This window comes from Pristis pectinata, chromosome 1 (assembly GCF_009764475.1).
Source record: "Pristis pectinata isolate sPriPec2 chromosome 1, sPriPec2.1.pri, whole genome shotgun sequence".
NCBI lineage: Eukaryota > Metazoa > Chordata > Chondrichthyes > Rhinopristiformes > Pristidae > Pristis > Pristis pectinata.
The window spans coordinates 93,720,607-93,792,695 of record NC_067405.1 but is presented as its reverse complement, the minus strand read 5'-3'; the positions used below and the strand labels follow the sequence as shown (position 1 = coordinate 93,792,695).

The 72,089-nt window shown below is 41.3% G+C and overlaps 3 protein-coding genes across 5 annotated transcripts in view; 2 read left to right on the top strand and 1 right to left on the bottom strand.

Moving 5' to 3' along the window:
• The window catches only part of LOC127569773 (peroxisomal N(1)-acetyl-spermine/spermidine oxidase-like), a 23,737-nt gene extending 654 nt beyond the window's left edge, over positions 1-23,083 (top strand). The window contains exons 2-8 of the mRNA XM_052014699.1: positions 47-213; positions 9,167-9,626; positions 14,086-14,279; positions 15,632-15,893; positions 18,344-18,456; positions 20,381-20,544; positions 22,928-23,083. Coding sequence (XP_051870659.1) covers positions 47-213; positions 9,167-9,626; positions 14,086-14,279; positions 15,632-15,893; positions 18,344-18,456; positions 20,381-20,544; positions 22,928-23,083 — 1,516 coding nt within the window. The remainder of the gene's footprint in view (positions 1-46; positions 214-9,166; positions 9,627-14,085; positions 14,280-15,631; positions 15,894-18,343; positions 18,457-20,380; positions 20,545-22,927) is intronic.
• A 10,596-nt stretch (positions 23,084-33,679) lies between these two features.
• On the top strand, positions 33,680-56,453 carry LOC127574877 (peroxisomal N(1)-acetyl-spermine/spermidine oxidase-like). Of its 2 annotated transcripts, XM_052024352.1 has the most exons (8): positions 33,680-33,743; positions 40,815-40,981; positions 41,859-42,321; positions 45,035-45,228; positions 48,378-48,630; positions 52,173-52,285; positions 53,888-54,051; positions 55,784-56,453. In XM_052024352.1, the coding sequence occupies exons 2-8, from the start codon at positions 40,816-40,818 to the stop codon at positions 55,904-55,906; spliced, it is 1,476 nt and encodes a 491-aa protein (XP_051880312.1). In that variant the 5' UTR covers positions 33,680-33,743; position 40,815; the 3' UTR covers positions 55,907-56,453. The 2 variants fall into 2 exon arrangements, with proteins under 2 accessions (XP_051880312.1, XP_051880320.1); XM_052024360.1 differs by lacking the exons at positions 33,680-33,743; positions 40,815-40,981 and adding an exon at positions 41,585-41,708.
• A 10,799-nt stretch (positions 56,454-67,252) lies between these two features.
• The window catches only part of med6 (mediator complex subunit 6), a 14,914-nt gene continuing 10,077 nt past the window's right edge, over positions 67,253-72,089 (bottom strand). Inside the window, exons 6-8 of one of the 2 annotated variants that reach the window (XM_052018266.1) lie at positions 70,047-70,162; positions 68,314-68,341; positions 67,253-68,219 (exon numbers count right to left, since the gene is read on the bottom strand). In XM_052018266.1, coding sequence (XP_051874226.1) covers positions 68,089-68,219; positions 68,314-68,341; positions 70,047-70,162 — 275 coding nt within the window. In that variant the 3' untranslated portion in view covers positions 67,253-68,088. The remainder of the gene's footprint in view (positions 68,220-68,313; positions 68,342-70,046; positions 70,163-72,089) is intronic. The other variant, XM_052018277.1, reaches the window with a different exon arrangement.

The following is a 72,089-nucleotide window of genomic DNA, read 5'->3' as shown; positions in this document are numbered from 1 at the left end:
TCTGACACAAACTTTTTATTCATTGTGTGCTTTTCTTGTTCCAAAGTATGGATTTTAAACAATCTACAAATAAAACTGCAAAAATTGTCATTATCGGAGCTGGGATAGCTGGAGTGGGGGCTGCTGGAAAACTGCTGAAGGAAGGGTTCACTGACCTACTGGTTGTTGAGGCAGCAGATCAGCCAGGTGGACGGATCAGAAGCTCTCCCTTTGGTAAGTGTGGTGTGCTGGATAATGAACAGAAGCACGGAAATCAAGTTGTACCTTGACCGGAGAAACTTTAAGCAGTTGGCAAGCAAGAAGATTAGTTTGAGTCATGTAGTGTATGAGCTCCTGGCTATTAGAAACCATAACAATATCTTGGATGGAAGAACTGAGTATTATGCATGTAAGTTTATTGATGATACAAAGTTAGCTTGGAAAGTAATATGAGGACACAAGGAGGCTGCAAAGGAATATCAACTGAGAAGTGAATGAGGCCAATTACAACAAAAAAAATTGCATTTATACAGCACCTGTAACATAGCAAAGCATCCTAGAGTACTTTGCAGGATCTTTATCTAACAAAATTCTGAAAATGAACCAATTAAGGAGATACTAGGGAAGATGACCAAATGCTAAACCAATAATGTAGGTTTTAAGGAGCATGTTAAAGGTAGTTAGAGTGAGAGAGAAGCAAGGAGTTTTAGGAAAAGAATTCCAGAGCTTTGGGCTCTGGCAGCTTGGCCACCAATGTCAGAGAGATAAAATTGAGGGATTTTGGAAGTACATTAATATCTTGGAGGATTCTTGGGTTGGAGGAGACTACAGAGGTAGAAGAGGCAGGGTCACGGAAGGCTTTGAAAATAGGTCAGTTTTAAAATAGAGACACCACTCAACTGGGAGCTTGCAGTTAATTTGTATATAGATATGTAAAAGTTATATGATCAGAAGATGCAGTAACATCATTACAAGCAGTAGTGTTGCAGATTCCCTGCTTTTAGAGTTATAATACCCTTGTTACAAGTGCCTGTGCCATGAAAATGTTACTTTAAGTTGACCTTATCAGTACTCCAGCATTATCCAATGTACACCTTAAGGTACATTGCAGATCCAATGTGATTCAGTGAAAAAATGGTTGAGCTGGTTAGGATTCAGGCAGAAAAGTTTTGAATGACCTCAAGTTTATAGAGGGTAGAACAAGCAATGGTCAAATCCAGAGATCACAAAAGCATGACTGATGACCTGAGGCAAAAGAGGGTGATGTTACAATGCTGGAAAAGTCTTAGCAATGCTATGTCTACCAGGTGCAGGAAAACACAGATTTCCCTCCAAGTCACTGTCTTTTGATTTGAAAATGTATTGGGGTTAAATTGCATTGGACACCACCTGCCACTCTCCATACCCTAGAGTCAGGTACAAGGTCCAGACAGTGACTAGACTTAAGGTGGTGTAGTGCTGAGGCCTCGTTCCCCTGGGAAAGCCTCTGACAGACTTTGACAGAAGACAAAGTTGTGGGTGGAGCTTAGTCTCTTGTTTTAAAATGTTTCTGGCATTCAGAGAGGTTTAAAAATTATTAAGATAGAAGTAGTTTAAAAATTATGAAAAATAAAAAAAATAAAAGCACATCCAAAAAAATGAAGTGTAACATATCCTAATCAACAGGCCTGTCACACTCATTGAAATCATTGACATTCCAGCTCCAACACCAGGTCTGATCTGGTTTAGGATCTGAATGGTGAATTCCTCAGTGTAATGGTGGAGAATCTCAGCAAGACTGGGCCTCACCTTTGGACTCCATGTGGATCATAGTGACAGAGTGCAATGACAGATGCAACATCAGTAAGCCTCAGATTTCCGTGTTCATTAGGACATGTGCAGAAGCCTGAGGTTTACTGAAGCTTAAACTACCGAATACCAGTGGTTCCAAACAGAGCCAATGGGAGTTGTCCTTTGTTCCTTCATCATCAAATTCTTGGAACTCCCTATCTAATGTTAGTGTGGAAGGACCATCATCACAAGAATGCAGCATTTTAAGATGCTGGCTTACCACTACGTCTGGGAGAGTGATTTTAGGAAGGCAATACGACATGGATCAATTGAAAAGAAAAGGTACAGTACGATGTGATAGATAGAATCATGAGACGATTTTATTGAATAGTGAAGTAATTTTATTAAATAGTGAATTCAACGAGTTAACGGTCAATTCCTAATCCAATTTTTAATGTTCTTATTTTCTTATGTTGATTGGTTTCTGTGCACTGGTACTTTGTGAATTTCATTGCCAGTCAAATTAAATGGCAGTGGCATGAGTCTTCTAAGTTATCTTAGCTCAGGCTTGGCTGGAATGTTACTGGTGAAGGAAGACATTACATAAGTAGCATACTTCAAAATAAAGTTAGTTTTATAAACAAACTGATAAAGGGGCATTCAACAATAACAAATAACCATAAATCAGCACAAAAATACAGACAAAATACCCATTCATGTAATTCCAAGCATCTTTCTCTTTTTATTCTATCTGCAGGGAGCCTGCTGTGTAATGAAATGCAAATAAGCAAATTAGTTTAATTATAAACTGAACTTGAACTAATAGAGGATTGGATCATTATGTAGACACTTAACATTCCCGTTGTAATTTGCCACTTTGACAGAGAAAGTGATTCATACCCCAAATGGAGCTGGATCCAGCTTCCCCCTCCACCAGATAATTGCAGTAAAACAGGATGAGAAAATTATTTGCCACTGCTGAAATCTGGAAAGTCAAGTCAAAGTTAATTTTAAAATGCCATGCTTTCTAATTTTTAAAAAGAAAATTCATAGAATGCAGGTATTGCTGACTAAGCCACTATTTATTATCCATCCCTTGTTACCTTTAGGTAGATAGTGTAAAGACTTTTTTTTAACCACAGCAATCCATCTGCTGAAGGCACTCACACAATTTGTAAGGTAGGGATATCAACCTTGTAAATCACGATGGAAGAGTGATGCATCGAGCTAGGAGGTGAATCTATTCCTATTCATCTGCTGTTTTTGTCCTTCTGAATCTGGTTTGAGAGGTGAAGAAACCAGCTAAAGAAACAAGCTTTTGGTGATTAACCACAAACTTCCCTACAGCGTACACACATAACTACAGTAGAATACATGTGAAGACAAGGTTGGCTAAGAGGGTTGGCCAGCCAACCAGTACAATGTCTTGAATAAGGCACTGCTTTTAGTTACAGCTGCAGACAACTGGAACGTGCAGCACCATGCTCAACGTGGCTTGTAAGTAATGAAGGGATTTTGGGGAGTCGGGATTTCAGGCTACTCAGCCTCAAAACTGATAGTAGCTGTGGGATTCATATGGCTGACTCATTTGAGTTTCTGGTCAACAAGAATCGGGATTCTATGGTAGTGGATTTGGGGATGTTAATGCCATTAAAGGTCATAGGGAAATCTCTTACATATAAAAAAAACATATAATTTGCAGTACAGAATTAGGCCAAATGGTCTAACCAACCTGTGCTTCACATGAGTTTTCATCCACTCAAAGTCATAGAGAGATTACAGCACAGCAATAGGACTATGCATGCTCTATGCATGGGCAATCCAATTATTTCCAGTTCCGTAGCCTCCCACAAAGGCCTTCATTTTTATTTTGCTTTCCATGTATTATTCAGTTCCCTTTTGAATTCCACCACTGAATCTGCTTTCACAAACCGCAGAAGGCCATTCCAGACCTTAATCACGCATTGTTTTAAAAAAAACCCTCGTGTCACTTTTGCTTCTCACTTTTTATGTCCACTGGTTTTTGACCATTCCGCCAATGGAACAGCTCCTCTCTATCTACTTTGTCTACATCAATGATGATTTTGAATACCTCTAATTAGATCCTCTCACAGCTTCCTCTACCCCAAGAAGAACAAACCCAGCTTTTCCAATCTATCCACGTAACTGTCTCCAATCTAGATTCTCCAATCTATCCCCAAGATCATTCTTGTCAATCAGTTCTGCATCGTCTAAAAAGCCTTCACATTTTTCCTGAAGTGTGATGGTCATTTGTGGACACAATATTTCAGTTTTGACTGAACCAATATTTTATAAAAGTTCATCATGATTTTTTTTTGCTCTTGTACTCCAGGGCCTATTTATAAAGGCCAGGTTCTCGTATGCTTTTTAAACCACGTTCTCTACCACATTCAATAGTTTATGGACATGTCTTTCTGGTCCTGTACTCAAATGTGCTCTCTGGTTTATATTGCCTCTCCTGTCACAATGTAACATTTTGTATTTTTCTGTGTTAAATTCCATCTATCACATGTCTGTCCATATCACTAGCCTGATAATATTTCTTAATATCTATTACCATCTTCATGTTAGTTCACTACACTCCAAAGTTTTGTGATGTCTGCATATTTGGAAATTATGCCCTGTACACTCAGGTCCAAGTTCTTAAGATATAGTAGTCCCAATACCAACTCCTCGGGAGCATCACTTTACACTTCCCTCCAGATTGAAAAACAAGCATTCACTGCTACACTGTTTCCTGTCACTGAGCTAGTTTTATATCCATGCCGTTCCTGACCTTTTTATACGAAAGACCTCAATTTTTATTGACATACCTATTATGCTATATCATGTTAAATACCTGTTTATTTCAGCCTATCAATATATCTTCCAATTTCTTGTTCTCTCATGGATTTATTTAGCTTCGATAGAACATAGAATAGTACAGCACAGGAACAGGCCCTTTGGCCCACAACGTAGTGTTGAACTAATTAAACTAATGACACCTAATCCCTTCTGTCTGCACATGGTCCATATCTCTCCATTCTCTGCATATTCATGTGCCTATCCAAGGGCCTCTTAAATGCTTCTATCGTATCTGCCTCCACCACCGCCCCTGGCATTCCAGGCAGACACTGCTCTCTGTGTAATAAACTTGCCCTGCATGTCTCCTTTGAACTTTTCCCCTTTCACCTTAAATGCATGCCCTCTGGTATTAGACATTTCAAACCTGGGAAAAAGATACTGGCTATCAACTCTGTCTGTGCCTCTCACAATTTTATAAACTTTTATCATGTCTCGCTTCTGCCGCTCCAGAGTAAACAACCCTAGTTTGTCAAACCTCTCCTTATAGCACATGCCCTCTAATCCAGTCAGCATCCTGGTCCAGCATCCACCATCCAGCAACTCTCAATAGACTTCACATTCCTTCTTATAATGGGGAGGTCAGGATTGAATGCAATACTCCAGATGTGGCCTAGCCAGAGTTTTATAAAGCTGCAACATAATTTCCTGACTCTTGAACTCAGTGCCTTGACTAATGAAGGCAAGCATGCCATACACCTTTTTCACTACCCTGTCGACTTCTGTTGCTACTTCCCTTCTTTTCAGACATGGATGTTCACTGGCACTCATCCAGTGCAAATATTAGTTGTCACTTGGTCTTGGTCTTGTTGCATGTGAATATGGATTTTCATTAATATGAGGAATTCCAAAGAGAGTTGAGTACTTTGCAATCATCAGTAAATTTTTCATCTGATCTTATGAAGGAAGGGATAGAAGGAAGGTAATTGATGAAGCAGCTGAAGGTAAATTGGCCCACAGAGAATTCCACCTGAAGTCCATTGAGTTCAGTTTTATGAGGAATTCTTTGGAATTCTGCTCTTTTGTTCATGTTTGGTCCATGACTTGGAGTTGCGTGGAGCTGGCAGAACCCAGCTGAAGAAGAGTAAGTACTTTATTGTGAGCATTGTTGGCAAGTCACACCCAACACAAAGGAAATGATTGTGATTGTTGAAGGGTATCAATGCAGGAGTTCCTCAGGGGGATTCTTCAGGTCCATTACCTTAATGACTTTCCTTCCACGATAAGGGCAGAATGGTGTTCATTCCACTTGAACTACAGCTGCAACAACATTCAAAAATCTCAACTGCTTCCAAAACAAGGCAGAATAGCTTCTTTCCTACATTGGTGAGCACTTTTGATACATCCTTCTGTCTCTTTTGCTGATGATTGAGTGTAGGTTGATGGGACAATAATTGGCTGGGTTTAACTGACAATGTTTTTTTGTGAACAGGATGTGCTTGGGAAATGTTCAACTTTTTCTTGGGCAGATCCCACAATTACAGGTGCACTGGACTGCTTAAGATATAGCTAATTCTGGAACAGAGGTCTTCAGTACCACATGTTCTTGGAATCAACAAACTTTGCTATGTCCAGTGCAGCATGCCGATATGGAATTTTGTGGAAGTGCAAAAAACTTCTATATTCTATATTCATGGTCATTACATTTAGTAGTGTAAACTTTTAAAGAAAAAAAACACAAATATAGCACTATTGCCACTCACGTGGCCCCCTGAAGTGATACCCCTTTCATTGTTCAAGGGGCTTCCCCACCCAACACCACCCCTCCATGTGCGGTAGCGGAAAGTGCCCAGATTGTGGTCCTTCGCCACAGAGCCTCAGCATTGGCTGCACCGAGCTTCAGTGTGACCCTCAGCATGCAGCATGTACTCCTGCAGCCTGGACTGTGCCAGTCTGCAGCATTCCCTTACGGACATCTCACTGTGCTGGAAGACCAAGAAATTTCGGGCAGACCAAAGGGCAACTTTCACTGAGTTGATGATCTTCCAGCAGCACTTGATGTCTGTCTTGGTTTGTGTCCCCAGGAACAGCCTGTAGATCAAAGAGTCCTCCATTATGCAGCTGGTGGGGATGAACCGGGACACAGACCTTTGCATCTGTTTCCACATCCACACTCTGAAAAGAGGTGGGTGACCATCTCTTCCCCACCGCAGACGTCCCAAGGGCAGCGTGCATTGGGGATGATACGTCATCTGTGCAAGAAAGATCTGACTGTGAGGGCCCCTTTTACCACCAGCCAAATGAGTTCTTGGTGCTTGTTAGTGAGATCTGAGGATGAGGTGTTCTGCCAGAGGGTTTGGACAATCTGCTCAGGGAACCACCCTACCATATCCATAGTGTCCCTGTCCCGCAGTATCTGCAGGACGTTCTGCGCTGACCACTGCCTGATGGACTTGTGGTCAAAGGTGTTTACTTGGAAGAACTCTTCCACAAAGGACAGGTAGTGTGGCAACGTCCAGCTGACTGGGACGTTGTGTGGTAATGGGGCCAGGCCTATCTTCCACAACACCAGGAACAGGTAGAACCTCGGCATGTAATTGGTGCCCACATACTTGGGATTCACACACTGACTGATACAGCCATATATGAAGGTAGTCATCAGGATGAGGGCAAAGTTAGGTACACTTTTGCCCCCATTCTCAGAGGACGTGTAACGTGACCCGCCGGACTCGCACCATCTTGGACCCCCAGATAAACTGGAAAACACCCTGGGTGATGACCGACACAGAGGAGCAGGGATGAGGTGTACAGGTGTACTTGCCACACCTGTGCCAACTACAGTAGCCATGAGAGCATATCGCACCTGATGACCAAGTTCTTCCTGGTTATTGACAGAGAACGCCATTTCCAGCAGACCCAATCTGCTTCAGCCAATTTTTGTTACACACCTCAGCCCCTCTGAACCAGATCCCCAGCACCTTCAGGTAGTCATTCCTGATGGTGAAGGGGACATTGGATCAGTCGGACCAGTTACTGAAGAGCATGGCCTCGCTCTCCCTGCGGTTGACTCTGGCCCCTGTTGCCAACTTGAACTGGTCACAGATGCTGATCAATCTGCGAACTGACCAAGGATCCAGGCAGAAGACAGTGACATTGTCCATGTACAGGGAGGTTTTGACTTGGGTGCCTCCACTGCCTGGCAATGTCACCCCTCTTATGCGCTCATCCTTCCTTATGGATTCAGCAAAGGATGCTGTGCAGCACACAAACAAGACGGGAGAGTGGACAACACTGCCTGACCACAGACTTGATGGGGAAGCTATCTGTCTCCCACCCATTGATTTGGATTGGACTGCACTACGGATGTCTGTGCAGAGCAGTTGGATCCAATTTCTGATTCCCTCCCCATAACCCATTTTGCAGAGCACATCCATCATATACGTGTGTGATATCCTGTCAAAGGTCGCCTCTTGGTCCAAGCTGACCAGGTAGGCATCCACCCCTCTGTCCTGCACATAGGTATCCCTGAGCAGCTCAAGGCTGTCAAAGATTTTCTTGCCAGTTACAGCACTGGTTTGGTCTGGGTGGATCCCCTGTCCCAGAGCAAACTTGACAATACCACATGGAGTACATCGAGTTAGATGGAGATTAGCATCTATGATGATGAAGACTTCAGGAGAAGGCTAACAAGGACCATCTACTCTACACCACTGACTGAGGATGATTGAATATTTTAGCCTTGTCTGTTACATTTATGTACTAGGATTGAAGATGAAAATGCTCATGAAGGCTCTGCTTCCTGCTAGTTGCCTAATTGGCCAGCACCACTGAATGTGGCGGTACTGCAGGAGTTTTTTCTGATCCTATGGTTGTGGAATTTTGTAGCTCTGCCTATAGCATGATGTTTCACTGCAGGGATTCTTTATCTGTAGCTAAGAAGCTTATTGGTTGTCTTTGGAGCTCAAGCATTAAAAGCTACTATTAGTTCAGACTGGACAGAACCCATGTTATATCAGATGGACTGACCGTGGATTACTTTAATTTACAGTGGTAAGGTATGTGTGTTGTGATAGGCTCTGCTAAAATATCCATGTTGGTATTGTCATTTAGGTTGAGTCATAACATTTTCTGAAGGGACACTCAGGAGTCTAACTCCACACACTTATGTTATTGAGGCAATTAAAAGATATCAGCTCTGCCTTGAAGCCACCATTTGTCATTGTTTATTCCAACCTCACTAATCTCTTTATTCTAACTCTACTATTTATGTAAGCAACTGAGTATAGATTTAAGGTCTTTCCACGTAGTCTGTTTGTGCTATTAGAAAATAAAACTTGGGAAATCAACTTTTATATTTTTAGTGATTTTTTTTAAGGAAATAAATAGCACAATAATTTCTTCTGAACTTTATATGTGCAGGCAAATCAGTGGCTGATAAAGGAGCTCATTACATTCACAGGACAAGAACAAAGAACCTCAAAAGTAGATGACAATGTGTGGAAAATTCTAGCCTAAAGGTTATCCTCTTGTCACACTATTCCCATTAGGAAAAGAATCTCACCAGTATTTTGACAGCTATCTCTAAAGAAGATTCTTTTTTTTGTTTTGTGTTTAGGCAAATCATTCATCATTGAGGGAGCCCAGTACATTCATGGAGCAAGCATGAAGAATCCTATTTTTCAACTGGCCAGAAAATATGGCCTTCTTCAAGGACAAAATAACTCTACCCCTGAATGTACGGTGTTCACCAGCATGCAGGAACAGCTAGATTCTGACTTCATTGAACAAATGACAAATCTATCTAGATATATACTTTGGCGTTCTTACCTTCATTCTCAACAAAAAGGTTACACACCATCTAAAAGTATTGGTGATGTCATCTTGGAAGAAATAAAGAAGGTCATTGCAAACTGGACCAGTGACTCTACTCGGCTCAGGCACCAAAAGCTCGGCCTGCTTAATATGATAATGAAGGAAGAATGTGTAAATGATGCAGCACAAAACCTCCATGATGTGTCACTGCAGGAATTAAGTAATTATGAATATATTGAAGGTGGTGACAGAAATTCTCCACAGTTAGTAAAAAAAATCAGCATACTGTCCATTTTTTGTTTTGCATTTAAATTACACAATTCCATAGATTATTAGATGGTTAAAGTCTTGAAAGCAACATAAATTTTGTATTGAAAGTATACATTTAGCAAGTGCAAATGTAGTCGTGTACCAAAGCATCACTTAAAGACCTAATTACCATTAGGAATGTGTAGATTTATCTCCTCCTCAACATCAAAATATAAAGTTTTCAGTAGGGCATACATTTAAGTTGCAACTTATGATTGAATACCTAACCATCCTGGCATCATCTAAAAGCTTTAGCCATCAAATTATTGTAATACAATCTGTGTAAAATATAGTCACCTTATTGATAGCCAGAATGGCAATCAGGAAGGCATATGCATTACTGTTGGGTACATTGGCATATTATATGAAGACAGATTGCAACTGGTCGAAAATTAAGGACCTGTAGACTCCCTGGAGGAGGCAAGTCAGAACATTCTACCATATGGCTGAGGAGTTGGTGAAGAGGACAAGGTTTTAGATTTTTGGATCATTGGGATCTCTTCTGGGGAAGGTGGGCCCTGTACAGAGTGGACAGGTTACACCTAAACTCGAGGGGGACCAATATCCTTGCAGGCAGGTTTACTAGTGTGGTTCAGGAGGGTTTAAACTAGTTTGCAAGGGGATAGGTCAGTGGAAGAAGTGCGTGGAGTAAAGTCAGATCTAACATATAGAAAGGCTTTGAGGAAGGAGAAGCGGAGTATAGGGTATAAAAGTAGTAAGGTGGATGGGCTAAAGTGCAGTTACTTAAATGCAAGAAGTATCAGGAATGAGGGTGATGAACTGAGAGCTTGGATAAATACATGGAACTATGATATTGTGGCTCTTGCAGAGACTTGGCCGTCACCAGGGCAGGAATGGATACTGAATATTCCCGGATTTCAGTGTTTTAAAAGGGATAGGAAGGGGGGAGAAGAGGAGGAGGGGTGGCGTTACTGGTCAGGGATACTATTATACCTGCAGAAAGGGTGGATAATGTGGCAGGATCCTCTCTAGAGTCAGTATGGGTGGAAGTTAGGGACAAGAAAGGAGCAATTACTCTACTGGGAGTATTCTATAGGCCCCCTGGTAGCAGTAAGGATACTGAGGAGCAGATTAGGAGGCAGGTTTTGGAAAGGTGCAAAAATAACAGGGTTGTTATCATGGGAGACTTCAGCTTCCCAAATACTGATTGGCACCTGCTTAGTACCAAAGGTTTAGATGGGAAAGAGTTTGTAAAGTGTGTCCAGGACGGATTCCTGTCACAGTATGTTGACAGGCCGACTAGAGGGAATGCCATATTAGATGTAGTATTAGGTAATGAACCAAGTCAAGTGACAGATCTCTCAGTGGGTGAGCATTTGGGGGACAGTGACCACCGCTCCCTAACCTTTAGCAATGTCATGGACAAGGATAGGAGCATAGAGGACAGGAAGATATTTAATTGGGGAAGGGCAAATTATGAGGCTATAAGGCTAGAACTTGCGAGTGTAAATTGGGATGACATCTTTGAAGGGAAATGTACTATGGAAATGTGGTCGTTGTTCAGGGATCTCTTGCAGGATGTTAAGGATAAATTTGCCCCAGTGTGGCAGAGAAAGAATGGCAGGGTGAAGGAACCATGGGTGACAAGAGAGGTGGAACATCTAGTTAGGAGGAAGAAGGCAGCATACATAAGGTGTAGGCAGCAAGGATCAGATAGGTCTCTTGAGGAACATAGGGTAGCAAAGAAGGAACTTAAGAAGGGGCTGAGGAGAGCAAGAAGGGGACATGAAAAGGCCTTGGCGAGTAGGGTTAAGGAAAACCCCAAGGCATTTTTCACTTATGTGAAAAGCAGAAGGATGACGAGAGTAAAGGTAAGACCAATTAGAGACAAAGGTGGGAAGATGTGCCTCGAAGCTGTGGAAGTGGGTGAGGTCCTCAATGAAAACTTCTCTTCAGTATTCACCAAGGAGAGGGGCATTGATGACGCTGAGGACAGTGTTGGTAAGGTTAATGTTCTAGACCATGTGGATATGAAGAAAGAGGATGTGTTGGAGCTGTTAGAAAATATTAGGACAGTTAAGTCCCCGGGACCTGATGGAATATTCCCCAGGCTGCTCCGCGAGGTGAGGGAGGAGATTGCTGAACCATTGGCTAGGATCTTTGAGTCCTCATTGTCCATGGGAATGGTACCGGAGGATTCAAGCATGGCAAATGTTGTCCCCTTATTCAAAAAAGGTAGTAGGGATAGTCCAAGGAATTATAGACCAGTGAGCCTTACATCTGTGGTGGGCAAGCTGTTGGAAAGGATTCTTAGAGATAGGATCTATGGGCATTTAGAGAATCATGGCCTGATCAGGGACAGCCAGCATGGCTTTGTGAAGGGCAGATCATGTCTCACAAGCTTGATAGTGTTCTTTGAGGAGGTGACCAGGCAGATTGATGAGGGTAGTGCAGTAGATGTGGTCTACATGGATTTTAGTAAGGCATTTGACAAGGTTCCACATGGTAGGCTTCTTCAGAAGGTCAGAGGGCATGGGATCCAGGGAAGCTTGGCCGTGTGGATTGAGAATTGGCTTGCCTGTAGAAAGCAGAGGGTTGTGGTGGAGGGAGTGCATTCAGATTGGAGGGCTGTGACTAGCGGTGTCCCACAAGGATCAGTTCTGGGACCTCTGCTTTTCGTGATTTTTATTAATGACTTGGATAAGGGGGTAGAAGGGTGGGTTGGCAAGTTTGCAGACGACACAAAGGTTGGTGGTGTTGTGGATAGTGTGAAGGATTGTCCAAGATTGCAGAGGGACATTGATAGGAGGCAAAGCTGGGCTGAGAAGTGGCAGATGGAGTTCAATCCAGAGAAATGTGAGGTGGTACACTTTGGAAGGACAAACTCCAAGGCAGAGTACAAAGTTAATGGCAGGATTCTGGGTAGTGTGGGGGAGCAGAGAGATCTGGTGGTTCATATCCACAGATCACTAAAAGTTGCCTCACAGGTGGATAGGGTAGTTAAGAAAGCTTATGGGATGTTAGCATTCATAAATCATGGGATTGAGTTTAAGAGCCGCGAGGTAATGATGCAGCTCTACAAAACTCTGGTTAGACCACACTTAGAGTACTGTGTCCAGTTCTGGTCGCCTCATTTTAGGAAGGATGTGGAAGCATTGGAAAGGGTGCAGAGGAGATGTACCAGGATGCTGCCTGATTTAGAGAGTATACATTATGAGGAGAGACTAAGGGAGCCAGGGCTTTACACTTTGGAGAGAAGGAGGATGAGAGGAGACATGATAGAGGTGTACAAAATATTAAGAGGAATAGATAGAGTAGACAGCCAGTGTCTCCCCCAGGGCACCAATGCTCAATACAAAAGGGCATGGCTTTAAAGTATTGGGTGGGAAGTTCAAGGGAGATATCAGAGGAAGGTTTTTTACCCAGAGAGTGGTTGGTGCATGGAATGCGCTGCCTGGGGTGGTGGTGGGGGCAGGTACATTGGTCAAATTCAAGAGATTGCTAGATAAGCATATGGAGGAATTTAAAAATAGAGGGATATGTGGGAGGAAGGGGTTAGATAGTCTTAGGTGAGGTTTAAAGGTCGGCACAACATTGTGGGCCGAAGGGCCTGTATTGTGCTGTACTGTTCTATGATTCTATATCAAAGCATGGAATATTGAAGTCTGTCCCATGATGTTCCACAATGTATGAAGTACAGAAATATCATGATCATAGGTTGATTAGAAGTGAGTAGTTTGCTGAGGAGTGAATGGATAATAATTAATGTATAACTTCACCATTGTCCACTATATTCAAAGATATCCCTGGGGTGGATAAGGTTAAATGGTTCCTTTCATCTTTAATAGTTACTATCATTTAATAGTCTTTGCAAAATTACTTCAGTGGGCTGCATAAGTAATCAGAACCATTACAAGTAATGTTCTACAATATATGTTAATTGTTAGAGTATGAAGGTTTTACTATGTGTGTTCCAATTATTTTACTAATTATACAACACAATTATTTAAAAATGTCTTGTTAGGAGACACTTGCATGATATGGATGAATTGTCAATAATTGCAGCAATTTAGAGATTAAATTGTTTTTACTTTGCATTACTTTACTTTGATTAGAATACCTTGCCCAGACAAATGTATAATCCAAAATTACTTTGTTGAGATACTGAATTATATTGTTTGTTTTCAATAGATAATCTAGTTACCTTCACATTCAAGATGTCCCATTGTATTAATTAGCTAGCATTTATTTTTTCTACAATTGATGATGTAAAATTGATGTTATGAGTAGTTTTCAGTGGAAAACATCAAGTAATTGGATAATTTTTTAAGTAGACCCACGTGCTGATGGATACATTCAATAGTTTGAGTCATGGCCAAATGATGTAGTGTTATTCACGTGACTTGATTCTCATTAAGGATTTACCGACAAATAAAACTTATGCTATTCCAGAGTATTCCTCAAGTTGATTTCAAACATGGTAGAAGTCATCCCCAAAGAGAAACTACTGCTGAAGAAACCTGTTAAACAGATCCTGTGGAATGGAAGTTTTGCATCAGAGGATGGATCTCAGTATCCTGTCAGAGTGATGTGTGAAGATGGAGATTACCTTCTAGCTGATCACACCATAGCGACAGTTTCATTAGGTAAAAAAATGACACTTAATTTAAGATCCTGCTTTAAATGAGACGTTAATGATCAAAGTATTCTTAATATTGAAAAGGTTACAAAAATAACAATGTGAAAATATTCTTATAATTATTCAGACATAAAACCTGATTTGGGTCCCAATCAGTTTTAAGACAAACAAAAACAACTTTGTCATTAAGAGAATAAGAGATAGAAAATTTATGAATGCATTAGAATGAGAAAATCTTCAGAACACAGGAGTTTGATTATAAACTTGCGGTGATGGAGTTGCCATTCAGTAATTGAGGCACCATAAATGTCCCACAGACTAATCGTGATTGCTTTACACAACGTGAGTAGTGTTGCACAGCTGCAGGATGCAGGTTTGATTGTTCCTTCTCTAATAATTTTAAAATCTTAGTTATGCTGCTCCAGGGAGGCACCAAAATAGGAAAAGACTGCAATTTTGTTGTATAAGCATTATACTAGCAGTGAATAATATAATCTCATGTATTGATCACTGCCGAGTATTGGTTTTCTTTGCTTAAAGCACTATTTAAATACAAATTGTTGTTACAGTGTGCTGTCAACAAATTATTAATAAAAATTCAGTGCGCTGCACAGTGACAGACATAGTACAACAGTTTAGGTCAGTTGCCTGACCTAACACCTGCAAACTACAAAGCATGTAATTGTTGGCACAGTGTGTACCACTTGGAACCTTCGACATTCCACATGTATGTCCTCGTGAACACTGTTTCCACCCAAAAAGTGGGGGGACACCTGGAAAAAAAATCGCTGGGATTTCAATATCAATCATCTGCAAGGAAGCAAGAACTTGAAAGATGTAAAGATATCTTTAATAAAGATTGGGGCCATCTTCTGTCTTCATTTAATTATTCCCCAGATACATCTTCCTTGTTGGCAAGTATCTGGGGGGAACAATTAAATGGCGAACCAGTGTTTACAAAATTCACTTTTATCCCCCTACCCCATCGAGTTCCAGTCTGAGTCAGTGAACTTGCCGAAGCTGGGCACTGACATGAAGGCTGGGAGATTCTAGTGCCCAGTGGCATATCAAGTGACCAGCTTCACTGTCAAGTGGGAAGTCGGATAATGGCCAGTTCCTGTAGCTATCAGTTAATTGGCAGGTCAGAAAATCTGGCCCAAAGCTTAGAATGTGGGTTGTTTTCAAATAAGCAAAATTTAAATAACAGTTCAATTTAGGTTACAATTCTTATTTTTCCATTTACCAGAGTGAGAGGAATAATTATAGGTAGAAAATGTAAAAGAATTGTGATTAACTGATGATGATAGCTTGATCATAATTTAGAAAGACAGTAAGATTTACCTTGTGTTTGCTCATTAGGTCATCTGAAAGCAGAGGCCAAGACCTTGTTTCATCCACACCTTCCAGTTGAGAAATATCATGCAATCAAAAACATAGGATTTGGTACAGTTAATAAGATTTACCTGGAGTATGAGGTTCCGTTCTGGGACAAAGGTGTTGGTACAGACTATTGTATAGGATTAGTTTGGGAGGATGAAACTCCATTTTCAGTATTGAAAGCAAACACAGCTGAGTGGTGGCGACGCCTGTATGGTCTGGAAGTGCTCCATCCATCTGAAAGGTAGATTATTAGTACAATTGTTGATATCATAAACAGTTTCCGAATACCAGTTCACTCTTACTTTTTGTTCATTGAAACTTATAACAGATTGAATGTCGTAAGGGGGAAGAAGCCAAGTTAGCTGAAGGGTACTTTCAATGCTTGGTGAAAAATCTCCATAGATTCATATTTGATACCAAAAATAAGAATAGACGAAGCAGAGGAAGAGGGTGAGAAGAAATGATTTTGCATTGAGGACTTTAGGATTGTAGTTATCTTCTAGAGGTTTTGATTATGGTCGGGGATCTTTTGCTTCAGGTGATCTGGGCTGATAGTCAGCACTTGATCAAGACACATGAAAGATGGTGTTCTAGTTCACCTCCGGATCTCAGACTTAAGAATGTGTAGGTATGAACTGTGTCACTGCAAATGGTACCAATGGGAACTGAGAAGATTAAGTGGGACACATTTTCAATTTAGAATAAAGAGAGCTGCTGAAAAGGTTAAGAACAGCAACATTATTGTAGCAGTGAAAGGCCTGAAGAAAGGAAATTAGAAACTTGAGAAAGCTTTCAATCAGAAAGAGAGGAGGATGAACTTCTCAGGGAGTGGATAAGTGGTAGAGATGTAGCGAGTCGGCAGATGGAGAGAGAGTCATGGAAACTAAAGAGGAATAATGTTGAAAAGATAGAATGGGACCTCATATTTAATTTCACCATTATCACTGGAATCAACAGTGCCTCAGTTGGTTACACTCTGTCTAAGAAACTTATGGATTCAAGTCCCAATCTAGCAATAGGAAAACAGAGATCTCAGCTGACAATCCTTTGCAACAATGAGGGATTCCTGCATTATTGTAAAGAGTGGTGGAATCATCTACTGCATATTGGCCAATATTTACCCCTTGACAGACATCACTAAAACTGATTATCTGGTCATCGCATTGCTGTTTGTGGGAGCTTGCTGTGCATATATTGCCTGGTGCATTTCTGAAATTACTACTCTTCATAAGTAGTTTCTTAGCTGTATAGTGTTTTGAGGTTGTGAAAGGCACTATAAAAATGCATGTCATTCTTTTTGGCAAATGATAATGAATCAAAAATTAAACGGTGAACTCTTGCCTGCTGGTCATGTTGTACAATGTAAGGCTACCGAGGAGTCAGAAATAAATTAGTAGTATTTTATTATTGGTTATTAAATCACCTACGTTAGACTATTGCTTATTGACTACAGCTCTGCCTTCAATACTATAATTCCAAGCAAACTCATCTCCAAACTCCAAGACCTGGGACTCAAAACCTCTCTTTGCAACTGGATCCTTAACTTCCTGACCAACAGACTGCAATCAGTAAGGATAGGAAACAACACCTCTGCCACAATTATCCTCAACCCAGGTGCTTCACAAGGCTGCGTCCTCAGCCCCTTACTTTACTCCCTTTACACTCACGACTGCGTGGCCAGACTCTCTTCTAACTCCATCTACAAGTTTGCAGAGTGGCAGAATCTCAACTAACAATGAGTCGGCATACAGGAAGGAGTTAGAGAGCCTAGTGGCATGGTGACATGACAACAACCTTTCCCTCAATGTCAGCAAAACAAAGGAACTGGTCATTGACTTCAGAAAGGGGAGTGGTGCACATGCTTCTGTTTAGATCAACGGTGCTGAGGTTGAAAGCTTCAAGTTCCTAGGAGTGAACATCACCAATAGCCTGTCTTGGGCCAACCACAGAGACACCACACCGAAGAAAGCACACTAGCACCTCTACTTCCTCAGGAGGCTAAAGAAATTTGGCATGCCCCCTTTGATGCTCACCCATTTTTATCGATGCACCATAGAAGGCATTCTATCAGGACACATTACGGCTTGGTATGGCAACTGCTCTGCCCGAGACCGCAAGAAACTGCAGAGAGTTGTTGACACAGCTCAGCACATCATGGAAACCAGCCTCCCCTCCATGGTCTCTGTCTACACTTCTTGCTGCCTCGGTAAAGCAGCCAGCATAATCAAAGACATCACCCACCCCGGACATTCTCTCTCTCCCCCACCCCATTGGGCAGAAGATATAAAAGCCTGAAAGCATGTACCACTAGGCTCAAGCACAGTTTCTATTATAAGACTATTAAACAGTCCCCTAGTATGATAAGATGGACTCTTGACCTCACAATCCACCTCATCATGGCCTTGCACCTTATTGTCTACTTGCACTGCACTTTCTCTGTAACTGTAACACTTTATTCTGCATTCTGTTATTGTTTTCCTTTCTACTACCTCAATAGACTGTTGAAATGAAATGATCTGTATGCATGGCATGCAAAACAAAGTTTTTCACTGAACCTCGGTACATGTAACAATAATAATCCAATTTGCCAATAAATATTATAAATATATTTTAGCAAATATGGGGATTGCCTGGAGTTTGTTGTTGATTTGCTGGATAAAAGTACAAACTGAGGTTTGATCTGTTCGGTAGATATGGACACATGCTCTTGGGGTGGATTTCAGGCAAAGAAGCAGAGTTTATAGAAACACTCAGCGATGAGGAAATATCATCAAACATCACCAGGGTTCTCAGACAATTTACCGGTAAGAATTCTTGGGGTAAGACCATTAACTTGGCGGTGAAGATATTGAGAGTCAAAAGTAACATTGCAGTACACTGTTATGACATGGATTCTATGTTATGATAACTAAGGAACATTGTAACAAGACCATAGAACTAGGAACTATACCAGGAAATATTGGGGGAGATGTTTGCGGAGGAAGGGTAGCTTAAGTGATTAACATTGAAGCCACTTTCGTGATGAGAGAGGATATATTGCAATGTAAGCAGGCAGTGGAGATTTTATGGGAAAGGAACAGAAAAGGATTTAAGACCTTAGTTTGCCCCTTGGTGGTGGCTGAAAAATGAAAGAATAAATAATTGCAGAAATTAGATTGGTGTGCAGCAAAGGAAGAGTAATTTTATGTCCTGGATTTAGTAATGAGAAATAAGCCAAGTTCAGTTAACAGTCTAACAGTGCCTGAAATGGATGACCTCACATTTATTTGTATTGCAACAGCTTTACCACAGTTTTGCCTGCTTGTTTAATATACTAGCACTTCTTTGTGATATAATACTCCCACTTACCTTCCTTACAACCCTGGCTGTTTTTGATTTATCAGCTGAAGGATATGTGACGATCTATTGCATCATTTAAATAATTTAAAAATGATGTTGCAACCCCAACATGGATATTTTCTGGACATCTTCATTCACATCCTATTTGAATACCAGCCTACCTTCCCTATTCCCCATTTCCTGCTGCTTATCCAATTTCTGAAGAGGATATATAATTTGAATTCATTTCTAAGAGTTTCAACTTCAACTTAGGAGGGTGTGTATCAAGTGGTTGAGCTGCTCCTCACAGCACCAATGACTTGAGTTCAATCCTGACATCAGGTGTGGAATGTATGGAGTTCCTTCTGTGACAGCATGAGTTTCCTTGGAGTGATCCTTTTTTTCTCCCGCATCCCAAAGGTATGCGGGCTTGTAGTTAATTGGCCACTGTAAACTGCCCCTGTTGTGTAGGTGAGTGGTAGATTCTGAGGGAGTTGATGAAAATGTGGGGAGAGTAATAAAAATGGGATTAGTGTAAATGGGTGCTTGATGGTCAGCATGAACTCGGTGAGCCAAAGGGCCTATTTTTCTGCTGTAGGTTCTCTGATTCTATGACACCTCTGTTTGATACTAATCCTATTTTCTGAAAACATTATCTGGAAGGGCCCTCTATTCTCTTATTACAGTCTTTCCATTAGACTACTTTAATCTTGCTCTCATCTTTCCTAGCACATCTTGTAAACTTTACAAGCCTGCTTCTACTAGTACTAAATTCCTCCAAATTAAACATAATATCTACTTACTCCAGTTTCACTTGGGGTACAATATATTTATTTTGTTCATCAGAATAAAGTTCCTGCATACGGAACTGTAGCAGATAAAATTCTCTCCCTGTGTTGTTTGACATAATCTTGCCATCATTACAGTGAGGAAAATCTCATTATCGTCAGCATCCACAAAGGATATGCTACTATTAAAAATATCTCTTAATAGCACAATGTTTTTGTTTGGATTATGATCTAAAACCAAAAGTCCTTTGAAGATAGGTTCTTAGATTAGTTCTTGTTTAAACATTTTTCTTTTAGACCTGGGGAGCTCTCTTTGTAGACTGGCTACACATAAGTTTTAACAGATGTGCGTATTGCTAACAAATTTTATCAATTATCATAATAACAAAGTTCAGAAAGAAATTAAAAATTGATTCTGGATGGAGGTGGAAATTGTTTAATTTAATAGCTTTTTTGAGCTTTATAATGAGCTTTTTTAATTTTATTTCCTAACTTATTGGCCACAGCAGATAATTCTGAAAATTTCCCATTTTATACTTAAATCAACCATATTAAAAAATTGCAACCAAATAATCTTTCTTCATAATTGTTAATTTATAATCACCATTGGTTTTGCCTCTAGGGTTATCAGTACCAGAGCCCAACAATGTTTATGTAACAAAATGGTTCAGTAACCCATATATTCAGGGCTCCTACTCTCATATAGCCGTCAAATCAACTGGAGATATGATTGACACACTGGCGAAGCCTCTGCCACAAGAAGGAGCTGACGGATATCCTAGCAAGGTATGGAAAAGCAACCATTATTGATAACATAGTGGTTCACAGGGCAAGCACATGCCACAGGGAGGTGGAATTTACTTTCTGTAAAGGGGGAAAACTGAATTCACTAATGTGAATGAATGCTTTTATAGAACAAGTTTAATTTTGATGAAGAAAATGGTTCTAATTGTCACAATTAACAAATTTGACAGCACCAACCTATAGTTATTTTGTTTGAACTGCAAAGTTTAAGCAACAAGGAATCTTGAGCTACAACACTGGCATCTACCTGATAATGTGAAAAAAATTGCCCTGTTATGATAAAATTCAGGACAAATGCTATATGTCTAATTACTGCCCAATCAGTCTACTCTTAATTATCAGCAAAGCGATGGAAGCTGGTGATTACTTGTACAACAATAACCCACCCGCTGATGACCAGTTTAGGTATCACCAGGAACTCTCAGCCCCAGCCACCATAGCCCAGGTCGAAATATCAACCACAGAGCTGAATTTCAGAGAGGTGAGACTGACTGTCTTTGATATTAAGACGCTTAGTCAAACTGAGGTCAATGGACATCAATAGGAAAACATTCCGATGGCTGGAGTCATACCTCACACATAAGAAGATGGTAGTTGGAGGTCACTCATCCCAGCCACAAGACATGACTGCAGGAGTTCCTCAGAACAGTGTCCTATGTCCAAATGTCTTCAGCCGCTTCATCACTGACCTTCTTTCCATCAAAAAAAAACAAGTGGGGATGTTCACTGATGATGCAACTCCTAAGCAAATGAAGCAGCCCCCACTTGCACGCAGCAAGACCTAGACAACATTCGGGCATAGGCATTTAAATGGGAAGTAACATCTGAGCGCAAAGCTGCCGGACAATGCCCATCTACAAGAGAGAACCCAACCGTCTATCCTTGACATTTAATGGCATTGCTCAGTTCCCCACCATCAATATCCAGGGGGTCACTATTGATCAGAAACTCAGCTGGACCAGCCACATAAAAGTAGCTGCAAAAGCAGTCTAGAGGCTGGGTATCCTGTGGTGAATGATTCACCTCCTGGCACCCAAGGCCTTTTCGCCATCTACAAGACAAATCAGGAATGTGATGGAATACTCTCCATTTGACTGGATGAGTGCAGTGCCAATCACTCTCAACATCATCCAGGACAAAGCAGCCTACTTGAGTGGCAGCCCATCCACCACCCTAAACATTCATTGCCTCCACCATTAATCCTCAGGGGCCACAGCTGTGCACCATTTACTCATAACTTCTACCACCAAAAAAGACAAGGCAACAGGCACACGGGACTTGGAAATATATCACCAGTCCTTCTTCATTGCTTGATCCAAATCCTGGATTTTCTTGTCCAACAGCACTGCGAGTACCTTCACTAGAAGGACTGCAGTGGCTCAAGAAGGAGGCTCACCACCAGCTTCTCAAGGGCAATTAGGGATGGACAATAAATACTGGCTTTGTCAGTGAGGCTCGCATCCCGAAAAATGAATAATAGAAAATTAAATGTTCAGACTGTAAATTAACATGTTTCAAATTAGCTAGGTTATATAATTTAGATAACGGCAACAGAACAACAAATAGTTGTTGTTACACAGCAATAATGGAGTCAGCAAAATGGTGCACAGCCCTGGCATGATTACAATTACCAAGCAAGCCACCTTCCCAAGGACAATTAGAGATGGCAATAAATACCAACCTTGTGAGCAATGTCCAGATTCTGAAAATGAATAAGAAAAAAAAACAGGATTGAGTGATGAATGCTTTACAATGTTTACTGTTCATCTCTAGAATCATTTTAGCAACTTTCTTCTACATCCTCTCCAAAGTCTTGCTATGTAATAGGTCTCTTTCTATTTTTTTAAAAGATCTCTAAGAGAATCCACTTTAAAATTCCCAATACACATAGGGAAAATTAATAGGACATTTTTCAAGTGTAGTGGTTCTGATGCATCCCAGGACCTTGCCAAGAATTCCTGTTTTGCAACTGGCTTGGATCAAACTTGAGTTTATTTGATTTTGTGAAATTAAAATCACTGTCCTCCTTCTCTCTTTTGCCTTAACTCAGTGATACCTTTGGCATATCAGTCATTCGAGAAAGTCATGCACAAAACCTAGACTGAGTGAGTTAGAGATGCCATCTTTTGAATGGGATGTTTAACTCAAGAACTACTTGCCCTGTTAGCTGCGTATAAAAGATGCCATGGGACAATTCAAGGAGAAGCAATGGATGACTATACTTCAAAAGTACATATTTGGTTTTAAAGCACTTTTGGGGGGGGGGGGGGGAATCTTCGGTTTTCTTTGCCGAGTGAACCATTTGAAAACTTTTGCCCCATGCACTTCCTAGAAGATTATTATAATCATGTCATTCTGATCCCAGATGTTGCAGGTTTTATTTGCTGGTGAAGCAACACATCGAAGCTACCACAGCACCACTCATGGAGCTCTGCTATCTGGCTGGAGGGAGGCAGATCGACTAATTGCTCATTACTCCACCAATGAAGAACAATATCCTCAGACTGAAGGATTGATTTAAGTGTAACCATGCATTAATTATTTGGTTAAGTAATACATGATTCTTTTTCTATCTCCTATTTTAAGTTCTAAAAGTTTACCACCAGAAAGCAAAATTATTTGGACCTAAATGCTCTCCACAGCTTTTATTAGTAGAGCTGAAGAAAGGTTTTTTAGATCATGCTGAGCTTGTCAAATATATCAACCCTCATCTTGAAATCATTATAGTACTTAAAACAAAGTAAAACTATTTCAATAGATTTTCTTTTCATACTTTCTTCCTTGGATCATTGAGTTGTACAGCAGAGAAACAAGCCATCTGGCCCACTATGCCCATACTATCAAGTACCCATCTGTACTCATCCCACTTTTTGGGATGACTCATCCTGTTATTCATTGTGTTCACCTTAGCCTTTACATGTCCTCCCAAAGTATAATAGCTCAGTTTTTTGAGCTTTAAATTATATTTGCCGCTTCTCTGCCTATCTTACTAATTGATCAATATCATGGTGTACCCAAAGAGTACTCTTCTCACTATCCACGACACAACCAATTTTCATGTTATCTGTGAATGTACTAATCATCCCCCCTGCATTCACATCCAGATTATTCATGTATATAACAAGTACCAAGGGACTCAGCACTAATCCCTGTGATTCAGGCTTCCATCACAAAAGCACACCTCCATCATCACCCTCTGTCTCCTTTCACCAAGCCAATTTCAGATACAATTTGTCAAAATGTCCTGGACTCCTTGGACTCTTAACCTTTTTGATGAGTCTCCAATGTGGATCCTTGCCAAACTCCTTAGTGAAATCCATGTAGATTACATCAACTGCACTACCCTCATTGACACAGTCACCTCCTTGGAAAAATTCAGTCAAATTAGCCAGACAGGATCTTCCTTTAAAGTCATCTTGACTATTCCAGATAAATCTCTGCCCTGCCAAAGTGCAAATTAATCCTGCTCCTCAGTATTTTTTTTCCAATAAGTTCCCTACCACTGACATTAGACTCAGCAACCTATAGTTACCTGGCTTATCACTGTGTCCTGCTTGAATGAAATTATCTGGCACCTATTTTGCGGCCAGCAGGGATTTGAAAAATTCTGTAAGAGTCCCAGCAATCTCCTCCCTTGCCTCCCACACCTGCCTGGCATACATTTTATCAGGTCAACTTTAAGCCAGCTAAGACATCTAATACCTCCCTTTTTTATGGTATTTTGTTCTAGGATTCCATCATAAGCTTTCCTGAATTTTCCAACTACTGTGTCCTTTCATTGCACCTGTGCATACGTGTACTTGTGCATATGACAATAAACGCAACTTTGACTTTTCCATATGAGTATAAATAACAAGTATTCAGTTAATACCTCACCTACATTTTCCAACTTCACACACACATTGACACTTTGGTCCCTGATGGATCCTACTCTTTCCCTTAATATATTTATACCATGCTTTGAGATTTTCCTTAATCATGCCCACGAGTGCCATTTCCTGCCCTCACTGCACCCTCCTGTTTTTTTTTAAGTAGCCTCCATACACAGCCCATACTTCTATCTGGCCTTACCTTACATAAGCTACCTGTTTTTCCTTATCTAACCATCGATATCCCATGAGATCCAGAGTTCCTTGGTCCTCCAGAACTTGGCAGGCATGGTAGTGTAGCAGTTAGCGTAATGCTATTACAGCGCCAGCGACCTGGGTTCAATTCCCACTACTGTCCGTAAGGAGTTTGTACGTTCTCCCTGTGTGCCTGCGTGGGTTTCCTTCAGGTGCTACGGTTTCCTCCCACATTCCAAAGACGTACGGGTTAGGAAGTTGTGAGCATGCTATGTTGGCGCCAGAAGTGTGGTGACACTTGCAGGCTGCCCCCAGAACACTACGCAAAAGAAGCATTTCACTGTGTGTTTCGATGTACATGTGACTAATAAAGATATCTATCTTACCTTGGTGTTACCCTTCACTATTACAGGGACATCTTGGCCCTGAATTCTACTGTTTCATCTTTGAATGCCTCCCATTGATTGCTTGTAGATTAACCTCCAAACTTCTGCTCCCAATCCACTTCTGTCAGGTCCTGTCTTATGTCGCTATCAGCCTTCCCCCAATTCAGGACCTTAATTTCGAACCTATCCTTGTCCTTCTCCATAACAACCTTAAAACTTGCAGTAAAACCAGAAAATGCTGGAAATATTCAGTAGGTCAGGCCAGATGTGTAGGAAGAAAAACAGTTACCATTTCAAGTTGAAGAACCTTCATCAGAGCAGGAACTTTCAGAGTAATGGTCACTGTTTCCAAAATACTCTCCCACTGACACTCCTTCCACTTGCCCAACCACATTCCCAAAGATTAGATCTAGTATCACACCTTCTCTATTAAGACTCACTACATACCATCTCAAAAAGCTCTCCCGAATGCAATTTTAAAGTTCCTTCTCCCAAGCCTTTCAAACTAAAGTGAACCCAGTGAATAATGGAAAGTTAAAATACCCTGCTCTTATTACCTTGTTATTTCTATACTTCTCTGTAATCTGCCTGCATATCTGCTCCTCTGTGTTCCACTAAGGGTATGGAGACCTGGAGTACAATCCAACAATCTGTTGGTCACCTTTTGGATTTTAAGCACCACCCCCCTTATGACCTGATTTGAAAATCCTTATTGGATACACTTCCTCATTGCAATAAAAGGCTCCCTGATTAATATTGAAATCTCATGTCCTCCTTTATGTCCACCATGTCTTGCCTGAAGATTCCATACACTGGAAAGTTGAGTGGCCACGACTTTTAGCCACAACTGTGATAGTAACAATGCCATCTTCCTTAATACAAGTCGCAAGATCTTGGCCACCATTTTACTGTTGATTTTCATACCAATATAAACCATAATGTCCAACTGTTTACCCTCCCACTTTAGAATGCCCTGCAGCAATTTTGTGATATCCTTGTCTCTGGCATTAGGGAGGCAACACCTCATCATAGATTCAGATCTATGTCCACAGAGGTCCCACTCGTCTTTGGACTCTTCTCCCTTTGCATGCCTCCCCTTGCGCACCCACAATACAATGAACTTGGCTCTGGCTGTATTCCCCAGGGGAACATTGACCTCCATTGTTTTCCACATTGGAAAAATGGTTCTGAAGTGAAATTCACGCTGACGCATCCCTGACTAGCTACCTGCCTGCTTCTCTTCTTCTGCTTGGTGGTCACCCATTCCCTCTTTAACTGCAATTCCTTAAGCTTCAGGGTGACCATCTCTAAAAATATACGATTGATGTAACCCTCAGCTTTGATAATGCACTGCGGTTCTTCCAGCTGGTGCTCAACCTCTGAAATCCAGCACTCAAGCTGGCCCAGCTGGTGGCATTTCCTGGAAAGGGGGTCATCCAGAATCTTGGAATTGCCACATTCTGCAGGCCTTACAACACATGGCACCAAGCTCCCCTGCCATACTTTTAATTCTAAAAACAAATGCCCCTTTATATGAAAAGTAATCCAAGTAGAAAAGAATTACTTTTGGACTAAGCTCCAAGTTGCTCTAAATTAAAGAATACTGATCCTGCTACTAATCACCCTGCCTTTATTTTACTTTAAAATGATAAACTATAAAACTAGTGAAATTCCTCATCTGGTCCCATTTACCATCAGTTGCCTAACCCTGCTGTACCTCACTTACCGATTTGTGACATCACCTCCAATTCTGCCGCTGGTCTCCACGAGATGGTAAGCTCTCCTTATGCACCAGTCACTACCTCCTGCACTCTCACGAGTAGATCCTCCTCCCCTCAGCGCTGCCACAGATTCATTAAAGAAGTATCAGCTGCAAATGTTCAGGGTGGTAAAGACTGCTGAGTAAAGTGCGTCTGAAATTAGTGATACGCCAAAGAAAAAGCTTTAGTATGCAAATAGTCTACTTGCAGCACTCCACGAGTTCTTTTGGAATGGCTTGATGTTACTTTTAGTTCAGGTGAGTTTGAATGAAATGAAGACAAATTGAGTCAATCCCTATCGTTCAGTTAGGTGTTTAAGGTTTTGACCAGGCAAACTGTGTCTGCTGTAAATGGACCATACATAAAGATTTTATTATCATACTCAGCAAATAAAATTTTCTTCATCATTTGCTGAACAGTCAGAAAAATCAGGCCAAGAATTCGTCGTCAGCAGCAAGTCTCCTTCTGAGAGCTTGTTCCAAACTTAACAACCTAGACCCTGCAGGGCAGCACTCTTCCATTCAGAACTCCCCCACATGGCAGAAGCCAGAACAACCCCCACTCATAAAAACACTGACAGCCAGGTCAGTCAATGCCCCTAGCTTAGCCAGCCATGAAAAAACTATGATTGTTTCTGGAGACACAAGACACTACAGATGCTGTAATCTGTAGCAAAAAAAACAAACTGCTGGAGGAACTCAGCAGGTCAGGCAGCATCTGCGGAAGCAAAGGGATCATCAATGCTTTGGGTCATGTTTTGGTGTTTTACTCCCTCCTCTCTTCCGACTTTTGTCTGCTGTCTGTTTCATTCACTGACAGACAGGGTAGCACAGTGGCACAAGCAGTTAGCGCTAATGTTGTGTAGCTCCAGTTAGACTGGGTTTGATCCTGATCTTGGCCACTGTCTGTGCAGAATTTGCACGTTCTGCCTGTGAATGTGGATTCCTCCTGGATGGTTTAGTTTCCTCCCACATCCGAAAGGGATGTTGGTAGGTTAATTGGCCACTATAAATTACTTCTAGTGTAGGTGGGTTGCAGCTGCCTCAGATATGAGAGAGAATAGGTTACAGGGAAATATGTAGGAGAATGGAACTGTTATGAATGCTCTGAGAGCCGGGATAGACTCAGTGGGTGAATGGCCTCCTTCTGTCATAGGGAAATATGAGTCACTGCAGTTAACCTGAAACACAACCAGATTAGTACACTGGGTCCAGTCACTCCACTTTTCTCAAGTCTAAAACTCAGTTGGGGATGTATCAGCTAACTGGTGGAATGGTAACACTTATCTCGTGTCATAGGACTTAGATCTCATGGCCACCTTATAGAATTACTACATTCAAGGTTAGTTGCTGAGGATGTAAAATGGTCCGGGAATTAATCACTGCCTCCATTGAAGTAGTGGAGGCAGACTAGGGTTTTGGGGCACTGTATTTAAGGTCTGGTTGGAAGAGATTCAAATTAGGACAGATCTTGTTCAGGTTCAAGGAGGCTTTTTAGAAAGAACTCAGAAGGGAGTGGGAACACTTGGCTCTGGATTCCCAGGACTTGCGTCCAGTGCAGCAGGAAGTTCAGTGAACTCGCACATGGTCCATCTCTTGCACTATGGTCAAATCAGCAAGTATCTTAGAATCGTAGAGTCAAAGACAGATATAGCAAAGAAACAGGCTCTTTAACCCACCAAGTCTGCATCAACCATCAAGCAGGCCAGCTACCTTAACCCACTTTATTCTCCCCCTGTTCCCATCAACTCCAGCCACCCCTTTCCTCACTACTAACATGCACATCTCTGGTATGTGGGAAGAAACTGGAGTTCCCAGGGGAAACTCACGCAGTCACAGGGAGAACATGCAAACTCCACACAGACAGCATCAGAGATCAGGATTGAAGACGGGCCAGGTCAAGCTGAGGCAGCAGCTCTGCTAGTTGTGCCACTGTCCCATGTCAGACGTTCACTCTGTATGCACTTGACACTCTCAACAATATCACATATGGCATAAGCCAGCCCACAGATAAGTAAGCACACTGTCGACTTAATAAATGTTGGTTTGACAACACTGCAATCAAATCAAAAGGATTAGAGAGATGCCTGATAGAGGCATGAGGCCATAATTTATATAGGCTCAGAGTCCAATGTCACTAAACTGAAGGAATAGGAGAACTTGTTGAACCCAAATAATGCTAATGATTCCAAGTTTTCGCCACTTCAGCCTTTAGTTTGGAAATTGGCACACAATAGACTTTGAATGGAAATCTTCTGGAAATTCGGTTACAATCACAAAATTAATTTGCATGATGACCATGTTGGACCTGTTGTGTCTTCAAGGGGTGGTGGGTCATTTTACATCCTCACCAACTAACCTCAAATGCATTTTGATACAGTGTTCTACGATTCCACATTCCACAATGTTCCACGAATAAAGTGGCCGCAAGATCCAAGTCCTATGACACTAGTTAGGCGTTACCACTCCACCAGTAAAAGAAGAAACCAGGAGAACATCAGTACTGCACCCCCTGAGAGGTGGGGAGTGTGGGTCAACAATGTGGAGACGGAGGAGGAAGAAGGTTGGGAGATTATGGAGACAAGCAGCCTGTGGCTATAACATGGAGAAAACTGACTCTCCTGATTATTCTGGCTCTTCATTTTGGTAAGTCAAGTATATTTTTAATTTTTCTGGTGGCAGCTTCAATAGGCCATTTAATAAATGTTGGTTTGACAACACTGCAGTCAAATCACCAGGATTAGAGAGATGCCTGATAGAGGCATGAGGCCATAATTTATATAGGCTCAGAGTCCAATGTCACGCTGTGCCACTTCCCCCAGACAACTGCAAGGGACAGTAACCACTTAAGGAAATACTGTGCTGTGCAGTGGACCATAAGCTCACCCCAGAGCAGAGAGTAATATTACTCGCATTTTGGGACCTCTTCAGCAGGAATGTAGACCCTGACTTTCCCAGCAGGAATTTTGTCGGCATGAGAATCCTTTTTCTGGTGCAAACCACTCCCCCCCCCCCCCCCCAAAATGACTTCAACAATCAAGTACAAAATTAATCTCCAGCATGTTTTTCAAACTCACTGGTGTGAAAAATGACACTCCTTGTTAACTTACGGAAAAATCAGCTTTTTCCAACTCCGTTTCCTTGGAAACAATGCAATTAAGGACTCTCACCATCCGGGACATGCCCTTTTCACGTTAATACCCTCGGGGAGGAGGTACAGGAATCTGAAGACACACACTCAATGTTTCAGGAACAGCTTCTTCCCCTCCACCATCAGATTTCTGAACGGTGCATGAACCCATGAACACTACCTCGCTTTCCTCTTTTGCACTATTTATTTTTGTAATCTATAGTAATTCTTACGTCTTGCACTGTATTCTTACGTCTTGCACTGTACTGCTGCTGCAAAACAACAAACTTCATGACATATGTCAGTGATAATAAACCTGATTCTGATTTAAAGGGCCAAAGTTCAAAATGCATTCATTGCCAGGTTGTTCCTCATCAGTGTGCAGCCTCAGTCTACACACCATCACACCTAGGATTGAGCCTCCCCTTGTAGCTTACATGACTTTTCTACATTGTAAAATTAACTTCAGATGGGGATTAGTCTACACTTAACTCTTCTCGTTGGATGGCATGTAAATGAGCCATTGGCATCAGAGACATCATAGGCCACAAGGGGGACATGTGGGAAGAAGCATTGCCCAAGACTTTATCCATCCAGAGTTTACAGAGACCCATGTTCAAACCTAGATTTAACTGAGGATCTTCACCGGGACTGTACCCACTGAGATTCATGGCATGCTGCAACCTCAAATACTGGCTCACACTAATGTCAGCATTTGAGGTTGCAGCATGCCACCTCAAAGTATGAGGTGTGCTTTGTGCATGAAGGTCAAGTTCATAGTCATTCTTAGCATCCTTCCAGGCCACTACTCTGCCCTCCCACCTCACAGTTTGCTGCTTCCTGCTGCATTGGAAATGACATCCAAGCTTCAAACTCAGAAGAGATTTTACTGAGTTTTCCTCCAGCCCAGAGGAGCAGGCAGAGCAGGGATAAGATTTGCCATAGTCATCGTCTTCCACTTCACAGTCACATGAAAATCAAATCAAAGCAAGCCCGTCACTACCTTGTGTGAGGAATTATGTTTATATAGTATTACATCACCAGAACAGGCCATTTAACCCAACAAGTCCATCCCACATTTCACATAAGCCTCCTCCTAAGCTTTGTCTTATCCTTTCAGAATTTATCATCCTCCATTTATTTCTTCCTCTATGTAACAAGCTTTTTAAATGCAAAAACACCTGTTGCCTTAACTACCTCTGTCGTAGCACAATTTGTATGTAACCACTGTCTGCATAAAGAAGTTTCACCTGAATTCCCAGTTTCTCCTTTGTTTGGTCTCCTTATCAAGGAGAAACACCTTCTTTATGTCTGCCCTGACATCTGCCTTTCATACTTCTACTCTTCTCACAGATCACCCATTAATTTTCTGTTTTTTTAGAGAAACAATCATCAGGCTGTTTCTCCTTTATTGATAGCAATAACGTCTTAATTTCGTATCAATCTAATAAATCTTCTTTGCCCCTTTTTCAGTGCTGGGATATCTCTTTCACAAGATGGAGACCAAAACTGTGCCCTTGAATTGCCTTGGCATAGAAGGCTATGGGCCAAGTGTTAGAAGCTGGGATTAATACGGATGGGTGCCTACTGGTTGGTGTGGATGTGGTGGACTGAATGGCTTGTTTCCATGCTGCATGACACTACTCTAACAATGCTCTAAACTAAGGTTTGATACAAGGGTTGAGAATTTCTTACCAATTGTCAGCCATTCTGCTCACTGCTCACTGCTCACTTTTCCTACTAAGCCAGCACTTGGCTCTTGGCAGATCTGCTGTTGCTAACTTCATTGGTGAGGCCCTGTGTTCTGACATGATTTTCTAGTTGTAAATCCTGTCAGATTGGTAGGTCAGAATATGCCAACCAGTACTGAGCAACTGTCAGATTATCCAAACACTGACAATGCATTTTTGTGTTTCTGACATTTATAAGCCTTTAAAAACATTCCAAAAAAATGTGAAAGTATCAAAGTTAGTATAGCAGTTAGCGTAACGCTATTACAGTGCCAACTACCTGGGTTCAATTCCTGCCGCTGTCTGTAAGGAGTTTGTACGTTCTCCCCGTGTCTGCGTGGGTTTCCTCTGGGTGCTCTGGTTTCCTCCCACATTCCAAAGATGTACAGGTTGAAATAGAAGTTGTGGGTAAAGTTGTGTCCAAAGAAGTTGTGGGCATGCTATGTTGGTACTGGAAGCATAGCAACACTTACGGGCTGCCCCCAGAACACTCTACGCAAAAGATGCATTTCACTGTGTGTTTCGATGTACATGTGACTAATAAAGAAATCTTATCAATTATAAAACAAATAAAATAAGCAATTAAGGATTCATAAAACAATAAAAAAAATTGAAGTAAACTCAAATTAAAGAGTGTAAGTTACCTCTTACTCACACAAGTCTCTTGCCAGCATTCCTCCCTATTGAAGTCAGTGGAGGTGCTGTCCCTTCACCAGGTACATCCTGGTATCAGTTCTGTGGGCAGATTCGCACATTCATGGAACTTCACACTCCCTTACATGAGAAATCCAGCAATGGAGCACAATTGGATAAACAGTGACCAACAAGCTGTCAAAAAGTTGGGGCGTTTAAACATGCTTCTGTGGAAATTTCAAATTCTTGGTGCAGTGAGGAGCAGGTAGGTAAAGAGGATCCACATGATCATGAATCACAACCCCTCAAGAGTTGGCCACATTATCTGCGCATTATATACGTATAATTAAATTAAGTGGAAATGACATCCAAAGATGTTTTGAACATCTTTGAATACCACCAAAAATGGCCAACACCTCTATATTTAAGCCTGCCATATGCTCAGAGGACCTGAAAGCAATTTCTTGACCTTCAAGAAAGACATAGTAAGTACCCAATTGCCAACATTCTAAAGTTTAGCTCAAATAAACATCATGCAAATAAACATCATAGCTGTTAATTTTCTTGAACTACTATTTTCTTCATTTCTGTAGGCCTGCACCATTAATATTAAATATGAGCCATTGACTTATAAATTTCACAGGATCATAAAATAGTACGATCTAGTGCTGGCTCTCTAGTAGAGTTATTTAATTATTCCCTGCTTTTAGCATGAAATTAAAGGTCTCACAGTCTGCCTTCTGCTGCTTTTCAGGATTGAATATGGTGGCAATTCCTTGTCATCTCAGTTATGCTAAACTATAATAAGGGACAACTGTTATTACTATTCCATTCATAGTGTACAAAATAATGCAGGTTTTAATTCACAAGCACTCACTCTGCTTATAAATGTAGTGTCTCAGCCTAAAAGGAAAATGTCTTAAATTGTTGTGCTTCTGACAATGCATCATTCCCTGAGCAATCCTTGCAACTCTTGGTATAAGGTCTAAAACCTCTAATGTTCTAACTCGGAGGCAAATCAGACTAGCAGAGTTATGCTGACATATTAAGAACTTTAGTGTAAAGGACAAAGTTATAAAAAGATAAATCAATCATTAGTTACACATGCTGGCTGGAAAAAGAAGCATGTGAACAAATTTGTGCAAGTGTTCTGCTGTGGTTTGATAACAGTTGCAAAAGGTTGACATTAAGTCTGATCTTTTTTCAGTTCAGCTGAGCTTTGGAAATACAAACACTGTGTTATTCATTAGTTACTCAATAGCAAGTGACTTCCAGCATTTCATTACTTTTTTTTACAGAAAAGCATGTGAGTTTGAAACCGCCTTTGGTGTGTTATCAATTTATTGGCATCCTTGGCCAAAGTACTTCAACAGAAGGTGGATAGATGCCCAAGAGGTTGCCTAAGGAGAGTTCAGTTGGAGGAAAAATCTGGTCTGAGAGAATCTACCTTCTGCTGCACACCAACAAGTACAAACCAAGGTAAGAAATTCCAAAATAGACAGATCTCACAGTTGCTCAGTTGTCAATTATAAATACTGAAAATGCCTAGAACTTGGTAGCAAACAGATTATTCTGTCACTAGTGCCATACAAATTCAGATTTAAACTCTTCCAGGAGCAAAGAGATAACAAAAACATATATTAACTGCAGAACGCAGCTGAACAATTTGCCAACTATGGGTTAAGCATATGGCGCATTCAGAGACATGGCTGTTTGAGAAATTCTGTTTCAGGAAATTTGACTATCAATGCTACATTTATTTTCATTTGCATTTACTATTTAATGTACAGCCAAACTGTGTCCACAAAATATACACAAAAGTAAAGGTAAGTTCAGCGAAAAGGTAAATTTTTTCTGTTGATATTTCCACACAGTGCATTAGTAAGTGCTTGCCTGTTCCCTGGGCTGAACTACGAGAGAGACCTTGATGCAAAATTAGGTTTGTAGCACTCTTTTTTTTGGTGCACCATAGGTGCTATTTTGATTATAAGATGAATAGTCTGTGTTTGTGGCCCAAATCACACCAGATGCCATTTTGATATGTATGCAGCTGACTCCCACAGGAAGTATGGAGAGACAGCAAATTGTGATGTCAGTTAGTATACGATGCTAATTTGATAACAGCACTGTCATTATGGAGCTCAATGCACTAGCTACCAATCTTGCACATGTGAGCATGTGCTTAGATGCAGGTAGGACCACCCAATGAGATTATTTAAAAAGGACCATCAACTTTCTAATCTATCTTGCAGATTGATTTTTTACTGGCTTTTGATTCAATTGGTATAAATATCTGGTATTTTCTAAAGTTCACTGCAGTCTTTAAGTTTATAAAGGATGGTGCTTCACCTGATATTCTTTGATATTTTCAGGAGCTTATATTTCATTCCTTCGCTATCAACAGCACAGTAATTACTGTGTTGTTTGCACAATTTAACCATGTTCCCTACATGTAAATCTAAATCCTTGATAATATATCAGGAAGAGAACTGAGCCTGGAGGATCCCACTACATACAACCAACAGGTCCCCAGAATGTCAGCCTGCTCCTTGTCACGTAGCTGGTTTTGGCTCCCATTTTGCAATTTCCCCTGGATCCAGTGGGTTTTTACTTTTCTGATTAGTCTGTCATTTTGGACCTCATTATTTGTCTTGTTAAAATGCACATAGAATAGGACAAATGCACAGCATTTGGAGCAGCATTCTACTCAATTTCCTCAAAGCTACAGCAACAAAAGATGCTTTTGGACACCCCAGTGTCAACCCATATGGTCACTGGTATGGCTGTCATATTCTCATGACACATTTTCTACCTTGCTCTATTCTACATGAAACAAATCTCTCCTCATATCATGTATACCCTCTGAGATGTTTCTAATTATGAGTTTTACTTTTTTGTGCACTGCCTCCCCCCTGCAGTTTTACCTCGCTTCTGAACGAGCTGCAAGCAATGAAACATGACTTGCTTCCCTCCTGGAGAAGCAGCTTTTCCTGTTTGATCGGCAATCACCCTCCTGTGAAATACTGAAAGAACAACTTTTGCCTTGAGCCTTACATAGCCTTTTGTGTTTAGGTTGCTTTGCATAAATATTCAGCTTCTTGATAATCCCTTGATTTCATAGTGCTGTATGACTACAGCAGTGGAATTTGAATTCAGATCAAAATCTAAAGATTAGACCAGTTATTTTAATAATGGGTGGTTAACCAAAGCTACATGAATAACACTCTGCAGACACCTCTAGAAAGTCTGCTGTGTTGTTCTGCTATGGCTAAAGTTATCCCTGCTGTAATTTTCCCTGTTTTCTGTTCTAAGTGCTTACAGTAATGATACTGTGCATTCTTAAATTTTTTATCCTCAGTTTCCTAAGCCTTTGTCCTGAAAGCCTTTTCATCCCTTTTACTTTTCAAACTCATTCAGCCATTTTGACTCTTCCCAGCACAGACATTCCCTTTGTTCTACACATCCCTCCCCCACCTTCTCTCCTACTGAAAACCTACTTGCATCTCCTACTTGCACCCCCCACCTTCTCTCCTCGTTCTGACGCAGGTCACAAGCCAAAATGTTAACTGTTTCTCTTTCCATAGCTGCTGCCCGACTTGCTGAGTTTTCCCAGCATATTGTATTTTTGTTTCAGATTTCCAGCATTTGTACTTTTTTTCTTTTTCAGACCTTTTACTAGCATTCTGTCAACTTTCACGTATACGTCTGGAATCTGTCCATAAATACCCAGCTTGTCCTGAAATATCCCCCACCATCTGCACAGTGTAATTTCTCATACTCATTAATGTTAGTCTCCATCCAAGTGTCCATTGTTGTGGTTCCTTTAAATTTAATACCATCCTGTTCTGCCCTGACTTCCTGTTCTCTGTAGTCTTAATGCTCCCATGGTCTTGATCACTGCTTTAGCCATCATATTCCACCTGCTCCCTCTATTCACCCTTCCATGTCCACCCCTCCACATGCACCCTCGTAAAATTCCTCCCCCCCATTCAATTACAACTGAAACTTCAAGCTCTCAGTTGCCAAGCTTTTAGCTTTCCACTAGCCACTGTACCTCATTATCTGTTAGTTTGCTCAACCATTCTCTCAGTCCACCTTGTCCCACGCTAATCCTTTTATTGTCTCCTGTCATAGTTTCTCCTCCTGGTATGGCCTCCACCTTCATTCAAAGTCCAAAGATCATGGATGTGAGTCTATCTGCCACACAGCCTTTTTGACAATCCATCACCAGCTTTATTCAGGCAGCACTAGTCTTCACTTTTCTCTGTTGTCTACCATCAACCATTTTTTTTTAAATCCTTCCCTCGTGTTCCTTCGATTCTCAGTTCCAACAACTGGCAAGGGCTTCTTTCTCGTCTGGTTTCATTTGTTCCTTCCTCGGCACGGTAGCATAGTGGTTAGCACAATGCTTTACAGCGCCAGTGACCTGGGTTCAAATCCGGCCACTGTCTGTGAGGGGTTTGTACATTCTCCCCATGTCTGCATGGGTTTTCTGCGGGTGCTCTGGTTTCCTCCCACATTCCAAAGATGTACAGGTTAGGAAGTTATGGGCATGCTATGTTGGCGCCGGAAGCATGGCGACACTTGCGGGCTGCCCCCAGAACACTCTACGCAAAAGATGTATTTCACTGTGTGTTTCAATGTACATGTGACTAATAAAAATCTTATCTTATCTTATCCTCTTCTTGACACCTATCAAAGTAAATCTTATGCCAAGCTTCTCCCTTTCCTAGCCCTCGAAATTAATACCTTTCCTGTTCAAAATCCACATTCCCCAAAACCTCTTTTCTTGCTGTGTTTTGAAGAAGGTCGTCTTCTTATTTCAATTTCCCCTTTCTCACCAACTTTTATTGATACACCATAGACAGCATCCGATCTGGATGCATCACGGCTTGGTGTGGCAACTGCTCTGCCGAGGGCCACAAGAAACTGCAGAGAGTTGTGGACACAGCCCAGCACATCACGGAAACCAGCCTCCCCTCCATGGACTTTGTCTATATTTCTCGCTGCCTTTGTGAAGCAGCCAGCATAATCAAAGATCCCACCTACCCAGGTCATTCTGTCTTCTCTCCTCTCCCATCAGGCAGAAGATACAGGTGCCTGAGGGCACATACCACCAGGCTCAAGGACAGCTTCTATCTCACGGTGATAAGACTATTGAACGGTTCCCTTAAACGATGAGATGGACTCTTGACCTCACAATCTACCTTGTTTGACCTCGCCCCTTATTGTCTACCTGCAATGCACTTCCCTGTAGCTGTGACACTTTACTCTGTATTCTGTTATTGTTTTTTATCCTGAACTACCTCAAAGCACTGTGTAATGAATTGATTTGTACGAATAGTATGTAAGACAAGTTTTTCACTGTACCTCAGTACAAGTGACAATAATAAGCCAATACCACTACCAATACCAAACAAGCTGAAATTTTCTTTCATCTTCAAATATGTGCTCATGTCTCCAACAACTTGCGCCAAAATCTTTCCATGGATCCTGGTCTGCCAAAATGGCCCTGAGCTCACAAAATGACATTCTGTGACTGTCTATACTCCTTGTACTCCTTGATCATGTTTCAGTTGTTGAAAGTCAGCTGTATTATCCATATTATGCTTCATTATTTAAATAAATGGGATCATGCTCACCGATTGTAGCCAGATAACTCCATTTGGCTTCTCTCCCTGCCCTATATCATCACCATGAGTTTCAAAGGATTTATCAGGAACTCCCTCCCTTTCTTCGTCCCCATGGTGCTCCTTAAAGACATCTGAAAACATATGACACACTGATGACAATAAGTTCTGTTGCTATATCACCTCCTCCACTGCCTCTGTTTTGTCGAACCACTAGTGGGATAGATAATCTTAGATGTGCTGATCAATGCCTCTCAGATCCACTGCCCCATCTCACATTCTGTGTGCAATTGCCAAACCAGCTCTGTATCCTTTCCATTATAAGAACTATGCACTTGCATCTTTACATCATGATTTGAATTCATACCTACCTCACCCCATGCATCAAAGAATCTCTCATCCAAATCCTTGTCTCTCATTAACACAACTATTCTGAAACTTCCCCAGCTGACATTTTATTTGCCTCTCTCTGTAAACTTCTTTGTCAGCTGTTGTCTAGCTTGATTTCTGTTCCTGCTCATATTTTACCCTTGGCCCTAATGATATGTATTGACTCCTGGTCATCCCCGTATCACAAACTTTAAATTCTCATCCCTTTATTTAAATCCGTTTGTGGTCCTACCCATTACTATCTCTGTAACAGCTCTACCAACCACGATTTCTCAGGGGCAGGGTAACTAAATTTTTTTTCCTTAAGTTGGTACATTATAAGGAAAGTCATTAAAATAGCTTCATATTATGTCATGTTGAAATTAATAAGAGTTTTACTTCATATCAGAGAAACTGCATAGCATGAAGATTAAAGCAAGCAGTAAGCACTATGATGTAAAGAAAGGGTTTGAACTCTCATTAACTTCCATTGGGACTACATGAAAGTTTATTCCTTGTTTCTGGCAGTATTTATTTAAATCCAGAATGCACTTAAGATATATTTACCATGGAAAGGATCTGATCATTCATTTGTAGCCTTGAAGATTAAGCAACCAATTTCAATTAGTACACACAGTCCTGCTTAATTACAGGAGACAGACAGGAAAAAATGCCTGCTAACTTTGGAAATCAAATGATCACGTGAATATAAGTGGATTTGATTTTCTACTACCACAGGAGTCACTGAAAAGAAAAGTAATTCACTGTTGTAATAGTACAACGCTGTTTGACATATGACAATTTACACATGGCAGGGTCCCACAAAAAGTAGAATGAGTTAAATGATCAGTTAATCATTAGTAATGATGTTGGTTGAGAAATAAATGTTGGGCAGGACACTGGAAAACTTCTTATTCTTCTTCAAATAATTACTTCCTACTCATTCTGGTGTTTGAACAAACAACATGTATTAAAGTAAATCTGATGATCAGATCTTTGACTAAGGTCACTGTCAATTCAGGCTGAACTCAGCAGCCATGTATGTTTGTAGTCTTGCATCAACAGAAATAAACCTATTAAATATGGTTATGGCAAGGGCTGTACTGTTTTTATATTATTTTCTTTATATGAGATGTAAACTTTTATTTTCATGATAGTACTCAAGCACCTGGGAATGGAGTGATAACAATGTTTTAGCAAGTCTAAGTACATTAATTTTCACAGCTAAATTGGGAATAATTTTAAAATAACTTCCTAAAATCATGCCTGAGTTCATAATATATACCAAATGTAATGAAATATGCTTATTAAGCGGAAATGAATACTTTTCACAAAGTCACTAGTGAATAACAGTATAACATCCGTAGTCCAGCTGTTGAAATAGATTTATCCCATTTTCAGTTTTAGATTTATTATTCAATGGAGATATCAGAGGTAAGAAAAATTAAGATTGATGACAAAACTGGCTTTTATATAGATCAATCTGATGGGTAAGTTTTAACTACTAAAATATTGAGGGTTCCAATTTTTGTTGTGAGTTCTGGATAGAATTTCAGATATATTTACAGGCCTGATTGACAATTGCTTTCAGCTACATAAATATTGTCTGCATTCATAAGACAATATTTATGTAGCAAAAACATCACTTTCAAATATAAAACAAATAATTAACAATAAGTTTATGTCATAGAGAGTTCATATGAAATATATTTTAACAGCTTGTGAGTAGATAAAATTGCAACTTAAAAAGCTAAAGGGAGGATGTAAGGAAAAACCCTTTCATACCGTGAGTGGTTATGATCCAAACCTCACTGCCTGAAGGAGTGATGGAAAGAGCTTCATCCAGGGCTTTCAAGAGGAAATAGGATAAACAGTTAAGGGAAAATAATTTACAGGACTACCAGGAAAGAGTGAGGAAATGGGACTGTTTGGATTTCTCTGCAGAGAGCCGGTCTCAGTGAGTGAAATGGCTGCCTTCTATATTGTGGTGAAACATTGATTATAACTTGTCTAATCTTTTACAGCTGAGTTTTAAATACATGGCTAGTGTCTATCCATCTTTTAGGAGAATTGCCCTTACCAGTTCTTGTCAATTGTCTCTGGCTGATGTAATGAAGATTTTGGAACTGTCGTTCCTTGTGACATTCTCCAAATAGTGGCAAACCAGGTTCAAACAAAATCCTCTTTCTCATATCCTGAAAGTAATAATTCGGACATGCTGGATTTCAATTATCCCTCCCATACTGATTCTGGAAGGAGCAATCAACCAAATGCAAATTCAACCAGAGGTTGGTAAGTTCAGCATTAGATTCCCTGCCAAGCCTGTTAGCAGGGAGACCTCAGTAAACCTTTTGCATTTACCAGAGCATTCTTCCAACCAGCCACTAGCTTTGACTACCTGCTAAATGTCTTCTGGACAATGACTAAGTTTTAAAGAGGAAGTCACCAAAGTCACACCAGACAAAAACAATTTTTGTTACAGCATTGTTCTTTTGCACATCTGTGTTACAGAAAATTTGTATTATATGTGTGTGTGTTTTTATTTTCTAAGGATGAACTCCAAGAATATGCTGAAGAAAAGCCCAAAGGTGGTTGTAGTTGGAGCTGGGATAGCCGGTGTGGGAGCTGCTGGAAAACTAATAACACAGGGATTAACTGATGTTCAGATTATTGAGGCTTCAAGTCAACCTGGAGGGCGGATCAGAGCCAGTCTGTTTGGTATGGTTAATGAGACAGAAAACACATGGGAAGGTGGAAATTAAGTTATATAAGGCCAGGTTTTTTAAACCTTCACCGAGGTACAATTAAATGAAGGAAGACATCAATAATTACTAAAATTAAAAATAATTACCCATGACTTTCTGTAGCTCAATAATGCAGATTTTTCTGACAGATTTAAGGCATACTGTTCACAAAATGATGTGTATATAAGATCTATCAAAAAATCAAAATGCTATAATATTTTCACTTTAACAAGAGAACAATGTCAAAACATGTGACTCTCTTATGCCTAAGCAACGTGTGACTTGAGATCAAACTTACACATTTTTCCTAACTCATTTGGTGGATTACTTCTAGACAGCAACAAGTACTAGATCACAAATCAAGAAAAAAGTGTGAATTGAATTCCTTTTGTGCACAGATGACAGCCCTGACATTTGAGCCCAAAAGCTTAAACCTGAAGTTTACCACTTCTTTAAGCTTTCCACTAATTTGAAACTAGTTCTTCTGTCAGCATCCATTAGCCTGGCTATTCTTTTATTCGTGATTAAGAAAACAAATTTGAAACTCATGCAGTTGATGCGAATACCTTATGCTTATCTGAAGGAAGTATATTTAGTTATCTTGTACAAATGTATGTAGGATTCGTCACTCATTTATTGGCTCCATATACTATGTATATTAACATCAGCACTTTACACTTTGATGGGAGATAAGTTTCTAGGTAATCATCTTTTTAATATCTATTTATAATATTCCAAACTAACACTTCAGAAAATCCAAATTAATTGCTGATATTTCCTTCACTCATTTTGTATGTAAATTATTTAGACCAGGAATTATATCTTAATTAAAGTTTTTATTCTCCACACAGGTAAATCAGCCATTGATGAAGGAGCCCAATACATTCATGGGGCAAGCATGAAGAACCCTATTTTTCAACTGGCCAAAGAACATGGCCTTTTATGGGAAACGCACGATAGATCTGGCTCTGAATTGTCAGTGCTTACTAACATGCAGAAGCAGCTGGATCCTGATGTCATTAAAGAAGTGAAGAATCTAGCTAGCAGTATACTGCGAAATGCTCATCTTCTTGCTGACCAAAAGGGATATACACAAGCGAAAAGCCTTGCTGATGTCTACCTGGAGGAAGTCAAAATGTTACTCACTCAATGGGATGGTGACCACATTGACCTGAGAAGACAAAAGCAGGGTTTGCTGAGCATGTTCATGAAATGGCAGTGTGTTCATCTTGCAACAGATGGGCTGAGTGAAGTATCTGTACACGAATATGAAGAATATAAAAACATCGACGGCGATGACAGAAACTTTCAAGGGTTAGTGAAGCACATTTGAAACTGTCTGCAAATGATTTTATATGATGTTTACTAGCTATGATAATCTTACCTTTTATTTGGGTGTAGTAGGTCTGGTACCCTAGGGATTATGATATTGAATCGGCAACCCAATGGCACAGTCAATGTTGATCATGAAGTGAGTTGAACTCAGATTTCAAAATGTGCAAATTTGTAGCCCAATACCAGCAAATAGTCAAGTTTCTGTAAACCCAACTAATTCAAGTGGGAAGAAAGAATCTGTCACTCTGGCCTGATCCGATCAACATGAGACTCCAATTCCATGCTACATGACTGACTTTGAATTCCTTCAGATGTTTTGGGGATGGGCAATAAATACTACCAGATCCCAAGAACATTTAAAAATACCTAAATATTGCATTAGTTCAATGTTTTATTTCTTTAAGCTTCATTGAAATCATTGAAATTATTGAATGTTTTAGTTATGTGGATATATTGTAAATATATACATATCATAATATATCTCATAATGCTTACAGATAATTATGATATACACAATATATTTATAAATATAATAATATACACAATTAATTAGCACAAAATGAGACCTTTATGTTTGAAACAACAGGAGGAGAATAGTTGAAAAACACTATGATGCTGGAGAAACTCAGCAGGCCAGGCAGCATCCGTGGAGAAAAGCAGGTGGTCAATGTTTTGGGTCAGGACCCTTCTTATAGGAAAGGGGGAGGCTCAATATATAGGAGGGAAAAGCAGAGCAGTGATAGGTGGACAAAAGAGGGGAGGCAGGGTGGGCACAAAGGTGGTGATAGGTAGGTGCAGGTAAGAGATCTCCCCATTGGTTCCTGCGAGCCATTGGGCACGGAGGTGGTTTAAAGAGTCGTGGGAACCGATGGGGTGATAGGTAGGCAGGTGCATGGGAGGAGGGGAGATCAGATCCACCGGGGGATGGGTCAAAGGTAAGGAGAGAAAGAAAAAAGGGGTAGGAAAAAGAGAGAGAGGGTAGGAAAGGGAAGGAAAGAAAAAGCATGGTTGGGCATTTTGAGTGTGGGGAAGGGGTGAGGGGATTACTTAAAGTGGGAGAATTCAATGTTTATTAGGTTCCAAGACAGAAAATGAGGTGCTGTTCGTCCAGTTGCACTTGGAATTCTCCTGGCAGTGGAGGAGGCTGAGAACTGACATATCTGTGATCGTGTGGGAAGGGGAGTTGAAGTGACTGGCAATGGGGAGATGCATTTATTGAAGGCACTATTGTGATATTGGCAAATGCAGAATCCAATTTGGGTGTAGCAGAGCATCCTAAACAGTAACTGATAATCGAATGTTTGATTTTAATGAACAATCTGAGTTATGGACAGCATCATCGGAAAAGTCTCTGTTCCTTTAAATGTGTATTAGGGCCTTTTCCATCCATCTAAAAGCTAGACAGGACCTGAAATATGACACCTCTGACAAATCAGCAGTACAGTAATGATGTGTTGTGCTCTCTGGAATAGGACTTGAGCTCATGACTGATGCAAGAATGCAACCACCAACCCAGGGCCAATTCATTATCCTTAATAGATAAAATTTAAACTTATCGTGAAATAGACAGACCATTTAATATTGCTAGTTTATCAGCTATCTGAAGAACGCAATGCTAAATTAAGCTCATTAATATATGTTAATTCAGACACTAATTTTAACTGCAAATTGATAATAAGTAGGTCATTATAGTTGAATTAATGTGGCTTACCAAATTGCTTTTTTAACAGCTCAGTTATTGTCAATTAACCCAATCTGCTTGCAGGGTCAATGTATAAATGCTGGTAATATAATTCGAAGGTTGATAAATAATTATTTCAGTAGCGTTCTTGTCTGACCTCATAACTGTTGAAAAGTTAGTTCTTTAACTCAGTGTCTTGTGTAGATCTTAATGGAAGATTGGTGGTGTAAATGCTGAAGTCATCTCAACTGGTTGATGGCAGCCACTTCAGCTACCCAGATTTGGGCATCATTCATTCCTACATGTAAATTGCTGAAAGATGCCAAGAGTCTAAAGATGATTCAGAGGAGTTCTAACACTGAACATAGTTAATAGGACAGGCTCCAAGAGTTTGGTCTATTTACTTTAAAAATACAACATGATTCTGAAGTTTTTAAACTATTAAGTCTTGTAGGATAGATTATTTGAAATAGGGGTTAGGTACAGCAGTCTGTCCAAAATCTGTGGATTGGGCAGGTTCACTGCAGTCATTTGAAGTGAACTTGGCAACTTCCTGAGTAGAGGGTATTTACGATTAGAGAAAGTAGATGTTAGCAGCTGATTTAATGATAGATGATGAATGATTGCTGTCAACAAGAGCCTGCCTTGATTGCAAGAGGAAGTGTTGAGAGCGGGGGGAGAGGCTGGAGAATTGAGAAATTTTCCAGTACTTTTTTTTCATGTGGGAAGAAGGAATCTGTTATTCTTGCCTAATCCAGTCACCATGAGCCTCCGATTCCATGCTGCGTGACTGACTTCAGAGATTTAAACACTAGCAGATCCCAACAGCATTTAAAAATACTCCTTCACTCACCATGACCACCACCTCCATGACATATCCCAGGAAATTGTACAGTTATAGAGTATTGCATGTGGATTTACCTTGTGTGGATGGAAGTGGCTTGAACGGATATTCCTCCCTTTCTCATGTTCCCAATTCTGCTGCAGTGACAGAATACTCTGTTGTTCCAGGTTATTCCCCACCTTGCTTCAGAAATTGCTGGAGGCTATTCCAAGAGAGAAGCTGCTGCTTAAGAAGCCTGTTAAACAGATCCTGTGGAATGGAAGTTTTGAGTCAGAGGATGGTTCAATGTATCCTGTCAGGGTGGTGTGTGAAGACGGAGACCACATTCTTGCTGATCACGTCATTTTTAGCATTTCACTGGGTAATTATAACAACACTACACATGGTGCAGGATTAATAATGAATTTGTTCACTATGATAAATTTAGACAGTGCTGAGGATATGGATTACTAACCAAATGTAATAGAATCATACAACATGGAAACAGGTCCTTCGGCCCAACTGGTCCATGCCGACCATGGTGCCCACTAAGCTAGTCCCATTTGCCTGCATTTGGCCCAAATCCCTCTACACCTTTCCTATCCATGTACCTGTCCAAGTGCCTTTTAAATGTTGTTAATGTACTTGCCTCAACCCCTTCCTCTGGCAGCTCATTCCATATACAGACCACCCTCTGCGTGAAAAAATGCTCCTCAGTTTCCTATTAAATCTCTCCCCTCTCACCCTAAATCTACGCCCTCTAAGTTCTTGATTGCCCAACCCTGGGAAAAAAGACTGTGTGCATTCACCCTCTCTAAGCCCCTCATGATTTTATGCACCTTTGTAAGATCACCCCTCATTTGTCTACACTTCAGTGATTAAAGTCCCAGCCAGCTCAACCTGTCTCCATAACTCAGTCCCTCGAGTCCTGGCAACATCCTTGTAAATCTCCTCTGCACTCTTTCCAGCTTAATGGCATCATTCCTAAAGCAGGGCGACCCAAACTGAACACAATATTCCAAATGCGGCCTCACCAGTTGTGAACCACAGTAATTTCTGCAAAATTTGTGGCTACCATTGTCAACTGTATTATTAAACCATAAGCTTCAGCATCCTGGGATGCTGTTGTCTGACCTTACATATAATACCTAATAACCATAATGCTGGCACAGGTGTGGGCACTATAGTGAAATTGGTAGCACATCTTCAAGGTCACGTCCCAAGCTGACTCATGTGCACTCCAAAGTGAAGGTATTTTGAGATCCTTTCCAGGAGGCCACCACAACCTGTAACATGGCAGAGGGTAGCTCTTGTTGATTGTGAAGCTTCACTTAAAAACCAATGAATCAATTTCTTTGATCTTCTAGCAGGCAGTGCAGATGTCTCACAGTCCCAGTACAATCCTGACCTCTGGTGCTCTCTGTGTGGAGATTGCACATTCTCCCTGTGACCCTGTAGGTTTCCACTGGGTACTCCAGTTTCCTCCCACATCTCAAACATATGCTGGTTCATAAGTTAATTGGCCACTTTAAAGTGCCCCTAGTGTATGTGAGTGCAGGGGGAGCTGATGGACATAGGAGAGAGAATGGAAATAAGTGGAGGAATGGAATTTTTTGTAAGTACTCTTACAGCTGGCATAGACTTGATGCGCCAAACGGCCTCCATCCCTGTCATAAGAAAAATCTGAAATAATATTTTACATGGTACACATCACACTAAAGTGGCATGAAATACATTGCTCAATCAATTATGTTTGTACCCTCGTGGTCATACATGCATAAACCCACCGTAGCAAGTTCTGAAATTGAATGCAACAAATCTAACTGTTTCTGGGCTGATACAAAGGAAGGGCAAAGTCACTTGGATTGTCTACAACTAGAGGACACAAATTTAACTGGTGAAGAATACTGCAATGAGATTTTGTTTAACTATGCCGTGATTTACTATGATCTTGAATACATCACAAATGGATTCTTTTTTTTCTTTATTCATTTTCTAGAATTTAGGCAGTGCCAACAAAGCCAGCAATTATCGCCCATCCCTAATTGCCCTTCTCGAACCACTGTGGACCTTCTCCAGTGAAGGTACCCTCATTGTGCTATTAGGTAGGGAGCTCCAAGATTTACAGTGAAGTAAGAGTGATAATATATTTCCAAGTCAATATAGTGTACAATTTGAAGGGGAGCCTCCACGGGTTGTTGCTCCCATGCGTCTGTTGCCCTTGTTCTTCTTGGTGGTGAAGGTCATAGGTTTGAGAGGTGCTGTTGGTGTAATCTGGACAAATAACTAGTACATTTTTTAGAGGGAACACACTGCAGCCTCAATGCACCACTGGTGGAAGTAATGGATTTATAGAGTGGTTGATGGGGCGTCAATCAAGCAGGTTGCTGTAAAGTGATTGATGTTAAGCTTCTTGTTGATTCTGCAGTGATGCCCTGGGGGTTGGATAATTGACCTCCAAAAAACACAACCATGCTCCTCTGTGCAAATATGATTCCAGGTACGGTAGTGTTTTGCCTTTGATGCCCATTGCTTTCAGTTTTACCGGGATGCCTTTATATCATATTTGGTCAAATGCTGCCTTGCTAGCACTCTCATCCCGCCATGTTTGGGCCAAGGATATGAGAAGGTCTGGTGTTGAGTCGACCTGGCAAAACCCAAACTGAGCATTGCTGAGTAGGTTATTGGTAAGTACCATTTGATAGCATGTTAGTGACAGCTTTTACCAGTTTGCTGTGATTGAGAGTAGATAGCTTGGGGAATAAATTAGCTGGATTGGAATTGTTCTGCTTTTTGCTAACAGGACATGCCTGGATAATTTTTCTCATTGTCGGAAAGATGCCAATGTTGTAACTAGTGATTTGTGAATTCCGTAAGGTAGAATTTCCATTACCCAAACAGCCGTAATGCAGGGGTCACCTGTACTGATATACATTCCTATTGAAGATGCAGCTAGTTCTGAAGCTCAGGTCCTCAGTACTAAAGCTGGGATACATTCTGGTGCCATAACTAAATAATACCAGAAAATGGTGAAAATGCTTAATATGTCAAACAGCATTTTTTGGGCAAAGGACATTTTTTGTATTTAGATTCAATGTTGTGATGACAGGCCACTGACCTGAAATGTTAATTCTGATCCTGTCTCCACAGTTGCTCCTGAAATGCTGAGTATTTGCAATGTTTTCTGTTTATATTTTGGTATCTGCGGAATTTTATTTGTTTTTATTAAAAGTGGGCGAGAATAGGGCAGCAAGGATAATACAATTAAAACTAAAAGGGATGTGGGATTAACAGAGATTAAGTGTTTTAATGGGTTGGAGTTGATGTTATAACATTAAAACTATTCCTGATAGGAAGCATTGCTGCTATCATTTAAGCCATTGTTTGTGAGCGAAAAGTGAACAATACTGATCAGTCTAGGAAGATAACCATCTGTGAACCTACTATTAGCACAAAGGTTCATTTTTAAGCAAAACATGTCAAATAAACACAACAGAAAAAAATGTTTGATATATTTATTTTAATTCGCAGGTTGTCTAAAGGCTAATGGTCAGTCATTGTTCCAGCCAAGGCTTCCTGAGCAAAAATTGAGTGCTATTCAAAGCATGGGCTTTGGGACAATGAATAAGATTTACCTGGAATACGAGGCCCCATTTTGGGATGAAAATACAGACATAATTGGATTGGTTTGGGAGGAGGAGACCCCATTGTCAGGACAGAAACCCAATCTGGCTGAGTGGTGGAAACGTGTTCCTGTTTTTCACGTGGTCAGACCAACAGAAAGGTACAATAAGAAATGTACTACCTTTGCATAGCATCTTTGTGTCTATCTCTGAATTGTCTTTAAGCAGTGCTTGAAATTCAAATGTTTATGACATATTCACACCAGGCATATTTTGCTGTATATTGGATCTTGTGTAATGAGTGTGTAGAAAATTAGACCATATATATGTCCATTTTTCAATGATTCTCCTTTCAGGCATTATTTTGCTGCCTAAACACTTGCACTGAATTAAATATCAACACAAAGGCCTGATGTTACAAGCATTTATAAAATCAGTGTAATTTTTGAAACTAAAATAATATTTACTTGAGATAACATATTATTCAATTTATTTTTTTGATAAACCTCAGTACTTTAGGAAATTTCAATGAGATGAAACATGACTTTATAAAAGATTTGTTCTGAAGTGGAGGTTAAGGATGTTCAGTCAAAATTTGTTTCAACCCTTTTGTTATAAACAGCTCCAAGATTTTAACCATGCATTTTTCTAGGTCCCAATGACAACAAATTTCCTGACCACAGTCTGCCAGTGTTGGCATGTGGCATCCAACACTCAAAGTGACATCATCTATATTCAGCACTTTAACAACACAAGGTTATTGGAAAGCATCCTTAAGGAATGGCTCTTGAGAAGCATTTGTTTATATTGCTGCATTAAGCTATTATTGGAAGCATTAAACAAAGCAAACTGAGTACACAGTACTTGGTGCTTCTTGTTAAATCCCTTCATTTCTTCAACACATCCTGTGGCATTGTCATTTTCAAAAAACAATTGTACCCACAGGAAAGCAGAAGGCATCAGGAAATTCCAAATAAACATTGAAATACTATGCAATGTTATTATAAAGATACAGTTTCCAATTAATCCTTCTCCTCATTGCAAAAGACTGCCTCATTTCCAAATCCCATTCCCTCTCCACAGGAGCATGTGTAAGGGGGGGGGGGGGGGTATTCCCCCATACCCTAAATAATCATCTAAAGTCAATGTGTATAACATGAAGGACATGTGCATGCAAATGTTCTTCTCATAACATTAAGGGCACAAATTTGTATTTGAAATTCTTTGCAATCTTAAGCATCTGAAGTTTAATTTTCTCTGAACATAAAACCGCCAGCCCCGATCCTCTGGCATGAGTAACTTGCAGAATGAACAAATAATTGGCAGCTGAGGTCTAACATAGATAAGTGTGAGGTGATACATTTTTATGAAAAGAAATAGGGAGGTTATTTACTACAGAAAGCGCAAGTATAAGTGGGTAGAGAAATAAAGGGATATTTAAATATAACTAATCACTAAAAAGTTGTGTCATGACTTATTAAAGCCAGAAAAAAAAAACATACTGAGCACTAGGAATATTTCTAGTTGGGAAGTTATGCTGAACCTGTTTCAAACCTAGGTTGAACCACACTTACCATTCTGTATAGGGTTCTGGTCACCATATTATAAAGAGGACAAAGAGGCACTGGAGAGGTTGTAGAGAAGGTTTACAATAAAATACCAGTAAATTGGAAAATTCGTTTATTATTGTCACATGTACTGAGATTCAGTGAAAAACTTTGTTTTGTATGCCATCCATACAGATCATTTCATTACAACAGTGCGTTGAGGTAGAACAAGGGAAAACAATAACAGAATGCAGAATAAAGTGTTACAGCTACAGAGAAAGTGCGGTGCAGGCAGATAATAAGGTGCAAGGCCATAATAAGGTAGATTGTGAGGTCAAGAGTCCATCTTATCGTACTAGGGAGCCGTTCAATAGAATAATAAGGGGGTATACAAATCAGGAAAGGATGAACAGCCCAAATCTTTTTATCTGGATGGAAGCCAGGAGTGACTGAACAGAAGTCTTTAAAATTCAATAAGGTTTTGAATGGAGTGGATGGAGTGGAAGCAGATAAGGAAAAGTGCATAACCAAACAATCCAATAAAGAAGTTAGAAGAAACTCCTTTACCCAAAGAGTAGCGGGAATGTGGAACACACTGCCACAGGGAGTGCTTGAAGCAGATGGCATAGATGTACTTAAGAGGAGGCTGGACAAGCATATGAGGGAAAATAGAATGGAGAGTTACGTTGAGAAATTTAGATGAGGAAAGCCAGGAAGAAGCTTGAGTGAAGCACAAATGGCAGTATACATAGTTGGGCTGAATGGCCTGTTTCTGTACAGTATATTCTACATAATCTTGTTCAACAGAAGCAACTTTCCATAAAACATGTTTTTTGAGCTTTGATAGCACTGTGGATAAATATACCATTGTGTATGATGCTGAGCTGTCTATACCAGGAAGATCTTGAATACTAATTCTGTCCTGAGTTAGGTGGCACATTACAAATGGTCCCAAAATCATCAGGACAGGGGGTTGGGGGGGGAAGGAAAACAGCCATACGTTGTATTGTTCCCCAGAAGTCCCTGTTAGAAAATGCAAGTAGAAATGCTGATAAAAATAAGATGCCTTGCCTGTAATGGCATCTGATAACAATGACATATTGATGTTCATTGACTGGCCTTACGAATTATGAATGACAGTAAGGTTACTGAATTGTAGTGTTCAGTAGAGGGCCAATGGGGGGAAACAGTTTACAAAATGTAGGATATTTATATTCTGTGTTATGATTTAGCATACACCAATATTTACTACTCAACATTTATAAGGTATTGTTTTTCCATTCTTCCAACCAAATTGATTAACTGCTCATTTTCCAAAATTATTCTCCACCTGCCTTCTTCTCCACCAATGCTTGCCAGTTTGCATCCTTCTGCACTTTTCCACCCAGCTTTGTATGGACTGCAAACATGAAAACACTGCACCCTATCTTTCAATCTGTCTTAATATAGTTTTTGAACAGTGAGCAGAAGCAATACTGTTATTTTACTTCACCACTAGAATCAAATCCAGTAGTTTAAATATAACAATGGCCAGCATCATCTGGCTGGTCCAAATACTCTTATTCTCCATGGATTATTCTATTAATTCTATGTAAAATTAGGCAGCCCATACCACTGTGAACACTGGAATAATTTGCATAATTGTGTTTATTCTGACAGTAGATTGATCAGTTTCATTCAAAGTTGGGTGTTGAATGATACGGAAAATCATTTATGAAGTAGCGTGGAATGATCTGGCATAGTTGGAATCGAAAGGTTTTGTGGAGAATGGATTAGATAAAGTCCTTAACCATGCAGTGAAACATAAAATGAGCCCTTCCTATCAGAGCAATCAACTGTCACTTAGATAAATCCAGCGTTATCAGTGAAATCAGCTGCACATATGTGAAAAGCACTCTTCAATGGCACAGAGTGCCTGTTTATCCTTCTGTTATGGATTAACAGGAAGTATTATTCTAGGTTATCTGCTATACTTTACGATTAAGCAAAGGTCTTCATACATAGCAGTTAGAAGCTTGGGTTAACGTAGTATGCTATTGAGTACAGCAATGAGAATGCATTGGCAGTAAGTGATATAGATAAATTGGTTTTGCATTTGCAAGGAATTTTTTAACATTAAATGTCCAGTGACTACAGCTTGCTGTTTGCTTTCAAAGATATGGGCACGTTCTTGTGGGAACAATCTCTGGAAAAGAGGCAGAGTTTGTAGAATCACTGAATCTGCAAGAAGTGGCTTCAAGTTTCACTTGTCTTTTCAGACAATTTACAGGTATGAATTGGAACTTTTAGGAATATACCCTGTCGTATAAAAATATTAGAATACATGCACTAATTGGGTTAATTTCCTTGGTTACTACAAACCAACGGCCTTTTTTTAAAAAAAAATAGGTCTTCGTTGAAGGATAGTAGATTTGCAGAGGGCTTGAGAGAATTTTTTTTTAAACACCCAGAGGGTGGTTGAAATCTGGGATGTATTTCCTGAGGAGTTAGTGGAGGCAGGAACTCTCACAACATTTTAGAAGTGTTTAGATGAGCTCTTGAAATGCCAGAGCATAGAAGGCTCATCTCGAATCAGGATGAGTATAGATCGGTACTTGATGGCCGCAGGGACAGGGTGTGTCAAGGAACCAGGGTCTATGTTGCATGATTCTATGACTTCACAAGTCTTTGGATGATAATTTTCTAGGCAGTAGTTCCATTAATGTTCAATCTTAATAGCGAAGCTCCCACAAGAAAATGGTAATTGGGTTTCTACACTTGGTACAAAGGGAAGTGATAATGAAACCTCATTTAATCCCTTCTGGCCTCCACCCCCTCACAGACATTCCCTCTAGTTTCTCTCCCTACAGGTGCCTTATGACCCACTGAACATTTCCTTCATTTTCTGCTCATTTCAAATGTGCAGTGTCTGCCATATTTTGCTTATGTTTATAACCCTCCAGGTAGCGTGCGATCCAACCTTTCGTCTGGACTCTGTGACAATCCTGCCCCTGCATTTCCCTGCTGGAGCACCTGTGGGAGCCGTTGTACTGGATGCCTTCACTCCGCAGCTCTTCCATGAAGCTCAAGTGGCAACCAAGCATCCCCCCCCCCCCCACCCCCACCCTTTACCCCAATGGCCTTTCACAGCTCTCTGCAGCCAAAGACCACTTTGTGTTTAAAAATGTTTGATATTCAGAGACACAGCTTAAATGATGAGGAAAAGAAATATATAGGTAATACATTCAGTTAAACTAGTGTATATTAATTCACAAGATAGAGTGAAATAAAGAAAAATAATCAAAATGTCCATTTGTGGAGTTCAGTACTGTCCAGATATCCTGGTGGTGAGTTTAGTTGCAAAGCTAAAAACCAGATGCACTCAATCCAGCCCAGTTAGGTTATTCACTGGATAAATGCTAATTTGAAATGTTGCTGGTTTTTTCTGAATCCTTTTTAAAAATGCCAGCTACATGGATCAAGCCTATGTACATCTTACACGCAGTGTCTCACCAAAGGATTGTGCAACAATGTTCACCATCACTCTGCAGTTCCAGACTTTATTACAGGCAGTGACTGACTGTGGGAATATGGATAAGTCACCCGTGAAGCAGCAGAGAATGATTTTGTATAGTTGCAGTAAAAAGGTTTACCTGAAAGTATTATTCTAGTTTATCTATCTTTGTTATTTAGTTAATATTGTAAGAACATTGTAGAGAGAGTTTCATCTTTCATACAATATTTTCTCACTATTTCTCACGTACTCTGGCTTAAAAAACATAAATAAAAAGCAGCCACCTTATTAATTAGAAGTGATAACTAAATAAATCATTTTTCCATTTTGTAAAATGTATACTAATTCTCATCTATTTACCACTGGGATATTTTCTAGGAAGATCTTCACTACCTGAACTAAAGAATGTTTTTGTAACAAAATGGTTCAGTAACCCTTATACTCGTGGCTCCTACTCCCACATATCCATCAATTCAACTGGTGCTATGATAGACCTGCTGACTGAACCTCTACCACAGGCAACAGAGGGAAGTTCTTCTCCGGTAAGTCATGGCATAGGACATGCTAGTGCATAGACCGAAGCAACTTTCTTGGAGTCTTGTTTGGGTTTAAAGTATACTTTCTCTCTCGAGCCTGCTTACCTCCTCTACTGTTGGTATTGATAAGTGTAAGACTGCCCCTTACCCTCCAATTCCTCATCATAACACCAGAGCTTTGATGGCGAGTCACTACGGGCTATTCAGTTGTGTCTGGATCAGTTCCTACTCACTGCAAGTACTTGTGCACATTACAGCAGGAGTCACAGAACAGAGCGTAAATAAAAACCCAGATTGATCTTTTATTCACTTCTTCCCAATCAAAACTGCTAAAACCGATAGTAGCAAAACCTGTCTTTGGTAATACTTTTTATAGATTACTGATTCATAACTCACAAGCATTACATGCAAGATTCCATTTACAGACAATCCCTATTTCAGAGAACATGGCTGTAAATAACCCAGTCCTTGAGACGTTGATGCTCCCACACTGATAGGAAATTCCAATACATCATACTGTACCTCTCCACAATAAATATGTCCAAATCATTATCTTGCATGATTTGAAATGACATCTTGCAGCTAGGTACAAGTGTTCGATTTATGAATATACAATTTATGAATTTTTGCTATTACACTGTTGACCCTGTGATATTTATGAAGCTATATTTTGCTAAAAAGTGTAATACACCATGCTCTGCCCATGGGAATTTATTATACCAACATTCCACAATATTTTGCCCAGACTTTTCAATTGACAAAATTTTAACAAAACATTTTCCAGATAGGTTTGTCTTCTTAAATCAAGAACAAGTACTATTCAATTAAATCCACATTTTAAGTCATAAAGTTCAAAGCTTCTATAGAATCCTGTGCATACACATTGGGGATAACCAGTTACCAGTGCACACAAACTCAATGCACTTGTTTGTGACTGCTAAATTCTACAGTGACATTTTTATTACAAACATGATGTGCTCTGCTCTCCTCTAGCTCTGTGTTTGGGTGTCATTTTATAGTGTGTTGGTCCAGTGCCTGTTCTTCATGTGCCAGTCTCAAATGAATATTCGGGCAGGAAGGCTAAAGCAGACAAGCTAAATCTGTTTTCAGAAAATTGAACATTTGCAATCACTGATAACACTTAGGTCAGGCATCATCTGTCGAAGAAGAAACAATTAGCGTTTCAGATCAGAGAACTTTCAATATGAGGGATAACCTGAAAAGGGTCTCAGACCCAAAATATTAACTGTTTCTCTTTACATAGATGCTGCCTGACCTGCTGAGTGTTTCCAGCATTTTTATTTTAATCTGGCCCCTTATACTGTACATCTACTGGAGCTTAATTAACAATGAGAACCGAAGTCATTTTCCCTCTAATTCTGGGACGACAAAGCCAAATCTAGGAGTCCATTTTGCTTTGGATGAGTTCTGCTAATTTACACCTTCCATCAAATCTAAGATTTTCCTGGCCTGAATTGCTCTGTTTTTTTTTGTGACAATTTCATTGGATGTAGTTTTGGGAAATCTGGCTCCAGGTCATAAATTATACTTACCTCATCCACCAAGGTTGTGAATGAGGCATTCTGGGGAATCACTGCATTGTAGTCTATTGAATGAGGCTAATATAACTAGCAGAACCTCTTGCTGTGGGTTAAATGGAAAATATTGCATTCATTCCAATGTTGTCATCCCTGATATTGATGAACATTCATCATATCACCATGCACTCTGATTCCAGATGTTGCAGGTTTTGTTTGCTGGTGAAGCAACACATCGAAGCTACCACAGCACCACTCATGGAGCCCTGCTGTCTGGCTGGAGGGAGGCAACTCGATTAATTGATCATTACTCCACCAAATGAATCTCTAAAGTCGAAAATCTGAATCCAAATACTTCATTTATTTGATTTACTGCATTAAAGATTAATCACGTTTTGTCTAAAAACCTTTCAAGGACAAAAGAGACAATTTCAAGGATAAAAATCAGTTCTGCTTAAGAACAATATTTTAGACATAGACCAAATCTCACCATGAATTTTAACATGCTCTTAAGCCAAATAAAGCTAATTACAATTTAACTCATCATTTGTTCTAACCAATTTGATATCAAAAGTAATTCACAAAATTGGAATCTGGAATAGTCTGCAAAATGAAAAATATTAACAAGTCACAGAGCAACTGCAAGGTATTCCAAAGGAAGAATTAATGCATTTAGGAATAAGCTTCCACAAGCATAGTGACTTGTTCTTGTCCTTGAGTTTAATGATCATATATTTGTAATTATTGACTTACAGAATTTACATTAAATCATTACCAAATGAAATTCTCAACTACTTAAATTTTGGATATCCTGATCTACCCTACTGTTTGTCAACTTTGATCCTGCATATATTTACTTGCTAATGTGAATAAAATCTTTTGCAACTAATGTATTTTGTATATTCCTGCTCAGTCATTATCACAGACTCAATTTTCCTCCTTTACCCTCCCCTCCCCCCCTAAGTAAAAACTGTGCCTCCTACTCATTTACCCAAGGTCATGTTGAACATTATAGCTCATATCTCTGACACATTAAAACAAAGATTATAATTGTACTGTACATGTGGTGATGCTGTGAAGTTAATATTATCTGACCAATTGGAGACAAGAGATTGCAGATGCTGGAATTTGGACCAACAAACAACCTGCTGGAGGAAGTGTGTGCGCGCACGTGTAGAATTGTCAATGTTATGAAACCTGCATTAGGACTCTCTTCCCATTCTCTTCCACCACCCCCCCCCCCCCCACCAGATCCTGCTCAATCCAGAGTTCCTCTAGCAGATTGTTTGTTATCTGACCAATTGACTGGCCTGGACCAACACCAGTGTTACATTATAGCCCATTCACTTAGTAATACCGGAGGACTAAGACATCCCACTCAGAAAATAGTATCAAAATACTGATCTCCAAATTAAGTGCAAACAAAAAAAGTGGAACAGTTGTTTTAAATATCACAGTGCTATAAAATTGAGATTATTAAATTCAATTTTTTTTTGCATTGAAGTGATGCAGTGAATGTGTTAGTAGCCCAAGAAAGCAAACATTAAAGCTTGAAGGCCCCAACCCTTAAGAGCACACCGTGCAGTTAACATTCCTCTCACCCTGCCTTCCTCCTATGTAAAATTTCAGACACAATCTCTGAAGAAAATCTTGACCATGATCTTTGATTTTATAGAATCATACAGCCCCTTTTTGCCCTCCTAATTTCTTTCTCAAGTTCTCTCCTATACCCCCTATAATCCTCAAAGGACTCATTCAATACCAATTTCCTATACCTGATATATGGTTACTTCTTTTCCCTGATCAAACCTTCAATATCCTTTGTTAACCAAGGTACCCTAATTTTACCATCTCTGATTCTTACCCTCGGACAGACATGGTCACTCTGAACTCTTACTATCTCGCTTTTAAACACCTCCCACTCATATGCTGTTTTCCCCTCTAGCAGCTGCTCCCACTCTGCTTCCACTAGGTCCTATCTTACACTACGGATATCCGCTTCCCCCAGTTTAAGGCCATATCTCAAGAGCCAACCTTATCTTTTGCTATAACTATCTTGAAGCTTACCGAACTATGGTCACTGTTGCCAAAGGGTTCTTGCACAGACACTTCCATAACTTGCTCATCATCATTCCATAAAATAAGATCTAGTACAGCCCCTTCCATTGTAGGACTTTCTACCTATAACTTCTTAAAGAAAAAAATACTGCTTCATGCACTCCATTCACTCTCTTCTCTCCCTCTCAGTACTTATGGTACCCATTTGTCCAGAGTTTCCAGTCCTCAATCTCTGCCAGTTTAAAATCAGGTTATTGCTCCTATTTAATCCCGTTTCTTACCACCTCCCCCCCCCCCCCAATTCTCAGAATAATCATTCTCTTCATCATCCTCAATCTCTCCCCCACAGTACAGTCAGTTCTTAATATTCCCCTACCCTCAGTCCCACTTCCCATATTTGTCATTCTCTCCATTAGTTCCACTCCCCAAGTTATCAGCGTCATTACTGTCACCTTTTTCTAACTACTCCCTGTACTACTTCCAATCCCGAAACTCCCACCTTCCAAGTTGTCGCTATTTATCTCTCAGCTGAAAATGTGTGCCTGAAATATTAGATGATCATGCATTAAATTTACCTGAAGAATGGAGTGCCATTCTGATACCAGGCCATGCAAGGATTCCTGGTTTGGACAGCCAAATATAAATACTTGAATCTCAGTGATCCAACACTAACTGTTGTTGAATGATTCCAGCAAGTCAGTTATTTGGCTTCCAAAAGAGTATTATTAAACTTGAAACAGATCTGAGGTCCTTCAGTTTTGGATGATCATAGAGTCGACAAAACCTGCAGGAAGCATGATACAGAACACAAAAATAATAGGTTGTATAGGTAGAGAGATTTGGAAGTATATAGAACACAGGAAGGTTATTAAAATCTATCTAGCCAGACATGTACTGTTTGTCATTCTCCGTGAGCTTGATTCACATTACTAAAGATGCAGAGATTGAGGAGGACTATGTTATAAACAGTGCTCCAGATGCTAAAGAAATACACAACAGAAAAATACACACAAAAAACAAAAATCAGAAAATAAATTTTTCATTAAGCAAGTAACAATAAAGGTGTTTACCAAATTAGTTGCAGAAATCAGCAATGGTGCATCTCCCTTGGCAAAAAAGGGAGAGTTTAAATACAATAGACTGGTCCCAAATCAAAACATGCAGTCATTTAATTGTCATTGTTTACTAACGGTCTTGCTGTACTCAACAAATGACTGAATGTGACTGGCAAAGTGTCCCACTTGGAATGTTTTTCTTGAGGGTTGAATTGATATGTATCACTCTCCCCCAAAAAAAAGCATCATAGGGAATTATTGCAATTAAGAGCTTATTTACAACCCTATTGATTTTGGCTTCTCGAAATCCATCACACAAACAATGTCATTCCACAGTGGGTCCAATACTAACAGTACTGATACATAAGCATATATTCAATACACTCAAACATCATTGATTGCCATGCTAGTTCAATATTGCAATATTAATTTCCTCGACAATGTGTAGCTGACAACTAAGGAAAATGTTTTCATCATTACTGAGTATTTAATTTTCAAAATGTTGCCTGCAGCTTCCATTAATGGAAAGCATGGGTTGGCTGCACATTCTCGTCTCTGAGGTTCACCTGCTGGGTGCACATATTGACATTTACACCTTATCATTCCCTACATTTTAAAGAATGTGAAACATATGGCTTCCCAATATGCTTTCCAGATGGGTCCTATATTAATAAATATAGCCGGTGGTGCTTATTTTTCAGAGAACAGAATCCCAATTGCTTTCAATTGTCCCTTTGGTGTTTTTGTATGCATTTCTGCAAGTTTCTTTTCTTCCTATGTACATTTGGCTTTTCTCGCTCTTTTGTTTTCACATCACCCTGTTCAATCTTCTATACATCCTTATCCGTCTTAGTTTAATTATCTTCACTTGCATTCTGGCCTCAAGTATGAAAAGAATGATTGATGTTATAAACAAATGTCAAAGAAACACAGAAGAAATAAACCTGCGAAAAAAATAAATCAGAAAATAAAGTTTTAATTAAGTTAGCAACACCAACAAAAACGATTAGCAACTTAATGACAGAAATCAGCAATAGTACATCTCCCTAAGGAAGAAAGAGTTAGTTTATATCCATAGCACATGTACCCTAATCCCAAAAATAGATACTATCGTATCATTTAATTTTCATTTTTTAAAAATCAGGAACTGTCTTGCTCTATCCAATAAGTGACCTATATTAATAAATATAGCCAGTGGTGCTTGTTTTTCAGAGAACAGAATCCCAGTTGGAAAGCATATCCCATCTGGAAAGCATATTGGCAGTGTCCAGCACAGAATATTTACTTTTGAGAAGGATCTGCTCCTTTAGACTGACTGCACTCAAGTAAAAAGCAAAACTCAGGAAACATAGCTTGGAAAATGCAGAATGCACATGAATCCATTTTTTTTTTAAGAAAAGCAGTTACCACAAGCCAATCTGCCACAAAACTATTTATCTGCATTCCAAAAGCAGTCAGAACAAATCTCCGAGACACTAAAAGATCTATATATTCCACTCAAGGAGCTGATAAAGTATTATTTTTTAACTGCTGTCTGGAAGCCTGTGAAGGCAAGAGATTTACAACACAGACTATTTATAAAGTGTAAATGGCCACCAGCAGCAGCAGAAACTAGCTTCACTTCCTCTGTAACACATCATGCTTGAACACTTTTCTAATAGCTTATCATTTTAAATGACACACATTTTTATTGACCTGTCATGTTGCCACAGTTCACAGCACAAAAATCACTCACCAGTAGGGACAAATCATCCCAAGTGACTCGCACATAATTTCTAGTAACTGTCTCAAGGATGCCATTTCCAGAAACTTGGGTACAAATCACCTACCCAAGCTCTCCACCGATAGCATCTCAAAGGAAGGAAAGATGTTAAGTAAAAGGGAATATTAAAAATATAAAAACGGCCGTGGTCAATTGCTACTAACTTCCTGGGTGGAAACCATCTCAAAAGGTTTGACCAATTTTCTCATCATTTTCTTTATGCTTTACCTGTAGGAGCACTTTCCTCATCCATCCAAGATCACAGCAAAATAATTCAATGGTGTGGCGACTCACCGTCTAGTCGGGCGAACCGGCTCGGCAGTCGGGTCGCGCGGCGTCGGAGCAACGAGGCCCAAGATGGCGGCAGGCCTCGTCTTTCCGAGCGACGGGGAGAACCCGCGCGCGGGAAAGTCCTGATGACGTAGGACTTACGTCATTGCCGGTTTTCTTTGGGCGGGAGTTTTCTCCCTTAAAGGGCCCGCGCAAGGCAGGAAAATAAACCAGTTCTGTTTGGCAACCCTCCGAGTAGAGTCTTGTTTTATTCCGCGGTAACAACCGCTACATTGGTGACCCCGACGGTCCAAACGGCTTTTGGACCTGCGAAATGGACGACAGCGCAGCAGCCAATGCAGTGGCCCTCAAGCTGCCCACCTTTTGGACACTTCGGCCCAGCGTCTGGTTTGACCAGGCCGAAGCGCAATTCCACCTTCGGCAGATCACCTCCGACTCCACGAAGTACTACCATGTGGTTAGCTCTCTGGACCAGGAGACAGCCGCCCAGGTTGGAGACTTCATCCAGTCGCCTCCGGAGGAAGATAAGTACCCGGCTCTCAAAGACCTTTTGATCCGGACCTTCGGCCTCTCCCGTCATGAGCGCGCCGCCTGCCTGCTTCATCTGGATGGCCTGGGGGACAGATCCCCATCCGCCCTAATGAATGAGATGCTGGCATTGGCCGAGGGACACAAGCCACGCCTGATGTTCGAACAGGCCTTCCTCGAACAGCTCCCCGATGACATCCACTTGTTGTTAGCTGACGCCGACTTCAGCAACCCCCGTGAGGTGGCCGCCCGGGCAGATGTCCTGTGGAGGGCCAAGCGCGAGAGCGGTTCGTCCGTCAGTCAAATCACCAGGCCGCGAGCCCAACGCCCGCCTCGCCCGGCCCCAGCAACCGAGCAGCCACGCCCCAGGAACGCAGACGACGACACGGGTGACCAGCTGTGCTTCTACCATCAGAGGTGGGGTGCGGAGGCCCGTCGATGCCGCCCACCCTGCAAGTTTCAGGGAAACGCCAGGGCCAGCTGCCGCTGATGGCTACGGCGGCTGGCCGCCGACAGAGCCTCCTCTTCGTTCAGGACAAGAAATCTAGACGGCGTTTCCTCGTTGATACTGGAGCAGAGGTCAGTATTTTGCGCCCGACAGGCCGCGACACTCGTGACAGGCCACTGGGTCCTCTACTCAATGCCGCCAACGGTACAACGATACGGTCTTTCGGCACCCGTACGCTTCAATTACACTTTGGCGGCAGCCGTTTTACCTGGACCTTTACCCTTGCCACCGTCGCCCGACCACTCCTAGGAGCCGATTTCCTTCGGGCCCACAACCTGTTAGTCGACCTGCGAAGGAAGCGGTTAGTTCACTCTAGCACTCTCCGGACCTATCCCCTGGGAGAAATCAGCCCACCAGCCCCGCGCCTGGACTCCATTTCCCTTTCTGGCGACGATTTCGCCAAGCTCCTAGCCGAATTCCCATCGATTTTGGCACCTTCGTTTACAAATTCTAGGCCCACACATGGGGTACGACACCACATCATTACCACAGGGCCACCCCTTCATGCCCGAGCACGGCGATTACCTCCAGACAAGCTCCGCCTGGCAAAGGAAGAGTTCCGTCACATGGAGGAGCTGGGGATTGTTCGCAGGTCAGACAGCCCCTGGGCCTCCCCCCTGCACATGGTCCCCAAAGCCACCAGAGGGTGGAGGCCCTGCGGCGACTACCGCAGGCTGAATGACGCCACCACCCCGGACCGCTATCCCATCCCTCACATCCAGGACTTCGCAGCGAACTTACACGGGGCCTGCATCTTTTCCAAAGTGGACCTCGTTAGGGGATACCACCAAATCCCGGTCCATCCGGATGACGTCCCCAAAACTGCGATTATCACCCCATTCGGCCTGTTCGAATTCCTTTGGATGCCGTTCGGCCTTAAGAACGCCGCGCAGACCTTCCAGCGGCTGATGGATGCGGTAGGCCGAGACCTGGACTTCGTGTTCATTTACTTGGACGACATACTGATTGCCAGCCGTAACCGCCAGGAACACCTTTCCCACCTCTGCCAGCTGTATTCCCGCCTCCGCGATTTCGGCCTCACGATTAACCCGTCCAAGTGCCAATTCGGACTTGACTCTATCGATTTCCTTGGCCACAAAAATCACCAGCGACGGGGCAACACCCCTACCCGCCAAGGTGGATGCTATCCGCCATTTTGCCCGCCCCGACACAGTCAAAGGCCTACAGGAATTCCTTGGGATGGTCAACTTTTACCATCATTTCATCCCTGCAGCAGCCCGTATCATGCGCCCTCTGTTCTCGCTGCTGGCTGGTAAGGGCAAGGGCATCACCTGGACTGACGAGGCTGCGGCTGCTTTCATTAAGGCCAAAGACACCCTGGCAGACGCCACGATACTGGTACACCCCAGGACTGACGTCCTGACTGTCCTCACGGTAGACGCGTCCAACACCGCGGTGGGTGGGGTACTGGAACAGCTACTCGAAGGCCGCTGGCGACCCTTGGCATTTTTCAGCAAGCACCTTAGACCGCCCGAACTGAAGTACAGCGCTTTTGATCGGGAACTTCTAGCGCTGTATCTGGCGGTCCGGCATTTCTGATACTTTCTAGAAGGCAGGCCTTTCACCGCTTTCACCGATCATAAGCCTCTGTCCTTTGCCTTCTCCAAAGTCTCCGATCCCTGGTCAGCTTGTCAGCAGAGACATTTATCCTACATTTCCGAGTTCACAACTGACATCCAACATGTCTCCGGAAAGGATAATGTCGTTGCTGATGCACTTTCCAGACCATCCATCCACAACCTATCCTTGGGTGTCGACTACAGGGCCCTGGCTGACGCACAGCAAGCCGACGACGAACTGCCCAGCTACAGAACTGCAGTCTCGGGTCTGCAGCTCCGAGATTTCTTGGTCGGTCCAGGTCAGCGGACCCTACTTTGCGATGTTGCGACTGGTCGGCCCCGCCCTATAGTCCCTGCAGCCTGGCGGAGACGCGTTTTTGACTCGGTACATGGGTTGGCGCACCCGTCCATCAGATCTACTGTCCGACTGGTCACCAGCAAGTTTGTCTGGCATGGCCTGCGCAAACAGGTCAGTGAGTGGGCCAGGACTTGTCCGCACTGCCAGACGTCAAAAATCCAGCGACACACCAAGGTCCCACCACAGCAGTTCGAGCCTACCCGTAGGAGGTTCGACCACATACACGTCGACCTCGTGGGCCCTCTGCCGGTTTCAAGAGGAGCCCGGTACCTCCTTACCATCGTGGACCGGTTCACGAGGTGGCCTGAGGCAACCCCCCTGACTGACATCACAACTGATTCCTGCGCCCGGGCACTGCTCACAACTTGGGGTCTCACGTTTTGGCGTTCCGGCCCACATCACTTCAGACAGAGGCACCCAATTCACTTCCAGTCTCTGGGCTGCATTAGCGAACCTGCTAGGGACGCAGCTGCACACCACCATGGCCTACCATCCTCAATCAAACAGGTTGGTGGAACGTTTTCACCGCCATCTGAAATCGGCCTTGATGGCCCGCCTGCAGGGTCCTAACTGGGTTGACGAGCTGCCTTGGGTCCTGCTCGGCATACGCACTGCCCCCAAAGAAGACCTCCGCACTTCGTCAGCTGAGCTTGTATACGGGGCGCCACTAGTTGTCCCCGGGGATTTCATACCTGCCCTTCGGGACCAAGGGGAACAACCCCCAGCAGTCCTACAAAGACTGCGCGAGAAGCTTGGCGCCTTGGCCCCAATTCCCACCTCACGGCACGGTCAAGCCCCATCCTGCCAGCCCAAGGAACTACGGGACTGTAAGTTTGTTTTCGTTCGCAGGGGCACACCTCGGGCGCCATTGCAACGACCATATGAGGGACCGTTCCGAGTCATACGGAATAACGGATCCACTTTTATTTTGGACATTGGAGGCAGGGAACAGGTTTTCAAGGTGGACCGCCTCAAACCGGCCCATTTGGATCTGCAACAGCCTGTCGAGGTTGCCACGCCGCGACGCAGAGGTCGCCCCCCTAAGCGGCAGCTGGCACAGCCCACGGATCTTGGGGACTGTCTCGCCGGTTCTGGGGGGGGTTGTGTGGCGACTCACCGTCTAGTCGGGCGAACCGGCTCGGCAGTCGGGTCGCGCGGCGTCGGAGCGACGAGGCCCAAGATGGCGGCGGGCCTCGTCTTTCCGAGCGACGGGGAGAACCCGCGCGTGGGAAAGTCCTGATGACGTAGGACTTACGTCATTGCCGGTTTTTTTGGGGCGGGAGTTTTCTCCCTTAAAGGGCCCGCGCAAGGTGGGAAAATAAACCAGTTCTGTTTGGCAATCCTCCGAGTAGAGTCTTGTTTTTTTCCGCGGTAGCAACCGATACAATGGCCCTATTATTAGAGGATTCCTCGATACTATAAAAAATATTTTAGCCTTGTGCATTTAACAGGAACTGAACTTTTCATAGCAACAGCATTGTGGATGCCATCAAGAAGAAAAAAAATTGGCATTAGTTCGACTGTAAATGTTTTAGTTGGTCACTTACTTTGAGAGGCTAGGCCGTGGGTCACCTGTACATTGCTGATGTATCCATTAACAGAATGAATCTGAATGTTCTTATCAATTGGCTTCGTTTTGGGTACCAGGTCTAATGGTATTGAGAAAAAAAAGAGAAACATTTTCCGCAAATGGGAATAGATAGACATAAATCATAAGATTACAGGTGGACAGTTCAGGAGCAAAAAAAAAATCAGGATACATCAGTTTCTAGTGGGAATTTTCAAACCCAAAAAGCTTTGGATACTTGCTGACCATTGGTTCTTTCAAGAGTAAGATACATAAGTATCCAAAAGCAAAATATTACAGATGCCTGAAATAAAAAAACTCAAAAATATTCAGTAGACCAAGCAACATCTGTCAAGAAAGAAACAGTTCAGGTGAATGAGACATTGAGTTATGACCTGCTGTGTATTTCCAACGTTGAGGACTTTACACACTTTAGTGCTAGACAAGGTATAGGGAACAAAGGCAGGAATGTGGAGATAAGGTACAGATCTGCCACAAGCCACATAGATGAGTGCTCCCGAACAAACACTGCAGATCAGAATTCTCTTGTTCAGACGAGAACCTAGCAACAAGTAGGGAAAAAGCCAGAACAAAGTGGTGAAAACAACGAAAAAAATATTTATTTCCAGACCTTTTCACTTTTCCCTGAGTAATGATAAAGCCTGGTTGTTTGACTGGCAGTTAAAGAATGTAATCTAATGTTCATAACCAAAATAGAACAAGAGAAAGGTAAATGATGTGGAACGAGTTCTTAGGGCAGACTCTGAAATTTTCAGCGGTTGATTAACGGGGACTGGAACATTTTCAGGTTGACTGGAGGCAACAACACTTTCAAAATTGTACAAGCACCAGGAGGCCAGGTTCACGTATTGAATACCATTCAAACAGAAAATACGGCAAGGGTATCACAGTGACATTGTTTGTAGAAACTATTGTGATCCAACCTCTGCAGTCACTTCTGTGTGATTTAGTTAAACTGAATATGTGCTTAGAGAGAGATGTCTTAAAGTTACCAGCAGGGTTTGACATACATGGGGGCAGGAATAATGATCTGACAAATAAGACACCTGGGCATGACTAGTGCACAATAAGCCCCACAACAATCACCCTGTCCACCTCTCATCCCATCTCCCCTATGCTTTCCCTGCCTAACTCAATTTCCCACCTTACAACATTACTCAACGGGAATATGCAGTGAGATCAACTGGTTTTAGGTTAAGATTTACCAGCTATGTCACCCAATTCAATGCAATATGTGTTAAGCCTGTGGGTGGTGCTGTAAGAAGGCATTTCAATGTAAAAATGGAACAGGCTTTCAAAATATCTCCAAATATTTACAGGTGGTAATGATTTTATTCTGTATTGGTAATGAGCAGGAACCTGACTTTGACATCACTGTTGCATAACATTTACAGCTTTTCCTGGTTTGCCCAATAAAACATAAATACTGTGCAACCTAGATCAGCAGAATTTTGTTCTGATTATATTACAACACTTAGTTCCAATCCATAATCTCCCTCATTCATCATATGTCCAATGTGACACCACTGACTTACCACCCTCCCTCATGAACGACAAAAGTCTATGAAACAGTTGAGATTGGCTGTTGTTGTAAAGCTGTGCTTGTGTTGTAGAAATAATGTCAACCTGCTTCCCGAAGCATCTCCAGGCCTTTACCCTCATTCAAAAGCAGAGATGTTACTGTTATATTACTAGGAGTCAAAAATGAAAACAAACATTATCTTTTAAAGACCCTGTCAGAAAATGATTACAAGTAGTTGGATAACCACTAGTCATAATCCACAGGGTTTCACACTGGAGCTGGGAAATGCGAAGAGCCTAAATAACCTTCTCTGGGTTCAGCATGGACACAAGGCTCAAGAGGCCTCCTTCAGCACACGCATTTCTACAATGACTTGAACTAACGCATTCTCCGAAAACATATGTTTTATAGCACTGTAACAATTTCAGAGTTCTTTATTCAGAAACACAAAACTAGCTGCTTCTCAGAAAACTACATCATCAATCACACCATTAAAAAAACACTTTAAAAGCCAAATTATTCACACAACTTCATTTTCAGAAACATTCATTAAGTATCTGTGAAATGATGTTTGGCAGCATTCTCATACTGCAGGCTATTGTAGAACATACAGAAGAAACTTTAAGCAACAGATGATGGTACTGACATCAGTTAAAAGGAGACAAAAAAAACCCAGAAGTTGCTGGAAACACTCGGCAGTCAGGCAGCATCAGTGGAGACAGAAACAGATTTAACATTGCAGGTCAAAGGCCCTTTGTCGGAATGTTTCTGCAACTTGAAACCTGCATTGTTTCCCCACAGATGGTGCCCCACCTGCTGAGTGCTTCCAGCATTTTCTATTTTTGTTTCAGATTTCCAGATTTTTGATTTTAATAAATTGTGGCTCTTAGATAAAGCATCCTTTTTAAATGGATACTAAATGGCTAAGTACCAATGGTATCACTTGGTATCAACTTTAATCCTCTTATCCTGCAACTCTTAAAATGGTAGCTTTGTGCGTCTTTCAATGATCCCATCTTATTTCAACCACAGCAAGAAAATAATGTTCAAAGCAACAAGATCTGTTAATTCGGAAGTAGACAAGAACTCAGGAACTGCAAGGGTTAAGATTCTCCCAGAGAATGTACTCACTTTGTGCTTGCAGTGTGGAAGCAAACAAAAAAATAATTACTCTGTATGAAATGAAAACACAAGAGTTCAGCAGCCCTTAAGAACAGAGCCTGGGGGTTGACGAGTTAGTGAGAGGAATACCTCTTCACTGCAGCCTCATCCGTTTCTCGGGAGGAGCTTTGGTTGTTGAACTCTGCTGCGAGTTCTTTGTCGAGTCTTTTTCCTCCTGTTTGATTGTTTCAGTTGCCGGCTCAGATTCCTTTTTCACCTGCTCCACTGAAAGGCAAAAACATTAAAAAAAAGACCCAGTCAATACATTCATCTGAAAGCCTGCACTATTAACTTGATTTGCTCAAAAAAAAACACTCACCTGGTACAGGTTTGTCACCAGATTTTGGCTGGAAATAAAAAGAATAACAGTCAATATATAAAAAAAAGTATTTGGAGACATTCATAACACAAGATCAAGGAAATTCTCACATTGTTTAATAGTAACATCCTGTTCACTGTAATGAGGTCAGTGCTTAAATGAGAGGGCAACTCTCTATTGTACTCAGCTTTTCAACAGGATGAGATTGACTCTGGAAGCTGAGCAATTAGTTAAAAGGCGAGTATGAGCTAACAAAGGGGGCAAGCTGTTATTTTCTGGACCGGCCAGGAAATATTACTTCCTGTTTGGCACTCCCTTGGATCTGAGAATGACTTACTTCCACTCTTGTTCTGTAGGTTCTTAGGTGATTGGTTGGGCTGCTATGCGATCCACAGAGCTCAGAGTACAGTGTCCATTTCAGAGGTCATGTGTTGAGCGTGCAAATGACATAGCCTGTCCATCAAAGCTGACTTAACATAATTAGGGCCTCAGTGCCAGGAATGTTGGACTGGTAGAGGAAAGAGGTTGATACACTTATCCTGCCAGTGGATGGGAAGAGCTGTAGAGAGCATTGGTCGTTTACAGTCCTTTGGGGTATCTGTTACAGGTTTGCATACAAGAGGGCAGCAATCATCACCAAGTCTGCAGTATTAATCTTCAAATACTTCTTCAGATAGCCCAGGGTTGTACTGGTGTACTGAAGGTGATGGTGAATTTGATCATCGATATATCTGCCTTGGGAAATAGCACCAGAGTTATGAGAAGTGGTTTGTGTTTTCCAGGTTCTCATTGTGGACCCTTATTGTCAGAGGGCAATAAGGTGGTGGCAGGTCGAATTCTCTTGTATTCTCCAGTGAGCAAGTTAACAATGACCTAGAGCTCAGCATGCAAAAGGTACAAAAGCAAGCATTGTCTGCGTGCTGCAGTTTGATGGCTGATAATGAGGTAAACTTGGTTCTGATGTCAAGGCAATGTAGGATGAATAGTTTCCCATCGTGTAGATTAGCTCCACTCCAACAGGAAACCCATTGCAGGTGAAGTGCGACAATGCGGAGAGAAAGATTGAGAAAAGCACTGAAGTGATCATGCAGCCTTGATGAGATTGGATCTAGTGTGGTCCTGGTGCTCAAGATCACAGCTTGTGTGCCATCAAGTAGCAGTCAGGTATTGATGCTGCCAAGGCAACCGATAGTTGGTCCAGACCACATTTACACTGAAGGAAGATTGTATGGATAAGGGGACAAGAATGGACAAACTTACTTCATGTTTGCAACAAACCATAGCAATTTTACCTTTGAAGATGGAATCAAAGTCTCACGTACATTGCATAAATAAACCTATTTAAATCTACTCTTTGGGTGTGCGGTTTGGTGGGGCACATTTGACCATTTTTCTTAATATCCCCTTTTTCTGAATAACAACAAGCCCCTTTTAACTCATATCCCATTAAACCTGAACTAGTTGTAGCCTCCTAGGTACAGCCAAATGCTTTTGGTATTAAAAGGAGTCTCAGAAAGTGGCACAACCCCTGGACTCCTCAAGAGTTGAATGCTGCTGAGTTATTCAGCCAAACATTGAAAGCCATCTGTCACTAATGCATATTGTAGGATTCATACCATTTGGTCCCCCTTCATATTGTGGAATTAAGGGAACACTTCACTGTTGTTCACAATGTTCTTCTGCACTCATTTGTTTATTTAACAAAAGGAGGGCCCTGAAAGTTGCAGACACACCTGAATGTACTTGGGCTGGAATTTTTGCCGGATATCCAGAAGTAACATGTCTACTCTTTGACGCTGAAATATTGAACTAGGCTCCTCCTTCTTCTTTGATTTTGGTTTTACTTTATCTGGATGGGAAGAGGAAAAGTCATATAAAATTCCAGATAGCTTCAAGCCAGACAACCATCGTTTTTTTGAAATCATTGTCAACAATTAATTCAACAAACAGCTTGGTTGAATGCAAGTCAATGTATTTGACCTCTTCTGAAGATATTGTTTGGCCGACCACACATTTCAGAGCCCTTGCAAGGATTTGAAAGTATGGCACTACAGTTAAAAAGGTGATGCTGTAGGGGGAGGCAGGTAGCTGATTGGTGAGTATTTTCTGACACGTTTCTAATTTGAAAGCCCATTGGTGAAGGTGAGGCATGACAGGGCAGCTCAGCCATGTGGAATGTACATCCTGTGCTAGGAGGGAAGCTGTGAATGCTTCCAGTGTCTGGACAATCACATAAAATATCTTTATTAGTCACAAGTACATCGAAACACACAGTGAAATGCATCTTTTGTGTCAAGTGTTCTGGGGGCAGCCCGAAAGTGTCGCCACACTTCCAGTGCCAACATAGCATGCCAACAACTTCCTGACCCATACATCTTTGGAATGTGGGAGGAAACCGGAGCACTCGGAGGCAGCTCCAGCTGCAGCAGTTTGAGTTGGAGCATGACAGGAGTCACTATGGCTCATCCACAAGGCCAAGGACTTTGTGGAAAGCAAGTGCCAGAGGAGTCACACTGCAGTTTTTCAGTGTGTGGGCAGAGGGAATGGATGACCACCAAGCAGACGAGGAAGTGCAGGCTGGTAGTACAAGAGTCCCCAAGTCCATTTCCCTTTTGGGAACTGAGGAGGGTAATGATTCCTCAAGGGAGTGCAGTGGCACCCAGGACCATGGATCATGAGTGACTCAGCTGACAGGAACGGAGGAAGAAGTAAGAGAAAACAATGGTGATAGTGGATTAGATGAGCAGACGGGCATTTCTGTTCTGCAGACAGAACTCCAGGATTGTATGTTTACTCCTGGGTCTTGGATGTCTCCAGAGCATCCTGAGGCGGGAAGAATGGAGAATCAGAAGTTGGTACCAAAACCATAGGGACATGCGTCCTCTAACCAAATTTTAAAGGATCTTGAAATAAGTTAAAAAGCAGGACCTCACGGGTAGCAATCTCCGGATTACTCCCAATGCCACATGCAAATAAGTGCAGATAAAGGAGGATAAAGAAGATGAATGCATGGCTAGAGGATTGCGCAGGAGGAAGGGCTTTAGGCTTCTCAGACTTTACGTCCATTTCTGGAGCAGGCGGGAGCTGTAAAAGTTAGATGGGTTACACCTCAACACAACCAGCACCAATATGCTCACAGGACATTTTATTGGTGTTTTCACTGAGGGTTTAAACTAGCTTGGCAGGGGGACAGTAACACAAGCAAAAAAAATACAAGATGCTGGAGCAACTGTGGAGGACTTTAATCTGCATGCAGACCAGACAAATCAAATCTTTGATAACACAGCAGAGGATTAATTACTGGAAATGTATATAAGATGAATTTCTAGATCACTATGTTTAGAAATAAACAAGGAAACAAATGATTTTAGATCTACTTCAGTGCAACAAGAAAGAGTTAAATAATAATCTTGTTGTAAAGAGGCCCTTAGGAAATACAACAGAATTTTACATCAAGATCAAAAGTGATGTGGTTTAACCTGAATCCAGAGTTCCCCATCTAAGCAAAGGAAACCATAAAGACATGGGAATGTAAACAGAAAACGCTGGAAACACTCAGCAGGCCAGGCAGCACCCCCTGGAAGGAGTTAATGATTTCTGGAACATGGATCTACAAGAAGAGGTAGAGTAAAAAGGACTATATTTACATTAGAAGACAGATTGTTGACCACGTTAAAAGATGCAAAGTCCTAAGATAGTTTGATGAAGTATATGCTGAGAATCCTGCCTGGAGTCTTGATTAAAGAAACAGTCTCAAGATAAGTAGTAAGACTGTG

Excerpts from the sequence above, each read along its gene's own strand:
- LOC127574877 (XM_052024352.1), top strand. The coding sequence starts at position 40,816 with ATGAACTCCAAGAATATGCTGAAGAAAAGCCCAAAGGTGGTTGTAGTT. Across the intron at positions 40,982-41,858 it reads GATCAGAGCCAGTCTGTTTG|GTAAATCAGCCATTGATGAA; the intron begins GTATGGTTAATG and ends TTCTCCACACAG. Across the intron at positions 52,286-53,887 it reads TCTTTTCAGACAATTTACAG|GAAGATCTTCACTACCTGAA; the intron begins GTATGAATTGGA and ends GATATTTTCTAG.